At 56.6% G+C, this 66,281-nt stretch overlaps 1 long non-coding RNA gene across 1 annotated transcript; it reads right to left on the reverse strand.

Annotated features, from left to right (window-relative positions):
* Window positions 1-22,907: 22,907 nt before the first annotated feature.
* LOC117997759 lies at window positions 22,908-60,381 on the reverse strand. Its single transcript, XR_004675879.1, has 2 exons — window positions 60,289-60,381; window positions 22,908-23,476 (listed from the first exon to the last, which is right to left on the reverse strand). It is a non-coding gene; the product is annotated as an uncharacterized LOC117997759 (long non-coding RNA).
* Between the last annotated feature and the right edge of the window lie 5,900 nt (window positions 60,382-66,281).

Genomic DNA, 66,281 nt, shown 5'->3' on the forward strand with positions numbered 1-66,281 from the left:
CAGCCGGGGCCACAGGGCAAGGCCACATGGTTTCCGTGGCTGATACAGATGCATGACAAGGTTGAGGGGGGCAGCCGGGCCCTGGAAGATGGGCACTGGGCATGCCAGCCCGGCCGTGACACTCCAGCCCAGCCCCCAGGCTGCCCCGTCAGATAAGCTCCCTCTCACCCACATGCACGTACAATTCTTTCCCACACACAGTTCAAACTTTTCCCTCCCCTGAAAGCTCTGCGTGCGAGGACAGTGGCCCAAAATTAGCGCAGGGATTGGCTCATTCAGGTGTCCGGGCAGCGGCCGGGGCAGGCGCTGGGGGGACCTTGGGCGTCACCTGGTAGCCGGCTCCTTGGGCCAGAGCCCGGAGGAGCATCACTGTGCCCCAGGCTGCAGGCCAGTGAAGGACCGTGAGCAGAACAGACGCTCCTGTGCCTCGAGGTCCAGCAGGACAGAGAGCTGTGAGAGCCATACCTGGGTTTAAATCCTGCCCCAGACTCTCAGGCAACGTCGGTGTGGACACATACACCAGCCAGTTACGTGCGTCTCCGGGGTGGATGGGTGTCTTCTCATTGCCCTTTTGGGAAACTCCTCGGGGATGTCCCTAAAGCGGATGGAGGGACGTGGGGAATGCTAGGCCCAGAGTCAGGCACACAGGTCACGTGTTGGTTTCAAACAAGGGCTCCGGCACTGGTCAGCCCCGAGTTCAAATGCCAGCCTCGCTGCCGTGTGGCCCGGAGAAGCTTCTCAGCCTTTCTGTGCCTCAACTGCTTCATCTGGGGAAGATGCTACTGGGCGCTTCTGCCCCTTAGGGGCCGTGGGAGGATGACGGGGGCTCACGCAGCTTAGCTCAGGCCCTGACACGCGGAAAATGCTTAGTAAGGGTTCTCGACTCCTATTATTGGTATTAATTAGCTCCTGCTGTGTAACATAAGATCCTGAAACTTAGCAGCTTAAAACCACCACAAACACGGGTCATCTCACCATGTCCAGGGGTCAGGAATTCAGGGCAGTGTGGCCGGCAGTTCTGGCTCAGGGTCTCCGGGGGGCCGCCGTCACCCAAGGCCCGCGCTGGGGTCAGGGATCTGCTTCTGAGGCCGCTAGCAGGAGGCCTCCCCCCACCCCCCGCGTGGGCCTCCCCCCGGCACTCCCCCTCCCCAGCGCCAGAGCTTCCCGAGAGAGGGCGGAGGGGACCCGGCCTCGGGGTCACATGTGTCCCTTCTGCCACATTCCCGCCGTTAGAAGCCAGTCACCAAGCTCAGCCACGCTCAAGGCGGGAGGTCCGGCCCCACCTTTTGAAGGGAGGAGCACCAGAGAATCGGCGGGCATATCTTACTTCTGCCAAGCCATTGCTGCAAGACTCAGGTCTTGAGTGGGGGGGCAAGGAAACGGTCTGCAAAGGCCCACACAGGAGCCAGAGGGTGATTAAGGGCAGCTCGCCATCTTCTCTGTCTTCTGGCCAAGAGCGCATGGTTCTCCTGGCCCACTGCTGCTGGGCCTGGGCTGGCCCCTTCGGTCACCCCAAACCTTTCCCGGGGACAAAATCCTCCGGAGCTAAGTCAGCACCTGGGTCCCAGATGAGTCCAAAACCTTGCCAGGGCGCTGTCCTGTGCCCTCCCCAAACCTTCCGGCATATTCCCCCGTTTCAGAGCCCTTGCCCCAAGGCTCCGGCAACATAACCACTCTGGTTCTGGGCTGCCTCCTCTCTGTCCCTCTGCCTTCTCCGCAGAGACGGACAAAGGTCACAGGGTCTCAGGGTGGAGGGAGCCCGGGAGCATCTCGGAAGGGTCCCTGAATGCCAGGGGCAGAAACTCAGACACACAGAGGTCACACCGCCAGGAGTGGTGTTCTTTGAACGGTGGCACCGGCCTGGGAGGTAGGTGGCATCCACCCATTTCACAGATGAGAAAACAGGTCAAAAGGGTCAGCAAATTGTCCACAGCTGCATGACTCCAAGAGTCAGGCCTGTGGGCACCCACGCTGGGGACCCCCGTGCTGACCTCGCAGGATACCCCGGAGAGCCCTGCCCTGGCCTGGGAGGGGTCACAGTGGGGTCCAGGGACACCCCCACCATGCCCCCAAGGACCCCGGTTGAGCCACGTGTTCGGCAGGCGGATATCCAGCACGGGAAGAGGATGGAACGTGAGTCAGATGTGTGGGCCCAGCCAGCAGAGCTCCAGCACCTTTGGTCCTGTGATCTTTGTGCAGAATCTTTTCATCATCAATGTTCATTAAACCAAGTACAGAAATAACAACACTGAGAACCAGACCTTCAAATCGCAGTAGCACAAAATTCTCAGCCAAGATTCCCCAAAATAGCAAAGTGCAGACAATCGGATTGCACTCATTAAAAGGATATGTTTAAATGAAATATTTTAGTGAAAGCAAAAGGGCCTGAGCAGTGTATATAGATGATTTTAAAGTTGCTTTAGCAACATGTGACTTCATCTTTATTTTAGCATTTCTCATCCCATTATAAATATTGCATAAAACACTTCCGTGTGTGCCATTTATAAGTGAAGAAATATACTTATATTGGCATATTGACTCAAACTTAGTTTCTGCATGCTCTGGGGCCACGTGACCCAACTCCAGCCCTGGCTTCATCACACCCTCGCTGTGTGGCCCTCTGCCTCTGTGGGCCTTGACTTCCTCATCTGTGAGCTGGGCCAGCAATGGGCAGCCTTGGAGGATGAGATAAGGTGAGATGACATATAGACTCTCCTCAGCCTGGGACCAGGGGAAACGCTCTGGCCCCACCATTCCCAGTGCAGAGTGGCTTTATTTTTAACCTAAAAGTAGCAATGGAACAGAAGAGAGAGCCCAGCAATGAACCCACGCTTACATGGTCAATTAACCTACAACAAAGGAGGTGAGACTATCCAAAGGGAAATACCCAGTGGGGAAAGACAGTCTCTTCAACAAATGGTGTCAGGAAAACTGGACAGCCACATGCAGAAGAAACTGGACCACTTCCTTACACCAAACACAGATTAAATTCAAAATGGAGTAAAGACCTAAATGCGAGACCTGCAACCATAAAAATCCTGGAACAGAAAGCAGGCAGTAATGCCTCTGACATCAGCCGTGGTAATATCTTTCTATACACGTCTCTGAGGCAAAGGAAACAAAAGCGAAAATAAACTATTGGGACTTCATCAATATGAAAAGCTTCTGCACAGTGATAGAAACCATCAACGAAACTAAAAGACAACCTACAGAATGGGAGAAGATACTTGCAAACGACATATCTGATAAAGGGTTAGTATCTAAAATATATAAAGAACTTATACAATTCAACACCCAAAAAACACAAATTAAAAATGGGCAGAAGACATGAACAGACATTTCTCCAAAGAAGACACACAGATGGCCAACAGACCCATGGAAAGATGCTCTGCATCACACATCGTCAGGGAAATGCAAATCACAGTGAGATATGACCTCACATCTGTCAGAATGGCTAAAATCAACAACACAAGAAACAACAGATGTTGGCGAGGATGTGGAAAAAGGGGAGCCCTCGTGCACTGTTGGTGGGAATGCAAACTGGTGCAGTCACTGTGGACAACAGAACAGAGGTTCCTCAAAAAAGTTAAAAATAGAACTAGCCTTCGATCCAGCAATCCGACTACTGGGTATTTACGCACAGGACGCAGACAGACACATGCTCCCTGTGTTTACTGCAGCGATGTCTACAACAGCCAAGATCGGGAAGCAGCCCCCGTGTCCATCGACTGATGCACGGAGAGAGAAGATGTGGCATATATACGATGGAATACTACTCAGCCATCAGAAAGGATGAAATCTTACCATTTTCAACATGGGTGGAGCTAGAGGGAATCATGCTAAGCGAAGTCAGTCAGTCAGAGAAAGACAAATACCACAGGATTTCACTCTTACGTGGAATTTAAGAAAGAAAACACATGAACAAAGGAGAAAAGAGACAAAGCAAAACCAACCAGATTCTTCTATAAGAGACAGAACAGGGGCGCCTGGGTGGCTCAGTTGGTTAAGCGTCTGCCTTCGGCTCAGGTCATGATCCCAGGGTCCTGGGATCGAGCCCCGCGTCGGGCTCTCCGCTCTGCAGGAAGCCTGCTTCTCCCTCTCCCACTCCCCCTGCTTGTGTTCCCTCTCTTGCTGTGTCTCTCTCTGTCAAATAAATAAATAAAATCTTTAAAAAAAAAAAAAAAAAGAGACAGAACAGAGGGGTGGCTGCCCGGGGGGAGCTGGGTCGGGGGGTGGGTGGGACAGGGAAAGGGGGTCAAGAGGACACTTACCATGATGAACGCTGAGGAATGTATATAAAGAAAAAAGATGAAAAAGCAACTGGCTTCCCAAACACACCCACCCACAACCACACTCGGGGGCACACATGCCTATACACACACGTCCCCCCACGCACACCCACAAAACCACCCAGCTGGTATCTCCTTCAGCTCGAATCCTGGTAGCAAAACACATCAGCGGCCTGTGCGACCAGATGCTGCCCTCGCCCTCTCCCAGACAAACCGCCTCCTCGCCATTGCGCGATCACAGGTGCTGAGGGCCCCGCGCCCCCCGGCGGGTCAGGGGGACACAAACTTCACCGTCTGGCTCCAAGGCCTATGCCCTTGGCCAGGTTCCAATCCTGTAGTTGCCCCCAAAGGTACAATTCAGCCCAAACTGCATGAGTGTCCCCTCCAAGAAAGATGAGCCTTCGCATATATAATAAAATGTGGTTTCTCTCTCAGATGCTTGTAAGAGTAAACCCATAAACCCCAAGAGGCTCAAGGCTCGTCGTTCTCTGTGTCCCCGTGTCCGCGGGTCAGCACTGCGTCCCCATGGCAGGCGGGCCGTCCCGAGGACGCGTAGGGCCGCTTGGAGACCAACCAAGCAGCAGTAAACGGGAAACCATCCTCCTTGAAGACAAGTCCCCACATAGTTGACCAGATGCCTAATGAATTCCATGGCAAGGGATCCAGCTAAATGACAGACTATAAAATAAACAGGGGAGAAAACTAGCTCTTCCCGGGTCCCCGTCCCATAGTAAATGACTGACAATTGGAGCGACTCCCTACGTATCCAGCATCACTGAGGAAATGCTGATCAGGCGCTCCGTGGGTCACCGTGAGCCTCGCAGGCCCCAGGGAGGGTCCTGGGCCAAAGAACCGTGAGCAGTGTGCCCACGGAAGGGGTCTCCCTGGGGTCCAGGTCAGGCAGGACAGACGAGGTGGGAGGCCTGGACGAAGAGAATTGTCCTTGGGGACTTGAGTCGGGGCACAGGGGTGGAGCCTGCCGAGCCTGGGGAGAAGGAGAGTTTGGGGGCCGGGGGTCCCAGCCCGTGGGCGTGTGGGACAGAGGAACGGGCGGTGCTCTCTGGCCCCCAGCTGCGGAGCTGGGCCGTGGCGGACATTAGGTAGAAATTAGCCAGGAGCAGATTTCAGGGAGAGCCGACTCCACAGGAGGGTGCCCGAGGGCGGGGAGCATGCAGCGGGGTCCACCGCAGGCTGCCAGGAGGGGACATGCTGTCTGGACTCCTGAGTTCCCAGAGCCATCGTGGCTGGACGTGGAACTCTCCGGAGTGTCTCGGGACCCAGCCATGCGGGCCAGCCCCAGGGGACACGCTGTGACTGATTCCCGCTCCCTCCACCCACACCCTGGTGGTGGCTCAGCACCTCTCCACACCTCCGCTTCTCTCTAGAACATTCCATAGTTAACCCTGCCGCCAACAACCCATGGCTCACATGTCCCATTGGAATTCCCACGGGAGAGAACCCAACCAGCGCCTCGCCTTCGGGGGGGGGGGGGATTCTTGCCAAACTGGCCCCACGGCCCCCACGATACCGGCAGGCACAGACCTGGGTCCCGGGGTGAAGGGAGAGGAGCTCAGTCAGATGTCGGGGGTCCTCGGACACTGGCCTGGCAAGCAACAGTCCACAAACAGAGCACAAGCCAAAGATGTGTGAATGGGAGTGGGGCGGCTGGGTGCTCACCCGGGGCTGTAGGGCTCGCCGGAGCTGCCCCGGTCACCGTCCCCGGGGAAGGTCTCCCGCCGGCCCGCCCGAGCTCCCCACTCGCTGACCCCGTGCCCTCCTCACGTGCGCATTCTCCCGGGGGCCCTTTCCAGGCCCACAGAGGGACGGCGCTCCTTCTGAGGACCCTGCATTTCTCTGGAAGACCCCCCACGCGTCTCCCGGCCTTGACCAGAGCACAGGACGCTGCTGGTGGCTCTGAGCACCATGCAGTTGGCTGTGAGCACGTGACCATCACACGTGGGAAATGACGGTCTCTGCAGACGTTAGCAGGTGGATGGGTGGCCGCGGCCAGGGGAGGATGTGTAGGAGCCCACGCCACACTCCCGGGAGGTCCCGAAGATGAAACCTCTCTCCACACACAACCCGCAGTGTCCCCTCTCTGCTCCTGGGACTGTGTTTTGCTCCCCTGATGCCTTGAGGGGTGGGACACACTGTTCACATCAAGCCGGCGGGCTCCACGGTGGAGGATACAGACAGAGGTCCCTGCTCTGTCACGGGCACATGGGGTCCAGAGGAGAACACTGAGCACAGAGGAGGGCACGCGAGCAGGTCGGTCCAGCCCGTGCGTATCTGTGCACAGATGGCCAGTGTCTCTGGGAACCCCGAGATGACTCAGCAAACCTCCCCACGGCCCAGCACATGCCAGGTATTGGTGACCGTTTCTCCAGGATTGGGTGGCGTCCTCACTGGGACCCCGAGATCAGAGGCCCTCGGGGTGGGGGCACGGCAGTCAGCAGGATGGAGCGCGGTCCTCTACCGTGGGGGCGGGATCAGGTTCCTGTCTTCAGGAGACACAGAGTCCCCGGAGACCGTGGGGTCAGCTGTGGAGTTGGGGGTGGACAGACCATCAGCCAAGCAACCAGCCCTGGAGGTTGGACTGTGACCCAGGACGCGCCTCTGGGTCCCTGGGACATTTACTGAAGGAGTTCGCTGCGTAAGTGAAGGAGGAGGGAGGGGAGGACAGGAGGGGGTACACTGGGTGTGTGGTTGCTGGGGGGCCGAAACCCGAGTTGGACCAGCAGCTCTGGAACCAGGATGGCCAATCATTCCCACATCTGGGAAGGGTGCAGACGGCCCCCGAGTCTCGGCAGCTAACCATGCAAGAAGCTTCTGCCTCCTCTCCTTCCCGCTGGCCCTCGGTGGAGGCTGGGAGCCAGCAGCAGTGAGGTCAAGAAGAGGGCAGGCTTTGATGCTGGACCCCCCAGAACCCAGAGCCGTCCTGAGCCAGCAGAGCGGGTGCTGGGATGGGGAAGCCAGGTTGCACGCTCCCACCTGCCGGGGTCAGACCCCCCAGAGCAGCGAGGGAGGCTGGGAGGGACCCAGGAACCCAGACAGGAGCAGCCCGAAGCGACCGGTGTCCATGTGCATGGAGCCCGCGCCCTCTGGCCGATGGGCGGCCGGGCAAGCTCACCTCTGCTCGGGGCCGGCAGGGACTCATTCCCGAGCCCGCAGGCCCACCCGGAGCCGCTCGTCCTTCCCAGGTGACCATGGATGGACCCAGAGCTGCCTGCAGGGAGGTGAGGAGTGCGGCCCCTGCATGGCGTGAAGCCGGGTCTGTGATGATGACCACCCCACGGGGCACGCAGCTCCTGGATTTGCGCTCACCGACATCAGCAAGTTCTCCCAGCTGCCCCTCACACATGAGGGTCCGCGAACCTCTGCTTTTTAAAGGAATCATTTGTGGAGACGGAGGCAAAGCTCCCACGAGCTTTCAAAGGGTCAGGGGCATCGTTCCTGTGCACTAGGACCCAGAGGGTCTGGCCCTTAGGAAATTCGAGTCAAATTTGTTATCTTATCATCCTCTTGGTCTGTTATAACTTACAATTTCACACATTTCAGGTGCCGGGAGTCAGGAGCGAGGCCCCGGGGCTTTGAGCAGAGCGTTTGGATTCACGGGAGGACAGGACTTGGCGTGACTCTGTGCCGGTCCCCGGGGGGTGGACGATGGACGGCCCCACCGCCTGCCCGCACAGCCCCCGGGTCCTGGAGGGAGGACAGCACCCACACGTGGAGGCCCACGGAACATCTGCCCTTGACCTCCTTGACTTCTCGACGGCGCTGGGGTGCGGCCCTCTCTCCTCGTCAGGTCACCACACCCCTGCCCAACCCTGCCCGGATGTGCACCAGGAGGGGTGTCGCAGGCCGCCCCCAGGGGGCGGGAAGGAAGGCCGCCTGCAGGTGAGCTCCCTGGGGAGAGGCCATGGCCCTCCCACCGTCCCTGGCACGTTCGCTGGCCAGTGCTGGAGGCAGCGCAGGGGAGGCCTCCTGCCCGCCAAGCTGGGGCCAGCATGGCCGCGGTGCCCCCTCCAGGGAAGGGGACCAGGGCCAAGGAGAAGTGAGCGCCCGGGGGAGCGCGGCCCCGCGGCTACTGGCGCCACGGAAGAGCAATGAGCAAATGCACGGATGGCCCCTCAGTCCCACTTCCAAACTAGGGGCCAACTCCCCACCTAGAAAGAACCTTGGTGTTCGCCGTACCCGGCTCTTGATGCGAGAGAACATTCAGGTCACTGGGAAGGCCGACTCCAGGGCTCCGGACCAAGGATGGGCACGGGGGCCCCAGCTCACCATCTTCCTGGAACGCAGGGCCTGGCCCACGGGCTGGGACCTCTTGGGCCCGGCCCCGGGCTCTGGATGCCCTGAGCCTTGTTCTCACCTCCCCTCGGCCCGGGCGCACGGAGTGGACCCTGGGCCATGGCGGTGAGCCCCGTCCCCTGCAGGAGACGGCCGGAGAACCAGCTGCTCTGGCTCTGAAGGATGTTGTTCACCTGCACGCAGGCCTGGGGGGCAGAGCCACGTGTCCCGTGCACCCGCAGAGCCGACAGACCAGCTGGCCCGGCGCCCCTGCCACCCCAGGAAGGCAGACGGAGTCCTCGCCTTCCCGCCACAGATGTTCGTTGTCTGTTGATAAAGCCGCGGGGCCACAGAAATTAGTGACCTCAGGTGGGATCAGCGCGGCATCGCTCCATCCCGCCAGAAATTCCACGAGTCAGCAAAAACGCCCTCGCGGACACCAGGCTGCAGAAATGACTCTCTGCCATGCGGTCCGCGGGGGCCCTGTGTGGGCAGCCCCGGCACGAGCCTCTGACCGCCCCTGCGCCCGGCGAGGGAGCCCGGCTGCTGAGGATGAACCCTGGGCATTCTGTCCCACTGCTCAGACGCGCCCAGCCTCAGGCACCAAGAGCACCCTGAGGGCAAGGGGGTGCGGGTGGTGGTGGGGCTGGAGCCACGGGCGTGGGGTCACCCCTGGGATTGGCTGGACGACCCTCTCGTCCCCAGGCCTCTGCTGATGCTCTGGCCGCCACCACCAGTCCCCACCCAGATCTGGGTCCAGCTGGAACCTGGAGGAAAATTTTGCCCCAGGAACCTGCAGCCAGCTCTGGTCCTGAGGAGCTGCGAGCGGGGCCAGGCCTGTCCTCGGGCTCTCTCCTGCTTCCCCAGGCCTGGCCACACGTCCCAGGGGTGCAGGGCCCACAAGCCCTTTCCCTGCACAGGATGTAAACAGGTGCCCTGCATGTGAAGAAATGGAGGGCCCCTCCCCTCCTCCCAGATTCCCAGGTACAGGTAAGCAGAAGGAAGGTGCACCTCATGGAGGGGTGGAAGGAGTAGGAACTAGGGGGACAACAGCCACGGGCAGGACCAGCCCAGCACCCCCCCGGCCCATGACACGGGGAGACCACCTTCCTTCCTTCCACCCAGTCGCTGGGAGAGCCGCCAAAGGCCCAGCCTGTCCCCACTGATCACAGCCGTCAGACAGCTGGGCTGCCCAGTAGGGTCCACTTGAGCTGTGCCCCCCTGTCCCCAAGCCATAGCCAGCCTCTGTCCAGGTGCCCAGAATGCTCCCATCAAACAAGGGCTTGCAGCAGAGGGCCCCAGGAGGACAGGGTGGGGTACCCCCACTCCCCCATGGGGGCTCACGGGAACACGGGTGACAGGGCTAAGGGGCCGAGGCCTTCCTACCCACCCAGACTCTTTGTCTTGCTCTACCCGTGCTCGGCTAAGCATGGCCCCAGGGCCCAGAGGCAGAGGCTTGTCATCCTGCCTCGGACACACTGTGTCACCTTGGCCAGGGTCACGGCCCCAAGGCCCCGTGTGCCCATGTGCGAAAGGAGGGCAGGGGTCTCTAACACCCACCAACTCCAGACTTCCAATCCCGGAATGTCTGCCTGGAGGTCAGGAGCCAGGAACCCCCAGGATAACCTCGGACAAATTACTTCTCCTCTCCAGACTTGACTTGTCTACGAAACCGGTGGGTCTGACTACGGGCGGCAGGTTTGGAGAAAGAGCACATGCTTGGGGGCCTGAGTCCTGAAATCTGGGCCCAGCTCTGTGGCCTCGGGACGGCCACCGTGCCTCTGTGAGCACAAGCCCTCATCTGCAAGGACTTGGTGGAGCCTTTCCCGGGATCGGTGGGAGCATTCCGTCACATTCCCGCTGGCCCTGGCTTTGGTCGCTGCTCCCAAAGCTGTCCCTGGAATCAGGGGTGTCTGAGTGAGCCCTCGTGGTCAGCCACAGCCCAGGGGAGGGAGGACCAGAGCCGCCCGCCCGCCACGCAGCCCGGAGGCAGTGGGGAGGGCTGGGCCGGTCACCCCGAAGGCGCGGCGGCCCGACAGGGGCTGACCGGGGAGCTTGGCGCTGCCCCCAGTTCCCTCGACATCCCCAGGAGAACGCGTTCACGGCCCTGTTTGCATGGTCACAACAGGACCCACTCCAGAGCATAGTGTCCAAGCCCCCCAAGGGCTGGTCCCTGCCTCTTTCTCCAGCCCTTCCTCCTGCCCCTCCTGACCCAGCCCCGCACTCTCCGCCATGCTCAGCTCCAGGCCGTCCCTCCCTCACCCTTGCTCGTGTTCTTGCCCTCGTCTAGCCAACAAACTCCTCCTCCTCCTCCAAGGCCCAGCTGAAACGTCCCATCCTCTGAAGAAGTCCCTGGCCCTCCCGGGTTGGATGAGCCCCCCGGGTGCCTGTGTCCAGCCCTGAGCCCCTCTATCCCCGTCATTCACCCTCTGGGCTGGGAGCCAGACAGAGCCAGAGTCGTGATGCGTCCCTGTGGCTCCCTTAGGCCCCAGCTCAGGGCTGGGCACGCGGCGTGCCCGAGGGACGACCAGAGGGAGCCTTGACCCAGGACCCGGGGGTGGGGGGCCATGCCCCAGCCCTGCACGCCCAGTTGCATCCAAGTCCCCTCTTCAGTCGGGGGCAAGGAGCGTGCCCACTGCCCTCCCGCAGGACTGGGGGCAGCCAGGGGCCCGAGGGTGTGGAGGAGAGAGCGCAGGACCTTTCCGGGGGCGATGATGACCCCTGGAGGCTCCACCCGCGCATCCTCCCAGGCTGCCACGTCACGTGACCGCATTTCCGGCTGACAAGTAAATCTTATTCTAAACGTCCAGTGAGGACATCAAGGACACTTACTCATTCGTTCGGCCCCCTCGCGCCTGCTGACGCTTCACCACACTCCCGCGACGCGGAGTGTGAATCACTTGTCAAAGCAAGGAGCGCCGTTTCCCAGCCCGGCCCCCATGGCCCTGGTGACACGCAGGGCAAAGGCCACGGCTGGGCGTGCACTCAGCCCACGGGGGTGCAGGACACCCCGCAGGGCTCCCTCAGCACACACCTGGGCCAGGTGTCCTCGCCACGCCCTGCCCAGCGCTGGATGCGTGACCTCGAGTCAGTCACTGGACCCCTCCCCCACCACATTCACGGGGGCAGTGACGGTAACCCGTCGGGCCGTTACGGGGACGGGGACGGGGACGGGGTGAGGAAGGAAAGCGCTGTGAGCTCCGTGGGCAGCCTGACCTCCCCGTGGCTCAGTCTCCTCATCTTACAAGGGGTGCCACGCCGAGCAGGGGTGCTGGAGGAAAAGGGGCCGCCCTGCTGCTCTCCCACTCCACCCTCGGGTCCCCACAGGGACGAGCAAGGGAGGGGACGCCGCACCTGCCCAGGGGACCCCCTGCTGGGCAGGCAGTGGGCACAGTCAGGCGGAGCTGAGGGTGTGACGTCCAGAGGAGACCCCGGGGAGACGGCCCCCCCACCCCCGTGCCTCCTGGGGACTCACGGGCCTCCCCCCTCTTCCTCTGTGGCCCAGAGCGAAGGCCACGGTTCCTTCATGGCCTCAAGGTGCCCATGGTGGGGAAACGCCTGTGGGGACATAGATACAGACAAGACTTGAGGTCAGGAGACCCCCCCCCCTCAGCCCGCAGACCCCAGGACACAGCCCTGGGCCACGGGGCAGGCCCGCCTCCCAGCCTCCCTCCCACGGAAATCCAGTGATTGAAGTGTCTCCTGTACCTTAAGTCTGCCCCTCACTTAGAAACGCTGCTGACAACGGCTGGATTTTCGCGTTTCCTTCCGCTCACCCCAGCCCCCCTCGGAGGCCACCTGGGCCTGGGGGCGGCCGAGGCTGAGGCCAGTCCGGGCCAGCAGGAGGGGACAGAGGCTGCGGGCCCTTTCCTGTCCCCGAAGGCAAGCGTGAAGGCGGGCGTTGGCGTGGCACCCCAGAAGGGGTGGGGGCTCTCCAGGTCCGTCCACCATGGAGCCACGGCACGCAGACCTTACAGACACAGACAGACATGAATTTCCGGGCCAGAGAAGGACGTTTTGGGCCAAGGGTGGAGAAGAGGAGCGCAGGGGCCTGGGGCCGGGCCAGGAGAGTGTGGGGACGCCAGGGCCTGCACCTGGCAGGCGGCTGTTCAGAAGGAGGCAGAGCCGGGCCAGAGTCCGTGTCCCCACCGGGCTGGCCCCGCGCCCCTGACTGTCCAGGGCCCAGGATCCCCCCTAGGGGCCCAGCCTCCAATCCCAGAGCTCAAGCCGCCCTGTGACCACTGACCTGTGGCCACTCGCATGGCGGGGGCTCAGATCCACCAGCCCTGAACACATACATGCACACATACGGCGGTCTCTCCCACCCCGTTTCTCTCCCTCCCGGCCTCCCTCAGTCTCCTGCTTCTCTGCAGAGATCACAGGGTCATCACTGGGCTCACAAAATTAAATATCTAAAAGATGTTGGGAACTTACCTTGGTTTCTATGGCAACATGAGAATAATTCACATTTCCCAGCCAAGCTAAAGGAGAACACATTCTTCCTCGCATTGTGGGTGGCCAATTATTTTTAATAGCCAGGTCAGGGAGACTGTCCCTGGGTCCCGTCCCCCCATTAGCTTCCCCAGGCAGCAGCCTCGTGAGGACGGTGGCCACTGAGGGCTTATTGAGACACTCAAGCCTGGGGTGGGGAGCAGGGACACGCTTCCCGCCACTTTTCACCTGGGAGACCAGGGTCAGCCTCTCCCGGGACTCTGCTGGGATGACCAAGGGCCCACTGGGGAGATGCAGGCTCCTGGGTCTCCCTGGGCTCAGACACTGCCATCGTCATTCACTGGGGTGACCTTGAATGTCCCTTCTGCTCTCTGACTCTCAGGATGTTGACCCCTAGAGTGAACTCTTAACACCTGCCCGCGGGGCCATCAGCGTCTCCATAGATCTCAGGGCCTGGGACACAGTAGGTGCCCCATAAATGCTTACGAGTGGAAGGACCAACCACTCAACCTCCACGTGGCCAGGCCAGCCCCATCATGCCACTCCAGGGGAGCCTGAAGGGCTGGGTCACTGCGTGGTGGACTCGGGGTCCAGGCCAGTCCAGGGCCCACTAGCTGAAGTTCTTGGCCTCTCTAGGAAGCCTCAAGTATTATCAAGGACGAGTCAGAGGCCCAGTGGGAGGTGACCCTGAGCTCATAAACAAGCGATCATGGTCTGGGCTCTGGAGAGAACAAACGGGGTGGGGGAGAAGGGGGAGACTGATCGAGGGCACCTGGGCACAGTGGTGGGCGGCCTTCCTGCAGACCAATGACACCCTTCCAAACCGGCTTCTATGCTTTTCCAGGCTGACCCCAGCTGCCCTCCACGGTGGCTGCCCCTGACTCATGTCCTGAGACTAAAGACAGATGGACGAGCGTTCTCAGGCCCCTTGGCTGCTGGGGTGGCCGCTGTTCTCCCAGACTCATTCCCACGTGGACGCGGCAGTGGCCCCAAGGGCGTGGCTGCCCCTCTGCCCTGCAGAGCTAGAGAGGCGCTCCGCTCCCCTGGCCCTGTTAGCTTCGGGCCCTGACCCGACACCCCTTCTCGGATGCACAGTCGGGGTGCATCTCTGCCTCCGGATGCCGCTCCATTTTGGACGGAACTGGGGCTCCATGGAGACCTCTCTTCTCTGCTCAGTCTGCCCTCTCCCTTCGTGTCTCCTGCTTCCCTCTCCCCAGTCACACCCAGCTCCCCAACTTCCTGAGCCTGCCTTGGCCCCCCTAAACTCTGGGCTGGCCACAGTGCTGCTGGGTGTCTCCCCACCTCCACCCAACAAGACGCCATATTCTCAACAGTATTCTTATTTTGTTTTTAAATATAATCTACCCCAAGTTTGGGTCGCTGCACGATGAGTTGACCAGAATAACCTGAAGCTGACGTCCATCCCTCCACATCCTCTTCCCTGGGTCCTAAACCCAGTTCTAAACTGCATGAACAGGTGCAAAGGGCAGCCTGGCCCTAAGGAGTTGTAGATAAAAGCTGCATTATCAGCCCCAAAGCACAGAGGGGGGCTGGGTGACCATGAACTCTCAGCCTGCAGACCTTATAGGAAAAATGAGTAGATCTACAAAAGCAGCGAAAAACGCCCTCTGTGGCTGCATTCTGGCCTCAGCTTCCCCCAGCCTGCTGGGTGCGGGCCAAGGTCAAGCCGCGGCCAGACTCCACGTCCGACAGACCCCGGGGCTATCCTCCATGACAGCCCTCACAGCTAGCCTTTCCAGGTGCTCAAGGACCCGGAGCCCCCGCCTCCTGCATTATGTTGTCCTCTAAATTCTGATCGCTGGGGTTCGGTAAAACGTGCTGTAATACCGTCTGGGCTTGGTGCTTTTGGAAAGGGACAGATCTGTGACAACCCCCCACCGGCCCCCCCTTTCAAGTTATTCAGTGAGCATCAGTCCATTGGGGTTTTTTATTTTCTTCATGGGCCAGTTCTTATAATGTGTATTTTTCTAGAGAATTGTCCATTTCATCCAGGTTTTCCAATTCACAGGTATAAGGCTGGTCAAAGGACGCACTTATGGTTGTTAAAAATTAATAGACTACATTTTTACAGCAGTTTTTTTTTGAAGATCTTATTTATTTATTTGTCAGAGACAGAGAGCGCATACAAGCAAGAGGAGAGGCAGAGAGAGAAGCAGGCTCCCCGCTGCGCAAGGAGCCCGACAGGTGACTCTATCCCAGGACTCCGGGATCATGACCTGAGCCAAAGGCAAACACTTAACAGACTGAGCCACCCAGGCGCCCTTTACTACGGTTTTTAAGTCACAGCAAAGTTCAGTAGGAAGTCAAGAGATTTCCCATATATCCCCCTCCCCACAGGCACAGCCTCCACCCTCAACACCCCTCACCAGAGAGGACACTTGACATTATCTATGAGCCAACGCCGTCACAGCATCATCACCTGAGGTCCATATTCCCATTAGGGCTCTCTCTTGGTGGCATATGGTCTGTGGGACTGGACAAATGTGTGACCCGGATCCACCATCACAGTATCAGAGGAGTCTTCCTGCCCTAAACATCCTAGCCATCACCCCTCCCTTAACCCCCACCGACCTCCTTGGTGTCCCCACAGTTTTTCCTTTTCCAGAATGTCACAGAGTTAGAATCATACAGCATGTGGCCTTTTCAGACTGGCCCCTTTCACTTTGTAGCATTTAAGACTCCTCCTTAAAGTGTCTTTATGTCTTCATAACTCGTTCTTTGGATGCTAAATAGTATTCCGTTGTCTGCATGGACCACAGATTATTACTCAGCTGTTGAAGGACATCGTGGCTGCATCCAGGTTTTGACAATTATGAATAAATACATTCATCTGTAAGTTTTTGTGTGGACACAATTTTTTTTTATTATTTCTTTATTTGAGAGAGAGAGAGAGTGAGCACAAGTGGGCAGAGGGTCAGAGGAAGAGGGAGAAACAGACTCACCCTGAGCAGGGAGCCCGACGTGGGACTCGATCCCAGGACCCTGGGATCATGACCTGAGCCGAAGGCAGTTGCCTAACCAACTGAGCCACCCAGGTGTCCCTGGATACAATTTTACACCTTTAGGTGAATACCAACAACAGTTGCTGGGGCATATGGTAAGAGTACATTTAGCTTTGGAAGAAACCACCAGACTGTCCCCCAAGGTGGCTGCACCCTTCTGCGTGCCCAGCAGCCATGAGTGGGCATTCCTGTTGCTCCACATCTTCACCAGCACTGTACGTTGTCAGTTTTCTCGATCTGGGCCATTCTAATCAGTGTGTAGTGGCATCTTGTTTGAATTTGCATTTCCCTGACAACATATGATATTGAGCATCTTTCAATATACTTATTTGCTATCTGTTTATTTTCTTTGGGGAGATGGATGTGAAGGTCTTTGGCCCAAATTTTAATCAGGTTATGCATTTTCTTATTGTTGAGTTGTAAGGGGTCTTTGTATATTTTGAATAACAGTTGTGTATCCAAAGATTGTTTGCAGTGATTTTCACCCAGTCTATGGCTTGTTTTCTTATTCTCTTGATGTTTATTTCTAAACTCTCTTCGGCACCTACAGTTTGCCTTCTTCCCCCCGACACACACTTGATATGGTTGAATTTTATCCCTCAGAAATTGGTCTCTTCTTCATTTGACACTTATTCAACATTTACTATGTATAAGTGCTGTTTCTGAATGCAGGACATATACCAACGGCAAAGCAGACCAAGATCCCCACCCTCGTGCAGCTGCATGATCCGTCTGTCCTAACAGCTAACTTTTGGTTTTTTCAGTCATTCCCATTATTTGTGCTTCTTTTCTACTCCAGTAACTTCTACTTCTATATGACGTTAACCTTCATGGTTTTTCTCTTTTTTTTGGCATTTTTGCTCTCTTATTCTTTTTCCAGATTAGATTGAATGTTGAGCTAAATTCTTTTAAATATTTATTGTCTTCTAATAATGTTTTTAAAGGCTATAGATTTTCCTCGAATTACTGTCAGCTGTATCCCACAAATTTGCTATTTTAGTTTCTTACTGTCATTTTGTAATTTCCAGTATAATTCCATTTATACTTCAACAGATTATTTATATGTATATGGAGGGTTTGGCATATAGGTTTTCTCTCTTTGGTCTTGATTTCTAAAATTCTTGCATTGTGGACAGAGTGTATGGGTGTGTATACTATCGAGGCTTTGGGTTTACTGAAACTTCCTTTGTGACAGGTCAAACATTTATAAATGTTTCTCATGTGCTGGAAATAAATGCACATTCTGTTTGTGGAGAGCAAAATTCTCTTAGATCAATCATTTTTCTTTAAATTTCTGTTTTTTAAACTTTTCCCCTGCTTAACCATATCTTCTGCAAGACATGTGTTACCATGTCCCATGTGCTGTGGAAAGGTCAATCTTTATCCCTGATTGTGTCAGTCTTTGCTTTCAGTTGGGGCTATATTCCTATTTATGCAGACCCACAGCTGACTACGGTGCTCTTTGATCATAGGACATACGTACCCCTTTGTCCTGTGAATGCTCTTCAAATACATTTTAGGGAAACATAGATATTCTTGGTCATGCTTTCTTATGGTTAGTATATCTCACATTAGTTTTTTTCATCCTTTTATTTCAAACATTGTGTCATTTTGTTTTAGGTGTATCTCTTATAAATAGTATGTTATTGGACTTCATGAGGTTTTAAAAAGTATAATGTGAATCTCTTTGAATAGGTGAGTTTAAGTTACCATGACCATTATCTTATCTGGACTTACATGGGCCATGCTCCTATTTACCACATTTTTCCTTTGCTTTCCTCCCACCCTCTTTCCTAGCTTCTCTTGATCAGTTTTGTTCATTCACTCTCTTTTCCCCTCTCCTGGAAGTTATACATGCTATTCCTAGTTTTTTTTTAAAGTTACCCTTAAATTTTAAATGGCTTTCCTTAAATTTGCATTGGCTAAGACATTCCCAAGTAAGCCAGATGGGCAGATCTGCAGTCACCTGCTGCTGATCACTGAAGATGGGGGGAATGCCAACTTACCCATTCCCCAGTAATGACTGGAGAATCCACTACAGGGTTCCCCCACTATCTGAAAGTGGAACATTCCTAAAATCTCCCCTAAGCCGAAATGGCATAACAAAGAGGCAATTACCATTAATTTATATGAAAAGATGTGTGAGTGCTCCCAGACCCCCAAAAAATCACCTCTCTTAGGCTTTTCTGATACGTTGGGACAGACACATCTTGCTAATAGACGCACAAAATAAAACGAGGTCAAGTATCGATGCTCACAGACATGGTTCAGAGTTGTGGCGGCGGGCGCCAGGATCCTGAGTGGAGTCCCAGGGAAGGATGGGTGGGGTGACGCCGTCCTCGCTGCGTCTAAACTGGCTCGCTGTGGAACCAACGCTGCAGGCCATTTTCCCTTTTCACCTCTTTTCACAAAAGGGAAAATCCTCTCCAGATTTGTTTCAGTTAGTGAAAACAGATACTAATGTTGTGTTTTTCATAAAAGTGCGGTGGGACAATGCAAACTTTGGAAAGTTAGGGGACACCTCTCCTAGAAATCCATGATGGAAAAGGGTCTGGGACCGTCAATGTTGATCACAGCATCATTCATGACGGAAAGAAACGGAAGCAGCTTGATGTACAGCCAGGGAATACACGAATTACGTTAATCCATGCAACAGAATATCGTGCAGTCACTAAAATCATGTCTTTGAAGAATTTTAATGATACGAGAAAGCACTTGGGATATTAGTACAACAAGATGTCCTAAGCAGGGCTCTTTCTGCCTGCAGCAGACATCGCCCTGCACGGGGAGACGCGAGGGAGGCCGGGGTGCAGGGAAGGGGCATGGCACCCCGCCCCAGCAGCCAAGGCCATCCGTGTGGCTGAGGAGGTGGGGGGATGAGGACCCTCGAGGCCTGCGGTGGAAATGTAAACCGGGAAACCACTTTGGCAAACAGTCCACCATCATCCTGTAGAGGCAGAAGCACCATGCAGCCCTGCAGTCGCACGTCTCGATGACCCCACGGAATGGCGGGCACGTGTCCACCAAGGGTCACACACGCGATGCTCAGAGCAGCCGTGTTTGTGACAGCCCCAACCTGGCAACCACCCAAATCAACTGTGACCCATTTACCTAAGGGGCAAAGGGGCAGCGACAGAAAGGACCGGACCACAGCAACCGCAGACATGGACGTCCTCGCAGGCAGAAAGCTGAGCAAAGTAAGTTGTTCACGGAAGTAGATCCCGTGCAATCCTGTTAGAGGACACAGTTCTGAAAGACACAAAACCAAACTGCAGTGCTGGGAGTTGGGGTGGCATCATGCCCGGGGAGACCTGGGGCGCACGTGGGCCAGCGGCTCTCCTTGACCTTGGCCGTGGAGCCCGGGTGTTTGCTTTGGATAATTCACTGGGCACTAGATCTGTGGGGTGCCCTCTTCTGTTGAGTATTATACTTCAGTTTAAAAGTAAAAACAACAAAAATCATTGCTAGATCTTCTGAGAGAGAGCATATTGGTCTCCCACTGTCGTGTAAGGAATCGCCACAAACTCAGCCCCAGGCCAGGCAGCTGGTGCTGCTGGAGACCCACATCTCACGCCTTGCCTCCCACTCGAATGTTAATGATGTGAGCGTCTTACTGACCACTCCTGCCCCTCCTTTCTGAGAACTGCCTGTTTCTGTACTGTGCCCATTTTTGTTTCCAAGAGTTACTTCCAAGAACTCCATACATCTTCAGGAACATAAGTATCTCACTCAGGCTGCAAATGTGTTTGCTCAGCTTGCTATCACTCATCTCTGCCTACCGGGGCAGGTGCTGGGGGTCCTCGCGGCTACTCCACGGTGCACGCGGTACATCAGCCTTTCTCTGGGTCGTTTGGTCACTGGAATCACGCTCAAAAAGCCTTTTGCCACTCCCTGTTACTAAAAATATCTATTTCTATTTTGAGCATTTTGGGGAATTTTAATTTTTATGTTTAAATCCATTATCGGGAAAGTATTTGGATATGTATATTTTTTCCGTAAGTGAATAATCAGCCTCAAATTGTCAATGAAAGGGACTCGGGGGTTAGATCCCTGGCGCACGGTCGCTGTGAGCAGCCCCTGGCTGTCCTTTGTTGAAGATCAGTCGGGCTACAGGACGAGGGTGACAAGCCTCAAAGCTGAGCAGGGCGGATCCCTGAGCAGCCACGACCCCGTGGTGCTCACAGAGCATGAGGTGGAAGGGGAAAGGGGAGAGGGTCAGCTGGGATGGGGCAGGATCGGGGAGGCTCAGGGAGGGCCCTGCTGCCTGACCCTGGGAGCGGTGTCTGCCCACGTCTTGAGCAAGCCTCCCTGAACAGGGGTTCTGACAGCAGGCCCACCAGCCCACGGTCAAGGTAGACAGCGCCCAGAAGCCCAGGCCTGGTGCGGCCGGAACTTGCCCCACATTAGAGATGGAATCAGCCTGTTGAAACATGGGGGGTGGGAGGAGGGGGTTCTCCCAGTTCAGAGCCACAGGTAACACCAGCACAGAAGCCCTGCCCACCGGTTAGTCCTTTCCAAAGCCCGAATCACTCTACTCCACCCCCTCCCTGGCACATGTGACCTGGCTGGGGCCCAGCCGCCCCGTGAACCTATCTCTGGCACCTTCCATTTGGCAGAAGCACCAACAGGCAGGGCCGCTCCAGGTAGCCTGGCAGGGTGAAGCCCATGGGAATAAGGGGTCAGGGGCTCGTCTCAGGACCCCTGGGGTTTGAGCCACCTGTGGGGGCTGTGAGACCCCAACGTGGGCCTGAGGAGCCAACGGCCAGGCCACAAACACCAACAAACCATGGCTGCAAATGCCAGTGGTCACCAGCTCTGAGCTCGGACCCGGCACCTCCCCACCCCGTGAGCCCAAGCTGGCAACAAGCGTCAGCCCAGCTCAGCACGGCGCTCGGTCACGGTGGGAAGAGAGGGGAGCATTCCCACCCTGTGGCATCTCCTGCCCATCCACGGGGACAGCAAATCACCCCACCCCATCAGTGGACAGCGCGAGATCAGAGAGCAAAGTGCTGCCCTGGGGAGTCCCCACTGTGCGGGGATGTGCAGATGTGGGGTGTCCGAGTGGCGTGGAGCACATGAAAGCAGCCCGGAGGAGCTGGGGCTCATAGGGCCTTGTTTCAATGCCCCCAGGAGGGTGGGAAGCCCAGGGATGGGAAGCAGGGATGGGTATGTCCTGGGCCCCAGGAGGCTCTTGACTGGGTGTGGCCAGGTAAGGAGGCCCCTCCCGTCCCAGGCCTGGCAGACGGTCCAACAAGGGGCCAGCCTGGATCTGACCCCCAGCCGTGCAGAATCAGGGTTTGGGGTTCAGCCCGAGTGTGACTCCTGCTCTGCCTTGCACCTCCATCTCCCCGAGAGGTACCCCTCGGCTTCAGCAAGACTGTGGGTGCTGTGCCCCATGTCAGGCCTGTATGGAAAGGCCAGGACTCAGCCCAGTGCCCCCACCCTCGGCTGCCACCCGGCCTCCAAGGACCAAAGACGCCCAGGGCAGCCCCGCTCCCTTAGGAGAGTCCTTGAATCAGGCCAAGGCTAGGGGGTTCCCTGCATCTTTATTCCCATTCCAGCACATCATTCTCCAGACAGAACACCTTCCATCCTTTCAGATCAATGGGCTAGGCTCCTAGAAGGCGTGTCAACAGCCCTAGCATTCAATTTCAGGTTCACAGACACAGAAAAATATACGTGGAGCCTCATTTAACTTCGCAGATCTTCCTACTTGAAAAATTAACTGCCTCCAGAGGCAGACGTTTTGTGTGCCCAACACCTTGGCCATGCAGAGCACTCTGAGCTGCGACAGCGGTTCCTGGGGGGGACGACCAAGCAGGATGGGGCTTCCAGCACACGGCCCCGGGTGGCTCTCCTGGAACCCGATGCTCTGGCTGGAGAAGAGCCGCTGGGCAGCCGGGTGCTGGTTGAGAGGAGCCCCCAACCCCGGGGCTGGGGGTGTTCTGTCTAGCCGGTCTGAGGCCGGTCCCTCGGCTGATCTGGGAACACCGTACATTTGCACAGTATTTTGTGATTTCCACGCCAAGTGCAATGACCCGAGAATCTTTTTAACAAAAAGAAAGGACACACATATCACACGTGTGATTCCTATCCTCCATTCACAGGCTTCCCGCAGCGTCCTCACGCCGAGCATGCAAAGGCGGGGGCACAGGCCTGGCTGCCCCGGGACGGGCACAGGGCGGGGAAGAGGCGTCTGCAAACACATGAGTCTGGGAGCAAGAGGAGGAGCTGAGGACAAGAGCCTGTCCTGGCTCAGGGGTCAGCGTAGGCCGGCCACGTGCCTGGGACAGGTGCACCTCTGCATGGGTGGGGGGCGTGTGGAAGCGTGTCTGGCCCCCATGGAGCCCCAGGCAGGCCAGTCCAGGACCTGCTGAGCCTGGGCACTCAGCCCCGGTGACCCACAGACTGCAGGAAGCCATCAGCTCTGTAACCCTCCGGAGACCTGGGAGGTGGGGGGAGGCTAAGCAGTGGGCCTCGAGGTCTCCGATTACAGAGGCTGAACCCCACCCAACCCGAAGGCCAGACAGGGAGCTACGTCCTCGGCGGCAGCGTGTGCGGTGTGTCCCCCCAGCTCCCCCTGGGCAGAGCAGCATGCAGGCTAGCGGGGGCGCAGTCCTCACTTTCAAGAGGCTGGAAAAGCACGGCAGCTGCTCAGCTCCTCAGCCTGCCCCCAGCCTGCTGTAGCCACAGCTCCCGGCCGCTCGGCTGACGCACAGAGCGATCCCCAGTCCAGGTTAGAGCAAGAGAGAAGGGACATGCTAGAGCCCAGGGGCCGGACAGTTACAGGAATAAGGCCAACTTCGAGAAGCCCCGTGGGGACAGAGACTTCACAGGTGAGGACAACAGTTCGCTTTTTATTATGTTTTATTCTCTTTCACTCAACAGAATAGGGTTTTTGCATTTCAAAGCAGGTATGAGATGACCACCACCTCCTCCTGGCCCCGGCACCAGACAGCAGGCCCCTCCAAGAGGGTCTGGCTCTCGGGCCGCTGTGCCCTGGGGGCTCCAGGAGGTGGGCATTTGGCAAGGACGCTCCAGGGACAGGGCAGGGAGATGCCCACCCGCTCCCGGCCCCCTGAAGGGCCAAGACCCTCCCCCGGCTCTCTTTGGTATCTTAGGAAACAGAGGCGGCCCCCGGCCAGGCCCTGGCCCTCGCCTGACGCCCAGTCCTGGCCAGCTCCCTGGAGAGCAGGGCAGCCCAGCAAGGCCCCTCCTTGGCCACCGGCCTGCAGCCACGGGCGCTGGGGGCACCACCCCGGGGTGGGTGAGGCCAGCCGCGCTGGCCCCGGCTCATTTCTTGTAGTGATTGGGGGCATCCGCGAAGGCAAACTTCAGGCGGTAGGCCTCAGCCAGCAGCAGGCTGATGTCTTCGTTGCCCCAGTGGGCTGTGGGCAGGTTCTGAAGGAAGAGCAGCAGCTCCTGGGGGGAGAGAGACAAGCCCGGGTCAGAGCAGGTGACCAGCCGCAGGGCAGGGGGCTGCAGACCAGGGGCTCCCCTGGGTGGGGACTGGCCAGCAGTGGGGGTGAGCCAGAGGGGGCTCTGCAGCCTCCCAGATCCCACGAATTGTCCCCTCCCCTCCGGACTCCAAAAGGCCCCGAGCCCCTACAGCCAGGAGGAAGGCCCTCGCCCGGCTCCGCATACTTTCAGGCGACGCTGCCGGGATGCTGAGGGCAGAGCTGCCCACACTGTGACCTCACCGAACCGGCTCCCTGGGGCTCCAGGGCCCCGGTGCTGGTCCTGAGGGGCCCGGCTGCAAGTGCGCTGCCTCAGCCCAGGAGCCCCCACTGCCCCCAAGGCTCTGCAGAATCCACAAGGAAAGCACCTCCACCCACCCCGGCCAGGGCTGACTTCAGACACAGATTTCTGTGCATGTGGTGACACTTCTCCAGGCACCATCTCCTTCAGCAAGGACACTGGGCGCACCGGGGGCAGGTATGTGCCAGGTGGGCACACCCCGGGGGGGGGGGTCCATGTCAGGCAGCCCCTGTCACTGTCCCTCAGTCGATAGTGTTTCCAGGGAAGACCAAGCTAGAGACCCTCAGCTGACCCCAGCCCACCCATGTGGGCCATGTCTCAGCTCGCTGGGCTGGACACTGAGCTCACCCCCCACAGGACACAGGAACGGTCTCAAGAGCTCACAGTTTAGGAACCAGAGAGAGGGATACTGAAGAAAGTGCTGGAAAGAAAAACATGACCGGGACCACAGCGATGCACGACACCCAGCCCTGCACCCTGACCAGCCCTTCTGAGGGACCGTGGCCCTCATCCAGAGCAACCTGCAACACCACCAAGGGTGGGGTGGGTTTCGGGGAGCACGGGCCCCGGCTCCCAGAGGGCTCTGGCAGGAGTGGGTAGGGCTATGTGGCCAGGACGGCTTCCTGGGTTGGGGGTCTCAGAGGAGGAGAAATGGGGGACTGGGCCATCAGGTCAGGGCAAGGCCTGAGGCCAGACTCCTTCTCAGGAAGTGGGCCAACACTGCATAGATAGCCCGGCTGGCTCTGGTTCTGGAGAATGTGGCCCCCAGGGCCTTCCCTCCACCTCCCATCCCACCCAGAGCCGGATCTGAGCAAGCCTGAAGGGTGGCTGGGCTTTCAGGGTGCTGGTGCTGCCCCTCCGAGGGTCCCAGCAGAAGACAGGGGACGGGCAGGGCATCAGACTCGGGCTGCCCCACCTGCCTGCCTGGAAAGGGGCAGCTCGGGGAGACTCACACAGGCACCGTCCACCAAGCCTCCTGGCCCCGCAAGGCTAGGACAGGGGACACAAGGAGGGTGTGCCAAGGGGGGCAGGTGATGCGTTCACATCCCAGTCCAGCCCTCAACAGACCCCCCTGAGCCCCACGCCCTTTATCTGCAGGCTGGGGGTAGCTGCACCATCCCACAGAGCCGGCCGCTGGAGGCAGGCTCTGGGCTCAGATCCTGGCTGTGTGGCCACCTGGCTGCAGAGACGGGCCAGCCACTGACCGCCTCGCAGCCTCAGGCTCCTCATCTGCAGAATGGGGTCCCAGTTCCCACCAGGGGCAGCCAGGGGTGGCCAGGGCCTGGCATGGAGCGCCGCGGCGCCTCGGGTCCGTGAGCCGTGCAGAACCCTCCCCCACCCCGAGACGCGCACCGGGGCTGTCCTCCGCTGCCGGCTTGCCGCAGCTGCTTTACCCCCTTCCTCAACCCCATTTCCTTTTGCGTTTTGGATACTTTCTGGGGGCCTTTAAATTGAATTCGCGGAGCAAATTTCACTGGCAGAATGTCCCCAGGGACAGATGAACATCAATCTGCTGTCTTTCACCATTAGATGCAACTTACATGGACGCCAATCCAATTCCGAGCAGGTCGTAAATAAATACCTTTAGTTTTATTTTTAATCCACTTCGCTTCATATTATCATGACCTCGCTACTTGCAAGGTGAGAAGCAATACCTCCCATTACGGTAACTCACCGACTCCCCTGCACACTCAATTTCAGAATCTAATTTAGTCCCCCAGGTTCACTGGATGGAGAGAGAATAGAAATGCCCAGCGCTTCACAGCCTGCAATGCTAAAGAAGGAAAAATCTATCCGGGTGACCTTTACGGGAGGCAAAGAACACAGCCAAACACGTCCTTAAATACAGATTTCTTTTTTAAAAGGGCCTGTCTTATTTATGCACCAGGCAGAGGCGTTTCCAACGTGGGAACCACGGCCCGGCGGTTAGCCGTGTGCTGTTCTGCATTGCCCACGTCGTTCGGGTAAAGGGCCATTGCTCATGAAGCTGTCACCGCGTCACATCCCAGGAGGTCCGCCCTCGCGGGGACGGGTCTGCCTGCGGAACAACAGTGGGGCAGAGGGGCCGAGTCGGGGCCCCATCAACAGCCCAGTCCCGCAAACCTAGGGGGATACTGAGGTCCACAAGCAGCGCTCTGCCCCGTCCACGGACGTACAAAGCAGAGGAAGGTCCGCCCAGGACACTGATGTCAGAAGTCAGACACGTCGGGTCCTTCTAAGGCTCTTCCCACCCTGCTCCACGTCAGCAGGGCCACGGCAAGAGTGCGTTCTGGTCCCTGCCCCTGCCGCTCGCCACCAGTCCGTTACCACGCTGCCCAGGTGACATGAACTGTTGTGATGGCCACGAGCAGCAGAAGCTGCCCCTCCTGGACGGCGGGAGGCCTGCAGCTCTGAGCCCCGTCCACGTGTCCGAATCCTCCGGAAGCTCTGGAGAACTGCTAGTAGCCGCGCCCAAGCATGGCGCAGCTGGCCCAGCATCGCAGGGGCCCGGACACGCTGTCCCGCCTCTCAGGATGACGAGCGGCGTGGACTGTGCGTGTGGATGGTCCATCCCGAGCGTGTGGGTCAGAGGCAGTCTTCCCTCTGACCAGTCCCCCAGGGAGGCCCACACTCACGCGGCCCCGGTGCAGGCAAAGGTGCTGTCGAAAGCCCCCGGGCACGTGGGCTTGGCGTGAGGGTCAGCAGCTCACCACCACCAACACCGCTGTTTGGACACCTTCTAGAAGGAAATCTGCGGCTGTGGACTCTTGCCTCTGGGTGGGTTCCAAGAGAAGCCCTCTAATGTTAAAGATCAAGCGACGTTTTGTGCTTCGTGCCAAAAGGGTTGTACTGTTCCAGTCAGATGAAGGACGTGGCCATCTACAAAGTAGGATTCGCTCTGTGCGTGTACACCCTCCCACGAAGGACGACATGGGGACACAGCAGTATCCTCGGGCTCCAGCGCAAGGTCCCCTCCCACGACCCCAGAGCTGTCTGTCTGGTTGGCCCCTTGCAGAGGCTGCTGGGAGCGTGGGCAGCAGTGAGGGGGGCAGCGAGCCCCGAGCCCCGGCTGCATGGCCACCACGACCGCACGGCCCTCTGTCACGGGGTCATCTGTCTCCTCTGTGACATCTACAGCCGTTGCATCCCTGCATCGCTGAAACAAAACAGCCAGTACGTGGTGGCGGTCAGTGAAGAGTTTGCTTGGCAGCCCAGTGAGTCAGCGAAAAAGTCTGCACACTTTCAAATGCTGCTAAAGCACCAGGGTTCAAATCCCAGGCCTGCCTCGACTGGTCATGGGACCTTGGGCAAGCCTCCTAGCGCTGTACCTCAGTTTCCTCATCTGTAAATGGGGACAAGAGCATCCCCCCCTCATTGAGTTGTTACCACGTGCAAAGTGCCCGTGTCCCCGCTGCTGCTCGTCCCCAATCACTGCTATTCAGTCATTACCAAGATTCGATCATTATCATAATTACCATTAGTGGCCAACGCGACAGTCCCAGCGGCAGGTGCGTTTCTGATAAATAAACGATCATCCCTGGGAAACAGATAGTTGAGCAGACAAGTTTAATAAGAAACCGAACTCCTAGTGGACAGTCCGCCCAGAGGGGCATGACGGCCTGCAGCAGCTGTGGGGGTGGGAACCCGCAGGCATGGACAGGGCCCCCACCTGGCGAGCACCCGAGCCCCTCTGGTGGCACCGAGGCTGCTCCTTCTGAGAGGCTGCTGGCGGACCCAAGAGGACGCTGCTTTTTAGCCTCTTTGCCCGGATCTTCGAGTTCTAATGTCAAACACAAAATGAACTCTATTTAACTCAGAATACTCCCAAAGGTCTGACTGCACACGAGCTGTGAGGAGCATCAAAGGGAAGGCCCCGCCACCATTCTGCCTCTGTGCCAGGACCGCCCGTCACTGAGCGGCGTCACACGGTTACGTCCGGGGTCACGGCTGACCACCGGGTGCCGCTCTGCAAGCCGCGGGGCCTGCCCTAACCGTGCGCCAGCGCCCGCGCCCTCGCCGTGCAGGCCCCAGGCTCTGCGCCCCAGGCCCAGGAACACACCTCCGTCCCAGGGAAGGTGACTGGCGCTCCCCTGGGCGACAGGAAGGAGGTCTGTCTGCGGAAGGGAGGAGGCGGTGTGGCCAGCACCAGCAGCGGGGTAAGCAGGAGGGAAAGGCACAGACGAGACCCCAGGAAAGGCAAACGCTCCCGACCCCTGCGCCTGTCCGTCCGTCGGCTCGTGAGTGCGCACCGAGCCGTGGGCTGCGTGCCGGGCATGGCTCTGCGCGGGGGCCCCAACGCAGCGGAAGCCGGCGGCTCTGCCCCGGGGGCCCGGCCTGTGCCAGCGTGAGCAGAGGGGGGTATCGGGCAACAGACAGGTCACTGACCATGAAGCAGATGACACGTGGTCCCGCAGAGTCCCGGCCGGGCCTCCTGTCTGCCCAACCACCGCAGAGACCCGCGGGGTGCGTGTCAGGGAGGGTGCACCCCAGACCTCCAGTAAGTCTGCACAAAACACCGCAGAATGCTTCTTCATAGCTTTTATGTGGATTACAGGTTGAAAGACAGTATTCGGGATTCCTGAGTTAAACACAATATTCATTAATTTCACCTGGTTCCTTTCCACTTCCATGAGGCTACCAGAAAATTTAGGGTTTCCCACATGGCAGGGGTTACACTGCATCCGAGGGCTCTAAGGAGCATGAAGAGCCCTGCCTCCCAGCAGGCAGCCTGGCCGGCAGACGGCGTACACCAGGGCCTCCCTCCCCGGGACCCCCAGTGCCTGCTCCTCCGAGTGGCACCGAGCACACAGAGGTCGGCTAAAAAGCTGCTCAAGTCGGGGCTTTACAAATTGCCAACTTGCAGAGATGAATAAATTAATCATGACGGGGCTAAAAGGGCCCATTTGCCAACTCTTATTATTTCCTCTCCTTAACCAAGAAGGAAGAAACAGGAGTCTCTCGCTGACACACAAGTCAGGTAGCAGGCCTAATTGGTTTAATTCACTTTTCCGTCCACATTCTGACGTCCATTTGTGCAGCCTGGCTGGAAAACCAACGGCTCAGGCGCTCGGCTGTCTGCAAGGTGGGCCCGCGCCGCCTGGGCATCGGGGGTGCAGGGCAGCAGCATGGGGCTCCTGGTGGGTGGGCCTCCAGCACCTCCCAGCCTGCCTTTTAGGGGAGGAGCCCAAGGGCCCCGGGTGGGTGAGGCCAGAGCACAGGCGGACAGGCCCCTGGGAGCTGAGTCCCTCATCTACGAGACGGGGACCATGACGGCGGCCACCTCCGGGCCGGCAGGGTCGGAGGGTCAGAGGCTTAGAGCTGAGCTCGTGGCAGAGCAGGTGATGCGGGAAGGAGCCCGTAGCTCCAGCATCACCCCATCCACACCTGGGGCCCCCATGTGCTACCAACAGCCCGGTGACAGGAGCGGCCCTTCAGGGCCGTGCTGAGGACGGAGACTGGGCACACGCACGTGGCAAGATGCCTGGCACGTGGGCGCTGGCCACCGTGCTAGTCCCAGCCGGAACAGCACCTGGGCCCTCCCGGCGCTGACGTGCACCCTCTGGGAGCACGATGCCGGGGGGCCACTCCGGCCGGCCCCTGGTGCAGCGCCTCACCTATCGGTCCATCGGTCCACCTGGGCCAGTCTCCAGGGACCATGTGGGGCAGGGTCGAGGGTCCCGGTCCCAGCCCAAAGCCATGGCCTCTGACAGCTGGCAGAGGGAACAGGTCATTTGTATTCCTGCCTGTGCAGGAGCTGCTGGGGTTAGAATCCATATTCAACATAAAATACCTGTTCTTGGTAAGTACACGTGTAAAATGGAAGATAAAAAAGCAGCCAAGATTAAATTATACCAGAAGGGTTTGAGGCGTCGGCTAGCAGTGCTGAGGGCACCGGGAGAATTCTAGCGGATCTCGGGGGCTCCTGGCGGGGCCTCGCTGGGCACCCCCTGGCGGTGGGGGAAGGGGATGGGGCAGGCACGGCAGGACGAGCATGCAAGCTGGGATGCGTCTGGCCATTCTTTCTGGGACGGTGCTGCTCTTCTCCTGCGTGGTTCTCTCATGTCCGCTGTCAGAACTTCTCCACCAGCGTTCAGCCTACCTGGCCCAGGGGACACTTCACCTGGGGATGGCGTCTGACCCACCAAGTCCACTCCTGCGTCCCCACCAGACGTTGACCCAGCCCAAGAAGGGAGACTCCCTGCTCCCTCCAGTGCGGCGGCTCCGCTGTGATGTCCTCATGGTCACAGGGAGCCGCGCTGGCCCTCAAGCCCTCCGGGAGGAGCAAGTGGGCAGCCCCCGGTGTCCGACCATCCCTGAGGCTGCTTCCCCCTCGGCGCTCCTTCCCGGACCATCCTACGACAGCTGATTTCTTTGACAATCCAGTTATTAGTTTGAAAATCTTGTCAAGTTCTGGACCAAACCACGGCTAAAAATAGAAGCTGGTGACGGCCAGCTGGGACGGACAGCCAGCGGCCAGGCCAGCCAACCAGCTGGTGACACCACTCTGGAAGGTGGAGAACAGAAGGTGACACTGTGATAGAGTGATCTGAGGGCCTCTGATGGCTCAGCGAGGTACACTGTCCTTGTAATTAATTTCATATTTTTCCAAAGAGGAATGCTAAACAGAAAAACACCTTTGGGTCCTGAAAACATGGGCTTGGTGTGAGTGCCCCAGTCAGCCGGCCTTTCCGCTTCATGTCTCTGCACACGCTGAGCCAGAGCATTTTAAATCCTGGCACAGCAATTAAGAGTCGGCTTCCTCCTGTGAAGACGTTTCTGCTTTGCAGGACGTGGGGCCGGGCAGCCTCTCACAGGCAGGGCACAGCGAGATGCTGTCCACCGAGCCGTCCTCAAGAAGGGCCCCGTCGGAAAGGATGCCCACGTAACAGGAGGGAGGCCCCTTCCCACGTGCCACGCGTCCACCTACAAAGTGACAGGGCGGGCACCTTCGTGAAGGTGCAGGAGCCTGGGGGCAGCAGCAGGTGCTACCTGGGTGAAAGCTCAGGAGGGACGGCAGGGGCGCAGGAAGGGAGGGCTCCCAGCTGCCAGGGGCTGGAGGACTGGGGACCCGTGTCTGAGCCGCACGGCCACTGCCGTCCAGCAGGCTGCAGGCTGAACCTGCCCCACTGCTCGGAGGTGCTGTCCACAGAGGCCAGCAGCAGCTGGTGACAAAAGCATGGAGGGAACAGGGCAGCCCCTGCAGAACTCACACGCTGGTCCCGCCCACCAGCTCCAATGGATTCCCTTGATCCGCCCCACTTCCTAGAGCCCCCCCAGCCCCACCTGCCTGAAGGCCCCCTCCAGGTGCCTGGTCACCCTTCCAGTCTCTTGGTGACAAGTCTGCCTCCGCCCCTGCAGCCCTCCCCAGGGGATGTCCTCTGGGGCCGAGGTCGCCGGTTGTCTCTGCCCCACCAGGACACCGCTGAACTCGGCCCTGTGTGTCTGCCGCCTGCCTGCACACCCGCGAGCCCCTGGCCTCCACGTGGCATCTAAAAGCATTTCCAACTGAGCGCCGCCCCACTGCGCTGGCTCTGCCCTCCCCTGTCCTCCCCACCCCCTTGCACTTAACTGGGAGCAACACTGAGGCGCCCACACGACCTCCTCAGCCCCAGACTGCAGCGGAGACCCCGAGGCCTTCGCCCCACCAGGGAGGAGGGCCTCCAGCCAGGGCACCAGCATATCCACAACAATGCCCCATGTTTCCGAAGGCTGTCTCTGAACAGGTGGTAATATTGACGTTCAGCAAAGCTGATTTCAGAGGCTCATGAACAAAACGGTATTTTCCTTGTAACATGCATCATGAAAACTATTAAATTTCCCAACCTGTTCAGGGGTGCGTTCTCACACTGATTTCCCAGCCGCCTGGGAGGCCAGGAGGGAAGACGCACGGTGCGGCTCAGCTCGGCCAAGGCCAGCTTGTGTGCTCATGCGCACCGGGGGCTGCTGACCGGCCTCCTGCTGGGGGGCCACAGACAGTGGGCTTAGAACCACCAGCACGTGAGCATGCACATGTCACAGACTGGGTTCAGAGTGACAGCACCGTGAGGTTGCAGGTCCCCAAAACTGGCTCCTGCTGAGGAATCGGTGTGAATGAAACCAGCATCTTCCGCCCGACCATACGGCTCCTGACAGAAGCTGTGGGACGTGCACCAACCCCCACGGTGTGCACCAGGCAAGCTGGTCCTGGGTCAACCCCTGGGGCTGCCTCTACACACAGTGTCACTCTGGGGCGTCCTGCATCCTGGGCCCCATTTCCCACAGCATGAGACTGGGGAGGACAAGTTATCTGCCTCACCGGGCACAGCAAGGTCTAACGTAAGACCGTGGAAGGGCAGGGACTCTGCAGTGACCGTGTAATCCCTGACGCGTGTCACATGCCACCACTGTCACCAAAGTCCTTCCACCAGTGGGTCTCCTGTGTCCTGGTCCCACGTGGATTCAGGGGCTGTGCAGAGGGCACACAACACCCTAAGCTGGCTGGGGGTGACTCAGTGACCTAGGAGGGAAGGGCCCACTCAGGAGAGGGAGGCAAGGAGGCCACGAGGATGGTGGAGGCTGGGGCACTGCACTAGGGACCTGGAGGTCGGCGGCACAGCTCACTCATGTGTGCCCAGTGGTCAGCATGGGGCTGAATCCTCGTGCCTGCTGCATACATACGGGAGCCAGATGGGCAGGCTAAGACGCAGGAGGCGCCAATACCGCAGGTGCAGGAGGACCAAAGCGCAGGGAGCCCTGGCAGACCACCCCCCCACAACTGAATTGGACAGAGAAGGCTCCAGTGCCCACTGGACACACTGGATGAACTGGGTATGCTTGAGGACGAGACCAGAGTGCAGGGTGAGTCCTGGGCCATGTTTAGCTACTAAAAAAAAAATACTTTTAGGGCAAAGTACTGTGTACTTTTGGGTTCACAGTAAAATTGAGCAAAACGTACAGAGAGTTCCCACATACGCCCTGTACTTCCCACAGCTTCCCCCACGATCAACATCCCCCACCAGAGTCCCACCAGGGACATCTATAAAAATCCACGAACCTACATAGATACATCACATCCCCCAGAGTCCGCGGTCTGACAGCAGGACCCGCTCCGGACGTTGTACGTGCCATGGGCTTGGACAGATGTGTGATGACGTGTGGCCGCCCCTGTAACACCAGGCGGGGAGTTGCACTGCCCTGAACCCCCTCTGGGCTCCCCCTGCTCATCCTCCCGCCCCCTCACCCCTGCCACCACGGTCCTTTGACAGTCGGCACGGTTTGCTTTTCCAGATGCCACGGAGCTGGAATCGCATGGCGTGTGGCCTTTCACACCGGCCTCTGTCACAGACTGATGTGCATGTAAGGTTGCTCATGTCTCCTCAGGGCTTGGCAGCTCCCTGCTTTCTAGCGCTGGGTAACATCCCATGGTCTGGATGGACCACATCTGTTTCTCCATCCATCCACTGAAGGCCATCTTGCTGGGCTCCGAGTCTTGGAAATTATGAATGAACCCTCACCTGCAGGCCTCTGCGGGGACATAAATTTTCCACTCCGTTGGGTCAGTACCACGGAGAGCAGCTGCTGGGTCACATGGTTAAGAGTATGTCTGCCTTTGGAAGAAGCCACCGTCCCCCACAGCGGCTGCACCCTTCTGCGTGCCCACCAGCCACGGATGCGCGTTCTAGATGTTAGCCTTTCTCGTAGGCGTGCATCTCACCGTCTGAGTCTGCATTTCCCTGGTGACATATGATGTGCGGCATCTTGTCATATGTCTTCTTGCCACGTGGACACCTTCTTTAATAAGGTGTCTGTACAGATCTTTTGCCCATTTTTAATTCGGTTGTTTGCTTTCTTATCACGGAGTTTTAAGAGTTCTTGTGTACTTAGGACAGCAGTCATTTAGCTGATGGTTTCCTCCCCGTCTGCAGCTTGTCTTCTCACTCGTGTGACCATGTCTTCCACAGAGCAGAAGTTTCTAGTTGTAACGTGTCCGGCTTATCCAATCTTTCCCCCACGGACCCGGCCTTTGGCATTGTGTCTACGATGTCATCACCAAACCCAAGGTCACCTAGGTTTTCTCCTCCGTGATCTACTTCTAGGAATTTTATGTAAAGTTTTGCATTTGACATGTAGGTCTGTGACCCGTTTTGAGTTGATTTTCATGGAGACCAGAAGGTCTGTGTCTAGATTCTCTGTTTCACACGGGATGCCCAGGTGTCCCAGTGCCTTTTGTTCAAGAGCCTGTCCTGGCTCCATTGTGTGTCTCTGCTCCTTTGTCAAGATCAGCGGAGCTATCTGTGTGCTCTCACTTCTGCTCCATGATCTATTTGTCTCTTCTTTTGGCAAAGCGCCGGTCTCGCTGGAGGTCCTGCTGCCAGGTAGCGTCCGTCCTCCATGTTGTTCTTTGATACTGTGTTCACTGTTCGGGGTCTTGTGCTCCGTAGGCCCTCTAGAATCAGTTTGCCAATACCCATAAAACAACTTGCTGGGATGTTTATCGACTTTCGAGATTATGAGAAGGTGAGCTCACGGAGCCCCAGAGGCAGCGCTCCCATCGGTGCTCACTGCTGGCCGCTCCCGTGCCATCTGCAGCTGAGAGGCAGGCCCCACTCCCAGCCCAGGGCTGCAGGGACCAGTGAGGACAACCAAGAGGGGCCTGGACGCCCCCTACCTCTGGTCCTTTCGTGTCCCGTGCAGTCCGGATCCGGAGATGCACACACCAGCGATGCCACCTTGGCCGATGCTGATCTCGGGGTGTTTACAGAGTCCCTGCTCAGTGCCTCCCACCATTTTCTCATTTAATTCAACAAGCTTAGAGAAACATATCCATTTCACAGACGAGAAGCCTAAGAACAGAAAGGTACAGTGGCTTTTCACGTCATGCTCGAGGCAGCAGATGACAAAGCCAGCAGACTACGCTCCCCACAAAGTCAGCAGGACCCAGGCCACACTCTCTCTCGGGCACCATGGTGCTCACTCAGGGTTGGTTAGGGCTGGGTCCACACGGCCACATCCATGCTGTGGCAAGGGCATGGTCAGGGGTGCTGGTGGGTTCAGGTGGCAGGCCGGAGACCACTTCTCTCTGCTCTGGTGCACAGATCTACCCTCACCGCCTGAGAAGGAGGCAGACGGTGGAAAGAGGAGCAGGACAAATGTAGGGTGTCTGCTGTGTGCAGCCCAGGGAGATGGGGGCCCCCCCGAAGGGGTTCATCTGAGACTGGTAAGGAGATCTGCACTATGCAGTGGACAGGGAAGGGGCTGGGCCAAAGGGTTCACAATGTCCTTGAACCTGGAGATTGTGATCACCCTAGGTCCACATTACAAGCCCCACCAAACTCCTGGAAACTCCCAGGGGAGGCTCCACATCCTCCAAAGAATCAATGTCTAAAAGCCTGAGTGCCCTGAGCCCACAGAGCTTCAGCTCCAGCGTCATTGCTCCCTGACTCTGCACTGGGCACACGGCAGCTCTCGCGTCCGCAGGGGGCTCCTTGGACCCCTGGGCTAGCTCTGCCCTTGCCCCAGGCCTGTGAGCCCCGGGGAGGCGGGGCTACCTGGCCTCACCTCTATATCCTCTGCTGCCCAGCCCACTGCTGAATGAATGAGCCCCTACGAAGCAGCCAATGCAAGCTTCCCACCTGGGCGGCAGAGCGGCCCCCGCCCGAGGGTCTGTCCCCAGCCCTGCCCACCTGCAGAAGGCCTTGGGAACCAGCCAGGCCTGGGCACTCTGTGTATGCAACACAGATCCTCCGTCTGAAGAATTAACAACGTGGCCCAGTGCAGGGATAAATGTTCTGGCATTGTGCTAAAAATCTCATAATTAAGGTCTCACTTTCAAAACTTTCTGAAAAGCATCTCAGAGAGCTAAGTGGAGGTCGCCCGTGAGGCCATCAAGCAGGTGCAATGAGGCCTGGAATGCACCTCCACAGGCTCCCACACTTTCTGAGCTTCACGTCACAAGAGCCAGTCAGAGGCTGTTCCCACCAGGTCACAGGTGTTGTCGTTCAGGGTGGTGACGCTCCTGGACGCATCCATTACCATCAGCCCTCCCACAGCCCCCGAAAGGGGCCCCGGCGCTGCGTGACCCGCCCCCCAGGTGATAGGACAAGGGATGGACACAAATCAACTGCTGACTGGAGACAGGTGAGACCTCCAACCATCTGGCCGTTCACCTGTTCTGTCCCCTGCCCCTCACACCCCCTGCTTGCTTGGTCCCTAAGAGCCCACGCTGAGACCCTGGGCCGGGGCAGCAAAGTTGAGTTAGAGCCCTGCAGAAGACGTGGAACAAGAACGCTCCCTGAGGGCAGGGGCAAGCAGGCGCAGGAGTCCTGGGGGAGCCTCCCAGCTCGGAGACAGAGGTCCTGCGGTCCTGCCAGGTCCGTCTGACCCGCCCGCGCGGCTCACAGCCAGGAGAGGTGACCCATGAGAACCAAATGATCTCACCCGAGTTTCCCTTCTTTCCCGTGCCGGATCATACGGTTGCTTTTTGGCACGTGTTTGTTGTTAAACCTCTCTTGGATCATTCTAGGGCTCCTCGTGGGCAGCAGCCGCGGTCCCCGTGTTGGGGGTGCGGCCTCTGTGCGCGACAGCCGTGTGGCTGATGGCGTGGCGGGCCATGTGCTGCCATCAGGAGGGTTCTTCCTGTCCCAGTGTGGGGGGCGGAGGGTGCAGGTCAGCCTCGGTCTGCCTCTCTTTCGTCAGTTCAGACCAGCTTCTGTTCTCGAGCTTTGAATGCAGCCTCTGCACACCCCCAGGGCTCGTTGGCATGCCGGGTCCCCAGGGAGCCCCCGCTCTGCCACGGCCCGAACAAAGAAGTAAGAGTAGATGCTCTTGGAACAGCCTGCTTTCAGGGCAACTGAAGAGACTGCACCATCTTTCACCCAAAATCAACGCTCACACCAGGGGTACCGACTCTCTGGGGGAGGGCGTCTGGAAACAAACTGGGCCTTTGTGGTTGTCACACCACGTGCGACGAGCAGGACTGCGGGCCAAGAGGTCCTCAGAGTACAGAGATCCCGCCTCCCTGACCTTGCGGGGTCAGTCCCGCGGGAGTCCCCAGCCGTCCCCGGGGGTGTGAGAGACGGTGCTCACCAGCCTGCCCGGGAGTGCTGCAGCGGGGGACGCAGCTGGGGGCCCTGGGCCAGCTCTGTCCCTCACTACTGCGAACGGCGTGGTGCCTGGCCTGCCCCAGCTGTGAAAGGGCATCCCGACAACGCGAGCCCCATGGTGCTGCCGCGGAACGAGGCTGCCATGCACGTGGACTTCCCCGGGCTGGGGCCCTCCTCACAGCAGCTCTGGCTGCAGTCACCATCCGCACGGCTGGGCTTCAGCTGCGCCAAGCTGCTCCGTCTCCCCGACTCCAAGACACCAGGTCTCAGCCACTACAGTAGTGGTCCCTGGTCACAAGGACAGGACCTTCACAGGCCCACACCCCGTCCCCCTGCAGGGACCTGCCCCCCCCCCCCCGGGCTATGGGCACCAACCCTTGTGCCCAAGGGCAAGTGTGGTGGGGCTGGCAGGCGGGTCTGTGCACTGCACATGGGAGCAGAGCCGGCCGGAGGCACGTGGCTCCCTGGTCCCCGCGGCTGTCTTCCTGCGGCCCGGGCTGGGCATCACTTCCTGAGGCCTTCAGCAGGGCCTACAAGGAGGGGCTGGTCGCCTCTGGGTGCAGAGTAGAAGCCACCACCTCACCCTTCTTTGTGTTTATGCTAAGCCTGCATCAGAAAAGGGCCCTCACACCTTTGGAGAAGGGCCCGAGGGCCCCGCCCAAACATAAAGAACCTTCTAGAATGAACAGACACATTGAGAAAGGAGCTTTGGGAATGCAAGTGCCCCATTAGAGCCCACATAACTGCAGCTCCACTGAAGGCCGATGGCGCCCCGGTGTAACACTTGACAGCTATCAAAGGCCCGGGGATGAAAGGCCCAGCTCAGGAAGGCTGGGAGGAGTGGGTGTGGGGGATGCAGGGTCAGGCTCTCCTACAGAAACCAAAGGCAGGGACAGCGTCCTAACATCCTTCACCTGGGTGTGTGGGAAAGTTCTGTGCCTGTCTCTGCAAGCACGCAGTGCCGAGACACCGTCGTCCAGGGGCATCTGGCCTTACCGGGAGTGAGGGGCTTTCAGGAAGTCTCTGCTTGAAGGCCTGACTTACATGAGGCCAGGAGGAGAGGATGGTGCAGGGTGCCAAGAGACAGGAGGCCTCTCCATGCAACCAGGATGCAGCAGGCCCCCATACCTCCTCCCTGGTCGCTGCCGGGTCTCCAGGGCCCCACCCTGGGCAGCTTCCTCCTGGCAGGGACTTCCGTAGTCCAGCAGCCAGGCTGGACGCACAGTGCATGCACAGGCCCACAAGGGTCTGTCGGAGAACCCAGGGTATGGAGGGGACAGGGACACAGCAGACAGCGCAGCCGGGAAGGGACTCCACGCACCCCGGGGCCCGGCTGTTATTCAAATCCCTTGCTTTCCACATGGTGGTTACAGCGTCCCCAGCGTCCCGGGTGCAGTGCCATCCACTGAAGCCGATGGTGATACAGAAAATGCAAGCTTATTCGTGGAAGCAGTTCAAAACTAACTGGCCTGCACGGCCGGGCTCTTAGCTCCTGATTCCAGGAACACTGGCTGCACACTGCTGTTAGGACACTGACCTTTTCAGGAATGTCTCAGGAATGTTCAAGGGTCACTGCCAAGTGCTCAGACCTGCAATCTATGGGCTCGAAGGAGGTCTTCACCAATCCACGGAGGTGTTTACAGAGTAGATTCTCCCCACCCCCATGTGCTCCGCTGAGGTCCTCAGTGACAGAGGGGACACTGCCTGGCTCAAGCTGGCCGGCTGGGGTGGGTGGAGGTAGGGACAAAGGTGGCTCCTGGTCATGACCACCTGCATCGTGCCCCTCCCTGGTGAGGCAGAGCCAGGGTTTCCAGGAAAAGAGGTCCTTCTGGAGGCCAAGGCTTGGGTCAGAGCACTCTATTTCCCCAGCACATTCTTCTGGGAGCTGTGTGGTTCCTTACAACATCTCCACAGGGCAGCCAGCTTCAGGATCTATGTAGGAATCAATCACAGCCCTTATCACCTAACTGAGATCCTTGAGGGCAAAGACTCAGACAGCCTAGGCCCCAGAGGGCTCAAACTTCACAGTGCTCAACTGAGAGCAGTAGGGCATGTGTCCAAATAAATGCTGAGTTCTGGATGGGTGGGTGGGTGGATGGATGGGGGGATGGGGGGTGGAGAGCGGATGGAGGGATAGGTGGATGAGTGGAGGGATGGATGAGTGGATGGATGGGTAGATGGGCAGATGGACGGGTGGGTGAATGGATGAGTGAAGGGATGAGTGGAGGGATGGGTGGATGGATGGGTGGGTGGATGAGTGGAAGGACAGGTGGATGGGTAGATGGATAGAGGGATAGGTGGATGAGCGGCTGGATGAGTGAATGGATGGGTGGATGAGTGGATGGAGAGGTGAATGGGTGAGTGGATGGAGGGAGGGATGGATGAATGGATAGATGGACAGAGGGATGGGTAGATAAGTAGATGGACAGAGGGAGGAATAGGTGGATGGATGGATGGATGGATGGATGGATGGATGGATGGATGGAGAGTGGATGGAGGGATAGGTGGATGAGTGGAGGGATAGGTGGATGAATGGATGGATAGGTGGATGAGTAGATGGATAGATGCATGAGTGGATGGATGGGTGGATGGGCAGATGAACAGATGGATGGGTGGGTGAATGGATGAGTGAAGGGATGAGTGGAGAGATGGGTGGATGGATGAGTGGCTGGATGAGTGAATGGATGCATGGATGAGTGGATGGAGAGGTGAATGGGTGAGTGGATGGAGGGAGGGATGGATGGATGGGTGGGTCAGTGAATGGATAAATGAATGGATGGGTAGATGGACGGAGGAATGGGTAGATGAGTAGATGGACAGAGGGAGGAATAGGTGGATGGATGGATGTTTGGATGGATGGATGGATGGATGGATGGAGAATAGGTGGATGGGTGGATGGATGGGGTGGATGGGTAGGTGGATGGAGGGATGGATGGGGCACATGGATAAGTGGATGGATGTGGATGGACAGATGGATGGGTGGGTGAATGGAGGGATGAGTGGATGGATGGGTGGATGCGTAGGTGAGTAGGTGGATGATGGGTGGATGGGTAGGTGAAGAGAGGGATGGATGGATGGGCACGTGGGTAAGTGGGTGGATGTGGATGGGCAGATGGACAGATGGATGGGTGGGTGAATGGATGAGTGGAGGGATGAATGGATGGGTAGGTGAGTAGATGGATAATGGGTGGATGAGTGAATGGGTGGGCAGATGGAGGGAGGGATGGATGGGTGGGTGGGTGGGTGGGTGGATAAGTGGATGAAAAGACAGATGGGCAGATAGGTGGGTGGCAGGAAGGTGGACAGATGGGAACATAAAACTTCTGGGACAGGCCTGAAAGTAGTCTCCATGGCTGTATTCTTTCCCCTTCCAGAATCTGGAAGCTAGTTACTTCGTCGAGCAGCCAATCGGCCATAGCTATGGAGGATTCAGGTGTGCATTCCCAGGGCCTAGCAGAGGGCCTAGCGCACAGGAAGCTTATGTTGCTTATGTTCAATTAGCACCATTACTTATAAAACTGATGCATAAAAATGAACACACTACGTGTCAGGAACCACTGTAGAACAGAAGCTCCAGTCCCATTCAGAGTATTACCCAGTTGCATTCTACACGGGAATAACTGGAAACTGACACATAAAACTGTCATCTTTAAGGCATTAACCTAATCATTTTCTTCCTCCCTCCCTCCTTCAGAAAACATCACAAACAATCCAACTTTTCAAAGAAACCCCCACTAGACACAAGCAACAAAGGAAACGTCAAGCCCCTTGGAACAGACATTTGGTAAAATCTCCTCTGGTTCCATTCCTTCTTGCAGAATCCTGGGGCCCACTTCTCACTGGGGAGGCCGGGAGGGGCTTCCTGAGGCAGTGGAGGAGGGCAGGAGGGCCCAGGTATGGAGCAGGACTGCCCTGGGGTCAGGATTAGCTGTGTGACCCTCGCCAGGGCAATCTCTTTAAACTCCAGATCTGGGGACAACAGCCTTTCAAGGATTAAAAATTGCCTGCAAAGAGCCTGTGAGCTCCACAGAAGCCAGCCAAAGCAGGGGGACAGCTCCTAGGACGCCTACAATGAGCCCCTCACTCTGGAGACTATAGCAATGAGAACAAGGCAATTTGATCAAGGCCCAGGCTGTGGAGTGACGGAGCTGGCCCTAACCCAAAGTGCTGGAGTCTGAACTCCAAGCCCCTGCAGATCAGCACCTGTTCAGGCTGCCCATGGGCCAGCAACTGTCCAGGGAGGTCGAGTTTTCACTGCACTGATGAGGCACCCCAGCACAGAGAACCACATGGCAACGGGCCCATCACCGGGCTTGGGCCAGAGCAGCCACAGAAACCCCGAGCAGCTCTCCCCAGGCCTGAGCCACCACCAGCGGGCTGCTGGGGCTGCAGGTGGAGGGAAAGCCGGGCAGGAGCACCCCTCCCCCCAGGCCTGGCTCGGGCAAGGGCAGCTCCTAGGGAAACTGTCCACTTCCTGAAATGACCCTGCTCGGTAGCACTTTCAGTGACAGAGGAGATCCATCTTAAAATAAGTGGAGCCACCTGGGAAGCAGAGCCTAGGAAAGAAGAGACAATTCAGCACACACCACTTGGAGCCTGAGCAATTTGATTTTTTCAATTGATTTCTAAATACATACAGCTTGGTTTCTGCTCAGAATTATGTCCGCTGCTCCCAAGGAGGAGAGCCTGTGTTAAAAATTGCTGGGCTTCATTTGGGGTGTCATTGCTGCTCCCAGCTACCCATCTCCAGAGTGACAGAGATGTCATCTGATAATGATTATAAAAAGATATTAATGTGGCAGGGAGTGCAGACAGAATCGCAGGATGGTATTTAGAAGTGAGATTCTAATCAAGAGTGATAATGTAATAGGAGATGTCACATTATTTGACTTTATGACAGGTGCACAGGCTGGAACGCATGTTCGGGCAGGAATTAAGTTTATTACAATGGGATTATTTGGAGACATAAAACACAGCACTAAGAGCGTAGCCTCTCCCACAGCAACGCCTGAATACAAATGTGCATCCTGGCGGAGGCAGCTCCACCGTGGGCACTTCGCGGCGAGCGCCGGCCCCCTGTGCCGGGAAGCTGGCCAGAGAGCAGGTGAGGGAGTCCTGCAGCCGCGGGGCAGGCTCGCCACCCTGAGAGCCCCGGGAAAGGCAGTTTCCCTCTCGGCGAAGCCGCCCATGGGAACACTGTGGGAGCACAGGTCTTGATGCCGTCTGCAGAGGGCAAGAGGGCAGTGACCCCACTGGCAGGAAACGCAGGAGCCAGACCCCCGCAGGGCAGCTCACAAGCCCTGAGCCACGTGCACCCAGGGCCTACGCAGCCTTGGCTAAGTCAAAGGGCCCAAATCCAGGCAGGGCCACCAGCTGGGACAGGCAGACTGAGCCAGCCCTGTGTGTGTCCCGGGCTTCTGTCAAACAAGGCAGCCGGAGGGACAGAGCTGTCCCCTACAACCCTGAAAACCCCCCGGGGAGGCACTCCAAGGACATACCAACCAGGTCAAGGGGGGAAGACAGAGCCCCCCCAGGACAGTGTGCCAGGCAGACACACGGTGCCCAGCTGCAGGTTAACCGCGTCCACTGCCTGACCCGTCCCTGAGGGGAGCGCGTCCAGGGTCAGGAGCCTGAGGCTTAGTCAGAACACACAACGGGCACAGCAAGCAGTGGGCGGGGCCACATATGTTCACAGCCACTTTCATAAGCTTAACTCCGGCAGTTCTTTCTCAGCAAGTGAGGGGCTGGGAGCGACCCCGGACAGGCTCCATCTACCCAGTCCCTTCACTGCCATGTCCCTGGGGATCCAGAGCCCCCGAGGTACGGGGGATTAGGAATCCCATTAGGTGACCAGGACGCTGACGACTGCACTCCGCAGAGCGCCCCCTCCTCTGCATGCACCCTGAGAGGGGGCTGGCACCCTCCGACCAGTGGACACACTGAGCCCCAGACAGGAAGCAACCTGGTCTCGGCTATGAGGTTCGCTGAGGGTGCAGAGCGTGGGGCTTGGGGCAGAGGCTCCCCAGCCCCCATGGTCAGACGGAGCCCCAGGAATGGCTGCCCCAGTGCAGAAGGAAAGATGGGGGCACAGTGGGGGCCCTCCGCAAGTGTCCCGCCTGGGGCCGTGAGGGCCGGCACAGTGACCACAGCCACAGAGGCTCAGCAGCAGCCCGTCCACACTGGGCGTCCACACTGGGCGTCCACAGCCCTCCAGGTCCTGGCTGGACACCACCACGCCCCGCAGCCCAGCTGAGATTCAAGACACACGAAACAAGCTGGGAGTAAATACTTCCTGTTTGTGTGAGGAATTAAAGATCAACGCAACGTCCTCCATGTGCTTTACCACAAAAAACAAACACCCCAAAATTGAATTGAGAAATCCTATCCTGTTTGCCCTGAAAGTCCTCAAAGTAATTAGGGTAAGAGGGTGAACCTCCCATGCAGTCCGAGGGCTGTCTGGACTGGACGTGGGTCGTGAGGCAGCCCGCCCTCTCCTCCCGCTTGTCCACTCATCCCATTCTGTGTCCCTTTACCGGACCTTCCGTGCTGGCACACGGGGTGAGGCCTCGGCCAGGACCCCGCAGCTGAGTGTGTGTACCTCGTGCTGGACCCTGCAGGGACACAGGCGGCTCTGACAGGTGACCTGTGGCGACACCGGGCCCCTGGGGCTCCCTGTGGGGGCGGGGAGGGGGGAGTCCGGGTGGAGGGCTCTGGTGGGAGGGAGCTGTGCACTATCATTGTCGCTCTACCTGGATAACAGCAGGTCCCACTGCAAGGCCCAAGGTGTGCAGGCCACCTGCAGGCGTCCCGCAGGATTCCCGCCCACGGACGCTATCTGAGCAACTCGCCAGCGTCAGTCACACTGGGAGAAGCTGAGGAACTACTCGGGGTCTCACACGGGCTGGTGGCTAGGAGGGTCCAGCCCAGGACTCCGGAGTGGCCTGGGCTTTCTGTGCCTGTGGCCCAAGGCTCTGGGTTCATGGAGGCACATTACAGCTTGAACCCTAGAGGTCCTGTGCCAACTGAAATGGGTCTTCCCCAGGAAGGACCCCGAGCGTGGCCGTGGGGACCTGGGGCATGGCCATGGGGATCGGAGCAGGAGCCGTAGCCCACAGAGTGGGGCTGGAGGGGGCAGGTGGGTGGTGGGAGACTGCGGGAGTCTGGAATGAGCGCCAGCCCTGTCGGACCCCAGCTGCCATCCACAGCTCAGGGTCCTTTCACTTCGCTGAGCTTCACTTTCACTGAAAGTGGAGATCTTAGAACCCCAAAGTCACCCTCTCCTTCCTTGTCCACTGCCCAGTCCCGAATGCCAGGGCTGCCCCCCACCCCCAAACAGGTCTTCCCGGCCAGTCTCTTCAGGCTCAGATGGTGCTGGCAGACCACAGGCTCAGCGATGAACAGACCACAGCTCCCCTTCGTGTGCATGCCCCTCACCAGCAGAGAGCCCAGGAGGCTCGGCAGTGCATGATGGTCACATTGGAAACTTAGGACCTGGCTAAACAGGCAGAGAGAACACGGCGGAGTGGACGGAACCACTGTGGGGCAGAGGGGCTGTTCCCACAAAGAAGGTCCAGGAGCTTGGCAATGAAACCAGCGAAGCCCAGGCTTGGCGAGGGGACACAGCTCTCATTTGGTTTCCTGTCCACCCCAGGGTAACCTAAGAAGCCTGCACAAATGACACCAGGCTTGGGGCCAACCCCGTCCCTCTTCTCAGCCTGTCTCTGCCACCCCGCGAGGGCTCATCCTGAGGGAGGCCGCCCACGGCAGGAGGGCCTCCATGGAGTGCGGGAGGTCAGAGGGGCTGTTTAGAGCCAGCACGGCAGCTGGCCACACCTTCCCGAAACCACTGGCCACATGCACTGCCCACGGGCGGCCCACCCCCACGCCCGCCTGCCTAATGGTATTTCTGCACCAGATCCGACAGGGCTCCGTGGGCGCGTGGCCGTGGCAGGCAGGCATGACAGCTGAGAGCAAGACGTTTCAATAAGGCCCAAGATGTAATTACATTTCTTCAGGGACTGAACAGATGAGCTTCTCCAAGTTTATCTGCCTCAGATATCAAACACCATTAATGAGATAATAAGGGCCTTTCAATTAATGACCTGAATGGTGGGTGTAATTTTTTCCTTAACGGCAAGACTAATTCACAGGCAGAAATGAGCAGAGAGAGAGTCCCTGGCAAACCCGCGACATCGGCTGCCCTCCGCCCCACCTGTAGGCGGCTATTCTGACAGAGGCTCGGGCAGGCACAGGCACGTGATCCAGGCCCAGAAGAGGGGGGCTGAGACCTGGGGCTGAGGTGCGACCCTCCCCTAGACGGGAGGTCCCTCCTTTGCCAGAGGGGGAGGGGGAGGGGGAGCACGGCCCACGTCCCAGGTCGGCTTGATGACCCAGGGGATTATGACGGGGCAGGGGGTGTGTGTCCCGTGCAGCCGGCCTGAGCTGCCTGCCCGCTCAGCGAGAGCACCGTGGTGGCGCCAGTGTGGGCACGGAGGTTCGCCGTCCCCGCGTCTCCTGCCCACAGCAGGAGGGGGTTCCGGGCGGGCCAGGAGCAGCCTGCACAGCACGGCCTGGGGGAAGAGACGGAGTGTCCTGGGAGCAGCCCGCAGGGCCGGCCACTTCCCCAGAGACTTCCCCACGGATGTGTCCCAAGGACCTACAGAGGCTGCATCCCTCACAAGCAGCCATCATCCACATCAAACGCAGTTTTTAAATGAAAACATGGAAGGATTTTTGTGATTTTGCTTTGAAATTATTTAGCTGCCAGAGGCTCTGGTGAAACCCGGCTGTGGTTCCCAAGACATCCTGTGCGCACCTGTCTGCTGTGCAGGGAAGGGTTCGAACCCGCGGTCAGTGCTCAAGTACGAGTGGATCCGGAGGATCGCGAGGCTGCACGGTTAGTGAAGTGGACAGGACGCTACTTGCTACAGACAGCACCTAAACATTTGCTATTGTCACTTTCCAGAGCCCTATTTCTCAAGTCCCAAAGAGTACACACAGCTTCCTGAGGCCGTGGGAGCTGCTGGGCCCTAAGCTCACAATCAAAATGGACCCTGAAAGAGGCCAGATCTCCAGGTGAACTCAGTGTCCATCCCAGGGAGGTCAGGGCTTGGTTCAAACTGAACATGACCACTTGCTTATCTTGACATGTGTCACTTAGGTAACATGGCATTTCCACGAATGCTGCATGTTCTCCTGCATCCCTGACACGTCCAACGTGGCCGGGCGGTGACAGCCCAGACCCCAACAAGGCCATCAGGGAGGGGAGCAACACCTCTCCCAGCGTGCTGTGCAGGAGCCACCAGGGACAAGGACAGCCAGCAGCCCGGGCAGGCATCCCAAGGAGGCCCGAGGCCCAGTCACGGGGGTGAGGCGCACAGCCAGGTGCAGAGGAAAGAAGGCCGCTCGGTGGGGGGTGAAGCAGGAGGCACAGGCCAGGAGGGCGCACTCATCCCGGCCGGGTCGTGGAGGCCCCATAGCAGAGCCGCACCCTGACGACCTCCTGGAGCCAGCGCTGTGGCTGCTGCAGGGACCCTGGGACATGACACTCCAGCTCAGCAGGGCAGTGGGGCCTCGAGGCCTGACTGGTTGGGGGTGGGGAGGATCCCGTCTCACCAACCGGGCTTCAGCAGGCGCTGTGATGCACAGGGCCAAGCCCTGACCTCCTCCAGCACGGGAGGCCGCATGGCTGTGCTCCCCTGCGGGACGTACGAGGGCACAGCAAGATCTTCAACACGCGCAGGTAAGTGGGGTCAGGATATCGGAGCCAGAAGGAGCTGAGCAGACACCCACCTAGTGGCTCCCCATGGGGCAGAGCCTCCACATCACTGGGGGCCCCTGCAAGCCCCCTGGACCAGGACTGCTGGGGCTGAGGGCCAGGCACCTGGGCTTTCAAAGGTTCCAGTGTGTTTGGATTCTCTGCCATGATGGAACAGATGGAAACAGAACAGATCGAACACTGAAGATCGGGAATGAGGGGCCAAACTGAAGCCCACCTTCCGATCGGCCTCCCAGAGAGAAATCCGGCAGGCCTTCGTAACGTACGAAACCTTTCAGAGGAGAAAAGCTGGAGCCTTCCAGAGCACACGGGCCCACTGGCTGCTCCGGCAGGACGATGACAGACACGTCCCCCGACGCCCAAGCTGGCGACAAAGAGCAGCTCCGGGGGGGCGGGGCTGGCAGCAGGTGCCAGGTAAAGCGCTGCAGTCCACGGACACGGCCAGCAACGGGTGGCAGCACGGGGCACATGGAGAGAAGGAGGCGGCCGCGGAGGCCGGCCACCGCTCCGTGCCCTGGCCAAGTGCACACAGACACGCTCCTCTCGAGCCTCCCTCCCCGCGGCCCCCATCGGGAGGCCCAGAGGCCCAGCTCCGCCAAAGCAGGAAACAAAGCAGCGCCAGGAGCATCAGGCTCCGAGGGAAGGGGGCTCCCCCGAAGCGCAGGAACCCCGGTCCCAGGGGCGACTATGTGCCGAACACCTGCCGTCGACCTCCCGGAAGACGGCACTTCTCAGAAGCCGAGATGAGTCAGTGAGGTTCGCGGGAACCAGGACCACTGCGAACGGCGAGGCTGACAGACGCAAGCAGGGCGGAACTGGGTGACTCCGCATGGGTGACATCTGCCAGGCCACGAGGAGCAGCCCCACCTGGTGAGTGTGGCTGGGCCCCCCCTCGGGGTGGGGGGAGGTGTCCCACGGGTGTGTGTGTGTGTGTGTGTGTGTGTGTGTGTGTGTGTGTGTCAGTAACCAGGCAAGGCCTCCGGGAGGAGGGTCCCCAAGAAGGATGGGCGGCCAGTGGAGGGTAAGAAGGCAGGTCTTTCTGCTGCAGAAAGTAACTGAAGTTAAAAAAATCAAGAAATAGCTACTTAGATCGGCAGAGATAAACATAAAAAACAAAACAACTTAAAAGGCTGAAATTGGCCGCCTCTTGACCTGGGAAGAGGTGGGGAGAGGGGCACGCTCAGTAAAAAGCCTTTTATAAATTTTTGTCTTTAAAAATCACACACATGGGGGTGCCTGGGTGGCTCCGTCGGTTAAGCGTCCGACTCTTGATCTCAGCTCAGGTGCTGATCTCGGGGTTGTGAGACAGAGCCCTGCGTTGGGCTCTATGCTGGGCGTGGAGTCTGCTTACAATGAAACAAAAATAAAAATAAAAGTAAAAATCACATACACGAATACCTTTAATATCATAAAAACCATCACAAAAGGTATGTGTCTGGGGCAAGACTATTTGGAAACAGTCCCACCGCACGCACCCCTCCTCTAGGTTCCAGAAGCCTCTCTGCCGAGCTCATTTCCATGAATTTATGGAGATTCCATGTCATGGAGGGAACTGCTGGACCAAGGAGCCATATCCTCAGGCTAATCTTAGGGCCTCCAGCGACGGCAGTGAGGGTCGTGTAATAAGCCAACACTGGCTTACCTTGGGGTGCATTAGGCTCCTACTAAATCACCCACGGGACGTGTGGCTCTCAGGAAGCGTGCGGAGACCCCTCATCGACAGGACCCACAACACACAGTCTAAGCACCACCTCCTAAGAGGCCACAGTATTCATCAGAACATAATTTCAGGAAAGAGGAAGAACACAGAATGACCCTTGAACTGGGACATCCGGAGGAGAGGTGTGGACATGTCCCTGGCTCTGCTCTCGGGCTGGCAGGTCAGGGATGCACGTTTCCATGCGGGCTGAGAGTCGCACAGTTTGCCTGGTGCGTACTGCCATCTGAGCGCCCTGAACGCGGGGGACTGAGGCACGCACCGGCTGGGGCTCGCGTGCTCTCTCCAGGAGCCAGGGTCGGGGGCTGGGAACGGCCCGCGTGCTGCCCCACGGTCACCGGGGTCTCGCAGACTCAGGTGCCAGCAGCCCAATCCCACGGGGAGAGTGAAATCCATCGCAGAGAGAGACGATTTAATAAAAATATAGATATGTCTAAGGACAGTTGGGGGACAAAATCGATTTTCTCCAGTCTTGTGCAGACTCCCATTTCCCTCAAAAATGCCTGGTGTATTCTGATCATGGCGAACAGGAAACACTCAGGGGAGGAGCGTCAGGGGCTGGGTCAGGGCAGGCAGGACCCAGCAACAGCAAGAAGGGACAGGATGGGGACGGGAAAGGGTGGGATGGGGGTGGACAGGACCGGACAGGACAGGATCCCAGCTCCTCTTCCCTCCCCCGCCACTGAGTCTCACCAAAGCCGGCTGCCACCCCCACAGGGGCTCCTTCTGGAAGGAGCACTGGGGAGCTGTGGAGTGGACGCCGGGGCAGCGGGATGGGCAGGTGGGTGGCCAAGGAGAGACCTGGGTCCCTTCAATCGGGGATCTGAGTCTAGCCCGCACAGCTCAGGGTAGAAGGGCCGGGGAAGACCACCTGTCCCAGAGAGAACGCCCACCAGGCACATCCCGCGAGGTTGCTGCACAGGACTTGTCCCCATGGAGGACACTGGATGGGAGGCCACCCACCCTCGTGGCCACGCAGGGAAGCCAGATGCCACACAAATAGGGCCACCCTGGGCAACAATGAAAGCACAAGAGGTCTTCCTGCAGAGAAAAATCCAAACAAATTCCCCAAGAGGCAAAGGAGAGTTTTCTTCATGACCATTTAAGCAAACTTCCTCACATGTAATGAGGAACGGGCCTGTTGTTCAGAGATCAAAAGAACAGGATCAATTCTTTCCCCTGCCTCGTTTTGTAAGAGATTCTGAGAGTGCATGTGTGTGCGTGTGCAAAGCAGCTCCGAGCCCCTCCTCTGTCCATGACCTCATGCACCCCTCCAGCAATCCCATGAGCTCAGTGGGGTGCCCCCATTTCCCCTTGCCAATGAGGAAACTGAAGCCAGATGCTCCCAAACTGTCCCTTCACTGTTCTGCACCCCCTTCTGGATTGGTGGGTGCAAGCCTTGGGGGGCCCCCAGCCTGGGCATGGCTCACAGCACACACAGCCACGCAAACCCTGCACCACACACGACCACACACAGCCACACACACGCCACCACACGTGGCCACGTAAGCCCTACGCCACACAAAGCTCTGCAAACCCCACACGACAGCACAAACCCCACGCTGTACCACACCACTCTGCACGTGCTACATGGCCACACAAACCCCGCACTTAAACACACACAGCGACCCCCAGAAGCACGTGACGGCACAATAATCCACTTAAAGATTAGTTCTCAATTGACCTGATTTTGTCTTTAAAATGTCTCGAGACGATAAAGAAAGAGACAACTGGTCTTTACTCTGGCATTTCGTGACATTTGCTGCTTCAGGTGAACACAGGGTGAAATTCAAACCGTACAGAACCATTAACCCACTGACGGGCGCTCGGCACTGCAAAATCAGTCTGCTTTGACAAAGGCGTGACACCCTGCCCAGGGGGCCATTTCTGGGACCTCGAACTCATCAGCTGTCAGCGGTGTGCATGCGCCAGGGCCTGGGACGGCAAGGACTTGTCCGAGAGCACGTGGGAACGCCACGTGAAGTGCGGAGCAACAGACCACAAGTGGCCCTCCGTCTGCACCACGCCGCCCCGCGTGGGAGGAAAACCAGCCGGAAAGTCTGCACGGACTCCGACCCCTCTAGCTTCAGGGCAAAGGGGAGAGCAGGGTGGCCCAAAGCAGAGCAGAGGTGCTGCCCCGTCCTCCCAGAGGCCCGGGCTGGCAGGATTCTATGGGGACACTCGCCGGCCTCCAGGAGGGGCTGCGACCTCCCGGTCATCTATGCACGGCCCTCCGAGGGCAAGCACACTGGAGATGACAAAGCCCCTCCCAGGCGAGTGAGAGCAGCTTCTCTCCACCTGCTTCCACGCGGAATGCCACGCGGAGCTTCGGAGGCCGGGAGTCCGAGCAGACAAAGGCTCGAGCTGCGGAGCGCTTGCTTTGAGGCTGCCCGTGATGCTGTGGCACAGGGACGCCCACGGGCCCCGCGGTGAGGCAGCCTCAGCCCGCTCCTGCACACCGAGCCCCGCAGCCTCCATGAGGCCCCGGCTTTGGGTGCTGTTGCACTTCTGTAAGTCAGAGACGCCCCACAAAGCTGTTTCCTGACCACAGGTCTCTGAGATCTGCAGGGGTGCAAGTCGGGAGGCCCGCCGAGTGCAGGGCTGCGCCCGAGGAGGGGTTCCAAGGTCACGTACTGGAATCTGGCCTGGTCTGCAACGGATCCTGCACGGTTACGAGAGACGACTTCATCCAACCCACCTCTGAGGAAGGGGACCGATGACAGGGCATAAAGAAGCTCCGTCCAATGATTGAAACCAGACTCTTGAGAGTGACCTGCAGGCTGGCTGCGCAGGGCGGTCAAGAAGTCCCCATCGCGGGCGCCTGGGTGGCTCAGTTGGTTAAGCGACTGCCTTCGGCTCAGGTCATGATCCCGGAGTCCCAGAATCGAGTCCCGCATCAGACTCTTTGCTCGGCAGGGAGTCTGCTTCTCCCTCTGACCCTCCCCTCTCTCCTGTGCTCTCTCTCATTCTCTCTCTCAAATAAATAAATAAAATCTTTAAAAAAAAAAAAGAAGAAGTCGTCCCCATCGCGGCAGCTTGGCCAAAGGGAAGGTCTCAAGAACCCGTGTGCAGCCTGAGCCACCGTTGGGGGGAGGGGGTTGGCCAGAGTTCATGCTCCTCCCTGTTCATGCGCCCTTCGACCTTTCACCTTCTTCCCTCAGCCCTCCTTTCGGGAAGCATCCATTCCCATCCCACTGCACACGGGTGCCTACGGGCACCGCCTCTGAGGACCACATGGGTGTGCATGTGTCTGCCTGTGTGCATGAGCTGAGGGACACATGGGAGCACAGGGGATCCCACTATAGAGGGACACCAGCTGTGGCACCAGGAAGGACCTGAATGGCGGAGGCCAGCGTCACAGAGCACTGGCTGGACCCCTCACTGAGCGGTCTCACCTCCTTCACCTTGGAATGAACCCAAGGGGAAAAGCCATGTTGACCACATAGCGAGAGGATGTGGAAAAGGTTTCAAAAGTTCAAACAAGAAAATTAAATTATGCATAATTCCACTGACCAAAACTAAACGATGCTAACAGTGTGATCTGTTTCTGTTAAGTCTTTTCTCTGTGCAGACGACACAAGCAAACTCAGGGTCACCTTTATATCTATACATGCATGTAAATCTACATATGTATCTCATACGTGTGCACATACAGACATGTTCTTACCCACGTAGCATGCAGATGTACAGTCTACATGCGTACATACATTTTACATGTATGCTCGTGTGTGGCTGGGTATTTGTGTGTACCCTGCATGTGCCTGCATGTGCAGACCACGTGTGCATCTGTAGATGCATGTGGAGTGTTGCACACGCCCATGCATATGTACATGTGTGCATATGAAACACACATCTACACACACAGACGTATACGGATGTGTATAATTTCAGATTGTGCTTTTCCCTTGCACAGCAACATGCTGCGAGCACTTTCCCACATCAGGAACTAGTCTTTGAAGACAGGATTTGGGACAGTTGTGGAATATTCTAAGCAGCAAGTACTATAACCTAGAGAACTGGCCTCCTAACACTAGATGCTCAGGGTGTAGACGGTTTGTTTTCACAAAATTTGAACAAGGGGAACTACTGGGTCCGGGTAAGGCTGTGGACGTAAATTGCGAACAGCTCTCACCCCTGCAGGAAGGAAGGACCATGCCTGCTCACGCCGGCGTCTTCGGTGTTAAAGAAGTGCACTGTAAAGAGCGTCGCTCATTTCGCAGGTGGCCTCCGTCTCACTTTCCAGTTCTTCACGGACGACTGGGAGATAGACGCGCCCTCACCAGGCAGCTGCGTGAATTCCTCTGTGGCCTGACCACTGGTCGCTCTCCCACAGCAGCTCGCGTGAGCTGTCTGCATGTTACAAACATGGGCTACATCGGATCCCGTCTGTGAGGTCTTCCCTGTGTTCCACCTGCCGTTTAACTTTGTGGATGGTGTTTCAGACGGACAGACGTTTACAGTTGCGAGGCTGTGTTTGCAACGTGTCCCCCTAGAGACAGCAGGCGTTTTCTCGGACTAGGCACCTGGGACTCCGGCTGTTGTAAACAAACAGCTTAGGGTGAGGTGCTTCCGCTCCACTGAGAGCCGGTCTCAGACCAGCAGCAGCCACACACCCAGGTCTGTCTGTCTGTCCTGGTTCACATGCTTGGGCTGAGGGGTCCGCACTTAGGCAAGGGTTTCTGAGCCCCCCCCACCTGCTCAGTGCCAGGCTCTGAGCCCCCCCCAGCAGGAGGCAGCAGGGGCCTTCACAGCAAACACCAGCACGGCGCGAGCGCACTCCCTGAGAGTCCACGCATCCAGAAAACCCATTTTTAATGTCCCTGGCACGTGTGTATGTACGCACGCACTGCACGGGCAGGAGCAGGGAGCCTTTGCTGAACACGCATCTATCGTACCGCCAAGGCAGATGCGTGCTGCGGGCGCAGAGGGGACTGTCCCCGGTGTCCCCTACATACGGCTGGCTGCTGACTATAGATCGTCCTCAGCATGTTGAGATAAGGATTCTTTTATTTCTATGCTAGTAAGGGTAGAGTTGCTTTTTGGCTATTAAATGCAGGAAAAGCTACTATATTTCTTAAGAGATCATGTGACTTAACACCTTGGCTGGGCGCTAGGACGTTCCCTCAGCAGTGAGCAGGAAGAGCTAGCATGGCAGACCTGGTTCTCAAGGGGCCTGGTCGCAGGGCTGACCCTTGGCTGGCATCCAGAACATGCTCTTGAGAGGACCCCTCCGTGGCAAAGCCGGGGCTCCGTGCCAGCCCACAGACACTGCTGGTACAGCGTTCATGGTAAACACCGGCTTTCCTTCTGGGATCTGCAATCTTGGTGACCTGCCCCCAGTAAAAACCTGGGGCTCTGGGTGTCTACCGGGCTTCCCTGGGCTGAGACGAGGCACCGCTCCGCATGGCTCCCGTGGGGAAGGCACGAGGAGCCTGCACCCGGCTCCCCTACCCTCCTCCTGGGCACCTTCCCCCCATGGACCCAGCAGCACATCTCTGCCGTGTGGTGGTGACAAATCTTAGTCATGAGTAGGACCATATGCTGAGGCTCGTGAGCCCTTCTAAGGAAGCCCTGCATGAGTGGGGTCCCGACACAAAGAGATTTGTCAAGAGTAAACCAGTTCAGAATTCCTGGGAAAGAATTTTTTATGGAATATTTTTATTTAATATATTAATGGGCTAAATCTGCTGGTACTTTATCAAGGATTTTGGTATTTCTACCACAAGTGAAACTAGATTCTAATTTCACTTTTATAGGTGCTGTCTTTCATATTAATAAATAAAAAATTCCTTTACTCAACCCATGTTTACATTCATGCCTTCCCGGGTCAGGCGCTGGGCCAGGGCCAAGGGAGCCTGGTGAGCAGGGCCAAGACTGGCCTGACGGCATGGCATTTCACACGGTCAGCTCCGCACACAGACAGACACGCGGAGAACAGACGCAGGTCAGTGATAGTTCAGAGTGAGACAGGCCGATGTGAAGGAAGTGCCTGGGCGTGCAGCTCTGAGAAACATAGGCAAGCTCCCCATTTCTCTAAGTCCGAGGTCACACGGTGACAGGTTCTTAGAAAGTTTGAGAGAACTCAATGGAAAGACAGTTTCTGACCTCAGAACCGTATTTAAAGGTAAGACTTTTGAAAATGTTGGAACTCACCCCCAAATTATGGATCCATTTGAGGGTTGTTTTTTTTACTTTATCTTGTGGCAATTCTGGCATTTTATATTCTCCCTAAATCTCTGCATTCTCCCTCCCCAAAATGCAGGAGGATGGATGTCTCCACCCGCGTATCTGGGTCCACAGGAAGGCCAGCCTGCTTTACTGATATTTGTAAATGCCTTCTAAGTGAGAAGTTCTTAATTCTACTCACGAACTCCATTTTCTGACCCCTTCATTTATGTTCACTAATTCCTTTACCACCTTTATCGTATGTTGACTTTATTTTTCCCTATCTAACCTCTTGAGTTAAAGGGTTAGTATTTTTTTAATGTTTTTACATAATAAAAATATGTTGGCTGAGAATCTGTGTTCAAGCCCAACACGAGTCACTTCCCATGTGTTTTGTTTTGTTTTTTTAATTGATTTAATATATTATTTATTATTTGAAAGAGCGAGCGAGTGAGGACAAGCAGGGGGAGAGGCAAAGGGAGAGGGAGAGAGAATCTCAAGCAGATTCCATGCTGAGAACAGAGCCCAACGTGCGGCTCAATCTCATGACCCTGAGATCACAACCTGAGCCAAAACCAAGAGTCAGACGCCAGCCGACTGAGCCACCCAGGTGCCCCATATCTCATGTGTTCTTAAAAACCATTCTATATTTACAGGATCACTTTCTTCTTGAGCAGGCTCCTTAATATCTAAATGCCTAATTATTCAGTTTTAACTTTGTTAGTATCTCACTGTAAAGGATTATGCTCAGTGAATATAGGCTGTATTATTCCAGCTTTTCAGACTTTGACAACATTTATGGCTTAGGTCAGATAATTTACTTTGTAAATGTTCCACAGAAACTTGGAAGACGCAGTGGTGGTTCGTACAACTAAAACCACCCAAAGCTCTCAGGCCAGCCGTGGTTTCGGCATCTAGATTCACAATGACCTCACCTTTAACCACCGCGTCTCCTCCTACGCTTGCTTCATTTGAGTCTGTTTTATAAAGTTCTGAATTCAAGTCTAACAGACAGAAGAGCACACAAATCAAGACCTCGGTGAAGGAGCACTGTATCCAAGCTCCCAGAAGTTTCTGCCCACGATTAAGCACAGAGGTGCCGCTAGGACCACCTATGACATCATCCTGTCTGCTCTGTTTAACTTTCCTCCTCACAACCTGACAGAAATCCTGCCTGCCTTGTTTCCTTCCTGTCTGTGCCACCTGCCCGCGGCCGCCCCTTCCCCTGCATGTCCTAAGGCCCCTAGGTTCTGGCTGCTGTCCTCTGAGCTGCACCCCCCACCTCTCCTCAGGGCTCCCTGCCCCAAAGCCATTCTGCTGCTACGTCCCAGTCCTCTTCCCCAAGTCCCTGGCCCTTGGGACACCGTGTTAGGAGTTAGGGAAGGCCAGGAGGCCTCCCTGGCTCTGTCTTTCTCAGGCTGTCTCCTGACTGCCGCCTTGCCCCGGCCTCCACCCCGGCCCCCCTGCACGCTCAGCACCAGCCTCGCTGACTTACTGCCAGTTGCAGAGCAGCTTGTCCAGCACGGGCCCCTCTCCTGGGTGCCCTGCCCTGCTCTATGCCTCTGCTACAGGCCCCCGCTCTGGCCCCACGGCCCCATCCCAGGCCCTGCACTGAGCTGCAAGCAGCCCCTCCACTCGTCTGTCACCCCAGCCGGCCCACACATGTGGGGTGGGGGAGACAGAGTCTGGAGACAGATGGCACAGGGCCTGGCCCAGAGGGAGGGCGCTGAGGGCCGCGCTGGCCCACCAGGAACATCAGAGCAGACACAGGCCCTGCCGACAGGTGCTGCCCGCACCTGGTCCCTCCTGCTCCCACGGAGTGGCCACCCGCCATCCACAGGAGCCAAAGGGCCAGGCGCCTGGGCCAAGCACGGCAGGCCAGCTCCCCGAGGGCCTTCTCATGCCACCTACGAAGCAGCGGGAGCTCTCCCCACAATGTGGGGCACAGAGCCAGGCGCCCGCTCACATGGAGCTCGTCTCTGCGCGTGAATGGGGTGCAGATGACGGCCGGCCCACCGGGTCCTGCCCTGTGCTCACAGGCCCCGTTTCCACTAACGAGGCTCTCCATCCACCAACAGAGATGAGCCAGTGGATTCCCGTCCTGGAAGTATTTCCTGACCTCTACGTTCCCGAGGACCCCACGGAAGGCCCATACTTCCACTGCAAATTCCACACTCTGTTCACAATCATTTACTCTCCTTCCTCTGAAAAACTGCATGCCGCCACCTTCTCTGTGTGTCTAAGGGACTCGCTCTCCTCAAAATCAAAACAAAGATGCCGATTCCTCCGTAGGGAGAATTTCCCAGTCTCACAGAGCACCTCTGTGTCCACGCTGCCTCTGGGCCACAGTCCCAGGAGGCCGGCGGGACAGGAAGAGTCCGGCTGGGTGCTCCAACAAGCACCAGGGTGGGCACCAGGGTGGGGGGCACACCGGGCCATGGAGGCAGGGAAGGCTGGCTGTGAAGGAGGACCAGCGGGGCGGGGGCAGCACAGGGCCACACAGGGCTGCACTCAGACCCCCACAACCATGGGATGCCAAATGAAGCAGCTTAGACTTCAGGGGATAAAGTGACAGGATTTTCTAGAGTGGCTCACTTGCAGCTATTTTGTAATGCCTGAACTTACAAACCAGCCAGAGATGCCAGCAAAGGCAACACCCGAAGCCTGACATCTCCCATTGGAGAGAAGGAGCATGCTCAGAGGGAGCACAATGCCTCGCGGACAAGCCTGCAGTTCTGGAACAGGGCTGGAGCCCCGGAAGTGGGAGCCACGCCAGGTTCGCACGCCGCCGGACACGCTGGAGGCAGCCCGTGGATGGCTTATTCGGCCACATGTGCCTGAAGGGGGGTGGAGAGGGCCTCAGCCGCTCACAGCACAGCGAATCCCTCACCCTCTCTTGCCGTGAGCTCTCTTGCCGGGAAACAACCCCCCCCCCCACCCACCCAGAGGCCCAGGAAGAGGCGGAGCCTGCTGGATGCACCCTCAGGGGACATAAGACTTTGTGCACAAAGGAGGTCCTTCCACCCAAAGACCCTACAAAAGCTCGTTAGAACAAGGCAAAGGGAGGGCAGAACCCAGGCTGTCGGCACAGAGGCTCAGACCTCAGCAGCCGGTGGAGATGGGAGCAGGCAGTGTGTGGAAGGGGTGCACTCTGGTGCCGTAGGAGGGCTGGGAAACTGAGTCATCTGCAGGAAGGGTGGGGCGAGCTCTGGCCGGGACGGCCGATCCTCAAGTTAAAGTACAAAGCTTCTGGGCACTAAGACTCAGGGCAGGAGCGAACGCCCACTCCAGAAGGTGCCTCCCTCCACCCAGAGAACCCAGCAGGCCCTCGGGGATGTTCACGGAACCACACACAACCAGACCACCGGCCTGGGCGAGCCTCCGAAGCCAAGGTGCACTGCCTGCCCAAGTTCAGGGGAACTGAACCCAGGGGGCAGAGCCCATCACCTCTTACCCGGTACCTGCAGCAGGGGGCCTGGTGGACACCAGGGGAGTCTCCTTGCTCCTGGGAAGCCTTTCTCCTCGGGAAAGGACTTAAAGCAACACTATTTCCCAAGGGGCACATTACAAGTCTGCACAGAGTGAGAACGGGGGCTTTTAAAGCCTCTTCCCAGGAACATTCTCTTGCTGGAGACTTCGGTTCTTGGTCTCAGTCACTCAGGCTGTCCTCCCTGGGTGCACTCATTGTCCTAAAATGTCACGATTACAAACACGATTCCCCCACGCTCACCAGGACTCCAAAGGTTCTTTATTTAATTTCTGTTTTCCTATTTCCTCTCCCATTTAGTTCAGTCCTTCACAACTCACTGCCGTGTTTGTACCATGCACTCGGTCAACCCCCGTGACGCTGAAGCCCTGGGTCGTCCCCTGCCCCCCACATTCTGCATGGGCTCTGCTGGTCTCCTGGCCCCGTGAATCTCAAGCTCGTGCGCAGGACTCTGAGAGGCCGGCAAGCCGCTTTCGGCCACTGCCCAGGCAAACCCTCTCAGCAGCACCGGGGAAGGTCTGCAGCCAAACAGCAACACGCGGGGCTCCTAGAAACGGTGGTAAAACATGGCGGGCGAATGAACCATGGGACTTGGCAACACATCTTCCAAGCCCCCAGGAACACCGCCACCCGGGGTCATCTGCCACATGGCAGAGCCCCAAGCCGCCCCCTCACGGGGGCTCTTGTGTGAGGAGCATCAGACGGGAGGCCCCAACGGGCCCGGGGTGAGGAGGGGCCGGGGCCAGCCCAGCACCGACCTCCTGGCCGGCACCTTCCCCGGACCTCGCTCAGGTCCCTCGCGTGCAGGGCTGCTCCCACCTGCCATCCTCCAGCCCAGTGTGGTCACAGCCCCGCGTCAGCCCCGTCCTGGCACTTCATACTAATGAACACAAGCTAGAAGCACACTCCCCACGATGTGAGCCACCCTGTGGGAAGGGGATCCTGGTGGCACTGTCCCTATTTGGGGAGCAGGGGAGGAAATGGGGGGCAGAGTGGCAAAGCCCCTTGTGTAAGGTCACTCATCTGTTATGAGTCTCTCTACCCAACCAGAACTCAAGGGCCAGTGGGCGAGGGACATTTCCCAGGCACACATGGCTCAGGGTTGCCCAGGGTCAGGGCTCAAGAGTGATTTCTGGGGTGATGACGAGCCTCCCACCTTAGCACATTCTCACGCACAGCACCCCACGGTCATGAACTCCTATCGCCCCGAGTTCTGTCTCACCTCCCCCCAGCAGGCAGAGCTCCAGGAGGGAGGCAGTGAGAATCCCACACGTGGTCAGCCTGGAGAACCGCGGTCCCCCGGTATCATCTGTTCTCCAGGAGGCACTCGGGGAGTCAGCCCAAGCCCAGGGGTGTGTGCTGACCAGGGTCACACCACGGCTGGCCACTGTGCCCCGGGGAAGCTGTGCCCATCTCCCTCAGAGAAACACCCAGGCTCTCCACGGGCCAGGGTCTGGCTCAGCCAGCACTCTTCTCCCAAACCTCCCACAAGGAGCCAGAGTGCCACAAGGCCAAGCAGACTGCCCAGAGCCACCACACCGTGACCCCGGACATAGGGCCTACTAGTTTGTCCCTGACCTAAAAGCCAAGGGGCTCGAGGAGGTGAAGTGGCCAGACTGTCCCCAGCCAGGTGGGGCAGAGCCCGGTCCCTGGTCCCCACCGATGGTGTCCTCTTCCGTGTACCTGAGGGGCCCCACCTTCCCAGGTCACCAGGCAGAAGGACTCGGGCACCTGGGGTCCCAGTGGATAGCACCCTGTGAAGGGGTCAACACCCCCATGGTACTCAGGCCACCACATGGAGGCACACTTGGGGGTGGGGACGGGCTGGGGACTCAGCACCCACGGAGCCCCTAGTCGAGCACAGAGCTGAGTGGGAGCCAGTGTGGCTCTCCACCAAGTCGCTGAGGAAACTGCCCAGGGAGGCCAAGCAACATGTCCGAGTCACACAGCTGCCAAGCGGCCAGCCGCCCAGGCCGTCTGCTCACGGACCAGCACCTCCCCTAATGCATCGCAACCCTGAGCCACCCCTTGGGGCCACGCTGTGGAGGACACACACAGGCTCAGGAAGCACCCCGGAAGTCCGGGAAAGGGCTGAATTTCTGGCTCCGCGGGAGCGCGGCCAGCCCACTTTCCTGGGTCGGCCGAGCTCACCAACAGCAAGAGGTCAGGCTCGCAGCTCCAGCACAGACAGCCCCGGGAACGACAGTGTCATGAACCTCCCCCAGGAGAAAATCAAGTGCAGGGCCTTTTGAGAAGGCATTTACTTACCTGGAAATCCCGCTCTTCTAGAATTTCCTTCCTCCATCTCACCAGAAAAGCAGCGCAGACGTACAGGTGGAAATGAGAGAAGCCGTCAGGTTCAGACTGCAAGAGAGAACACAGGGGACGTGAGTGCGCCCACACGACCACGTGGCCACCCGGCGGCCAGCTTACCCCCCCACCAGGCAGAGCCCCCAGGAGCTCTCAGACAGTGCAAAGCGTGCATGACTTGCTCGCTTTTACTTTTTCTCATCTCCTCCGCACCAATACAGGCTTCTGATGAAGAGGAGGTGAGCAGCTTGTTCATCCGCCTCTCCTGCACGGATGACAGCCAGCAATAACAGAAGGCAGACCATGAGAAGGCATCCTGTGCCACAAACCGGGGAGGACACCTGCCCACAGGGGCCGGGTCACTGGCAGGGGCTGAACTGCGGTCCTCGCTCCCCCAAGGGCGCCCCCAGGGAAACGAAGCCAGCTGGAATCGGTGGGGTAGGGAGGAGGCTCCGCACACATGCCCCTACCACCCCACAGGCTCCTCACCAGGCCAAGGCTCCCTTCCCACCAGGGGTTCAGCTTGCCCCCTCTTCAGGGGCGCCCCCTCCTCCCGTGCCTGGCCTTAGTTCAGGCATGCAGCCCCAACTTCTGAAACCAGGGTTCTCAAAACTCAGCTCTTCCCATTCTCTTAAAACACAATGGAGTTACAAATCAGTAACCAAAGAAAGCTCATAAGACAAAACAAAATCAAAATGAACCACACATGTTTCTAGATTTTTAAAAAAGCATGCTAAGAGGGCGCCTGGGTGGCTCAGTTGGTTAAGCGACTGCCTTCGGCTCAGGTCATGATCCTGGAGTCCCTGGATTGAGTCCCGCATCGGGCTCCCTGCTCAGCGGGGGGTCTGCTTCTCCCTCTGACCCTCTTCCCTCTTGTGCTCTCTGTCTCTCATTCTCTCTCTCAAATAAATAAATAAAAATCTTTAAAAAAAAAAAAAAAAAGCATGCTAAGAAGTAAGCTATGGTTCCAACAAGTAAATCATAAAAGAAGGCAGAGCGGGGGATGTGGCCGCGCTGAGGTCCCTGGCAGGCAGGAGGGCTGACGGCACAGTGCTAGGGAGGAGGGAAGGAGAGACACTGGAGCCCGGAGTCCCACTTCACCATGCTGCCCGGAGCTGCTGATGGGGCAGGCGCATCCCTAACCTACACACCCTCACCTAGCAGGGACCGCCGCTCTGCACGCTTCAGCCCCAATAACGAAGTCGGCTTTGCCCTAAGTCTTTCGGGTAGATAGTAACACAGAGCAGGTTAGAACACTCGCCCAGACTCACTGGAGTTCTTACTTCATCAGATGCTCTCCCTACATCAATGACAGTGGTAAGATCGTTTCCCTTTCATCTGTTCATGTGATGAGTGACATGAGCATACTCAGTTCCTTAACGTCGTGCTAACCGTGCATTCCCGGAGAAACTCAATCTAGCCACAACGTATTACATTTTTTCATCACAGCTAGGCCCCATCCGCTAATGTTTCATTTAGAGGATTTCCATGTCCACACTGAGACTGGTCTCCCGTTATCCTTTCTTGAACTGCCCCTGTGCAGTTTAAGCATGAAGACTGTGCCTGCCTTTTTCTACCTGTTTCCATGCTCAGAGCCCACACAGGACTGGGACATCTCCCCTTGGCATGCTTGCTAGGCATGCCCTAGAAAACAGACCAGGCCTGATGTTTTCCTTGTGGAAAGATGTGGATTCCTGATTCAAGTTTTAACTCCTCAGACTCCTTCAAAATTTTTGAAACATTTTTTCTCTAAGAATTTGTCATCTAATTTTTCAAATTTGTTCATAATATCCCATTTGCCTTGAAATCCCTGCTGCATGTGTAGCCGGATCCTACTGGAAATTCTTAGTACCACATTTACATATGCCTTTCCTCACCATCGTCCCCAGTGGTGCTCAAAGTCTTAATTTTGTCGGTGTTCTCCAAGAACCAACTTCTGGGTCCGTGTTCCATCTGCCCATCTTCTATACTTCCCCCACCTCTGCTCTTACCCTCACCACGGCCTTGCCACCGACTTGCCCTTCTTTGCTGTGGGTACCGTCTAATACACACAAATGCAGAGCAGCTTCAAATTATGTTTGAATCATCCGGTCCTCTCGCTAACGTAAGATGGAGGATGATTAGCTCGTTAATATTTGGTTCTTCTTCATTTCCGACACAAGCAAGCATTTGAGGCAACGAACTTTATTCTGTGAGACCCACTTCCGATGCGTTCCACAGCTGAACAGTATCTTTACTATCCTTAAGTTCTAAGAATTTTCTGCCTTATGTTATGATTTACTTGTTTGAACCATAGCTTACTGATTAGCATGTTTTTTAAAGTCTATGAACATAAATGGTTCATTTTTTTATTTTGTTTTAACTTTTGAGCCTTCTTTGGTTATTGACTGGTAACTCAACTGTGTTACAAGAGAATGGGATCTAGGGGCGCCTGGGCGGCATAACTGGTTAAGCATCTGACTCTTGGTTTCAGCTCAGGTCGTGATCTCAGGGTCATGGGATGGAGCCTGAGTCTGCTTAAGATTCATTCTCTCTCTCCCTCTGCTCCTCCCCACTCCCCCCCGCCCCGCCCCCCGTGCGCTCACTCACTAGCTCTCTCTCTCTCTCTCTCTCAAATAAATAAATCTTTAAAAAGAGAATGTGATTTACATGATGCTCATTCTTTTGTTGTTTGCATTTGGTTTTTGGAGTGGAAGACAATTAGCTTCCACAAAAGCCCCATAAGGCCGCACAGTTACAGATCAAAAACACACCTGGAGCCAGACTGCCTGGTTTGAGCCCTGGTTCTGCCACTTATTAGCTATGTGATCAAGACAAAGTATCTGGCCTCCCTGTGCCTCAGCTTCCTCATCTGTGAAATATTAGGAAGACTAAGTAAATTAAACAACATAAAGTACTTAGAATAATGCCTGGAGCAGAGTAAATAGTATGTAAACGCCAGCTATTGTCACCAGGTGTGTGTTAAAAGAGTATATATTCTGGATTCCTTGGATACAATATCCTATATGTGTCTATCAGGTAAATTTAATCGATAGTCTTGCTCAGATCTCTTATAAATCCTATTGACTTTGTCACTTTGTGAGCTATCAATAACAGAAGTGTGTTAAAAATCCTATTACAACAGTGGATCTGATTTCTCTTTACAGTTCTGCCAATCTTTGTTTTATATATTTGGAAACTATGTTATTAGATGCATACAAGTTTTAAATTATTTTATCTTCCTGGTGTACTGAGTATTATTATTATACATGATCTCCTCTATGTCAAGTAATGCTTTTGCCTTAAAGTCTTCTGGGAGGGGGGCAGGGGTGTGATATGACCATAACTACTTATCAACTTTTGTTGGGCTCTTATTTTAAGCAGCTCTTTTTGAGATATAACTGACATATAATAAATTTGCATATTGAAAGTATATAATTGCACAGATTTTGATATATGTCTACACTTGTGAAACCACCATCACAATCAAGAGAATGAACCTATCCATCACCCACAGGTTTCCTTATGCCCTTCTATATGCTCTCCCCCCGACCCCTCAGTCTCCAGGCAATAACGACTGATCTACTTTTGCCACTATACGAGTTCACACTTCCTATACTTCTGTACAGAGAAAACCACGTGGCATGGGCTTTCATCCAGCTACCGTGACTCAGCACTATTACTGTGAGACTCAGCCATGTCGCTGCATGTCCATTGCCTGTGACTGCTCAGTAATATGTCATTAATACCTGCGAGAGCTTGTTCACCAGAGCTGTTTGCCTGTTGATAGACACTGAGTGGTTTCCAGCATGGGGCCAGGACAAACTCAGCTGCTGTCAATGTCTGTGGACAAGTCTTTGTGTGGATATATGCCTTCACTTTGCTCCAGTAGATGCCAAGGAGGAGAATAGCTGGATCCCACGGTAGCAGTATTTTAACTTTGGAGACCCTGCCAAACTATCTGCAAAGTGGCTGCACCACTTGACATGCCCACCAGCAGCAGATGGGAGTCCCAGTTCTGTCACCCCATTGCCAATATACAAAATAGTCAGTATTTTTAATATTAGCCCCTCTCATAAGCAAGTGGTAGGATCTCATTATGGCGTTAATTTACATATTTACATTTCTCTAATGACTAATGATTTTGAAGATCTTGAATGTACTTATTTGACATTCTTGGTGGAGTGTCTGTTCAGTTTTTTCCCCTGAGTTGTTTCTTATTGTTGAGATATGAGTGACTTTCTACATACTCTAAATACTTAAAGTCTTTGATCAGCTATGTGCTTTACAAATACTTCTATAACTTGTCTTTTATCCTCTTGAGAGTGACTCTTGAAGAGCATGAATTTTAAAGTTTGATGAAGTTCAATCTATTACTTTGCTCTTCTACGGATCCTGCTTTTGGTGTCATTTCTAAGAAATTTTTGCCTAACCTAAGGGCATAAAGGTTTTCTTCTAAAATAGTTTAAGCTTTACATTTAGTTCTGCGATACATTTTGAGTTATACAAAAAAAAAAAATGTTATAAGAAAATGTTACAGCTTTTGTATATATTATAGGGTAGGGGTTGAAGTTCCCTTTTAAGCACATGGATACCTAACTGTTCCAGTAGTTTGTTGAAAAGACTATCCTTTCTCTGCTGAGTTAATAATCAGGTAGTGTTAGTCCTCTATTTTTGTTCTTCTTTATCAAAGTTGATTTGTCCATTCTAAGTGTTTTGCACTTCCATAAAAAATTTTAGAGCCAGTTTGTCAATTTTTCCAAAAGCTTGCTGGGATTTTATTGGAGTTGCACTGAATGTATAGCTCAATTTGGGGGAATTGTATCTTAACAACATTGAGTGTCCTGACTCATGAACATGGTATAGCTCACCACTGACTTAGCTCTTCTTTAATTATTCGTAACAATGTTTTATAGTTTTCAGGGTACAGGTCTGTTGTATCTTTTGTTAGATTTTCCCAAAGCAGCTTATATTATTTGACACTATCAAAAATAGTGTTTTGAACAAAAATAAACTTAAAGTCGATTAGAGACCTAAATGTGAGACCTGAAACCATAAAATTCCTTGAAAAAAACATACGCAGTAATGTTTTTGACATCAGCCATAAAAACATTTTTCTGGACATGTCTCCTCTGGCAAGGGAAACAAAAGCAAAATTAAACTACTGAGACTACACCAAAATAAAAAGCTTCTGCACAGCAAAGGAAACCATCAACAAAACAAAAAGGCAGCCCACAGAATGGGAGAAGATATTTGCAAATGACATATATGATAAGAGGTTAATATCCAAAATATATAAAGAACTTATACAACTCAACACCAAAAAACACAAATAATCCAATTAAAAATGGTCAGAGGAACTGAATAGACATTGCTCCAAAGAAGACATCCAGATGGCTAACAGAGACATGAAAAGATGCTCAACATCACTCACCATCAGGGAAATGCAAACCCAAAGAACAATGAGATATCACCTCACACCTGTCAAAATGGCTAAATCAAAAACACGGGAATAGCAAGTGTTGGCAAAGATGTGGAGAAAAAGGAACCCTCATGCACTGTTGAGGGGAATGCAAATTGGTGCAGCCACTGTGGAAAACAGTATGGAGGTTCCTCAAAAAGTAAAAACAGACTTACCATATGATCCAGTAATCCACTACACAAAGAAAACAGAAACTAGTTCAAAAAGATACACGCACCCTTATGTTTACTGCAACATTATTTACAATAACCAAGATATGGAAGCAGCTCAAGTGTCCATCAATAGGTGAACGGATAAAGATGTGGTGTATATATAGAATGGAAAAGAATGAGATCTTGCCATGTACAACAACATGGATGGATCTAGAGGGCATAAGCCAAGTGAAGTAAGTCAGAGAAAGACACCATATGATTTCACTTGTGTGGAATTTAAAAACAAAACGAAAAGAAAGAAAGAAAGAAAGAAAGAAAGAAAGAAAGAAAGAAAGAAA

The sequence above is a fragment of the Mirounga leonina genome, unplaced genomic scaffold (genome assembly GCF_011800145.1).
Source record: "Mirounga leonina isolate KUSES-001 unplaced genomic scaffold, KU_Mleo_1.0 Mir_375, whole genome shotgun sequence".
Lineage (NCBI taxonomy): Eukaryota > Metazoa > Chordata > Mammalia > Carnivora > Phocidae > Mirounga > Mirounga leonina.